The sequence below is a fragment of the Silene latifolia genome, chromosome Y, assembly GCF_048544455.1.
Source record: "Silene latifolia isolate original U9 population chromosome Y, ASM4854445v1, whole genome shotgun sequence".
In the NCBI taxonomy this organism is placed as follows: Eukaryota; Viridiplantae; Streptophyta; class Magnoliopsida; order Caryophyllales; family Caryophyllaceae; genus Silene; species Silene latifolia.
The window spans coordinates 79,505,595-79,577,683 of NC_133538.1; the positions used below are offsets into that span (position 1 = coordinate 79,505,595).

At 39.0% G+C, this 72,089-nt stretch overlaps 1 protein-coding gene, 1 long non-coding RNA gene and 1 other non-coding gene across 4 annotated transcripts; 1 reads left to right on the forward strand and 2 right to left on the reverse strand.

Annotated features, from left to right (window-relative positions):
* Positions 1–21,935: 21,935 nt before the first annotated feature.
* On the reverse strand, positions 21,936–22,041 carry LOC141635468 (small nucleolar RNA R71). Its single transcript, XR_012540157.1, has one exon. It is a non-coding gene; the product is annotated as a small nucleolar RNA R71 (small nucleolar RNA).
* A 16,264-nt stretch (positions 22,042–38,305) lies between these two features.
* Positions 38,306–41,707, reverse strand: LOC141627014 (uncharacterized). 2 transcript variants are annotated; one of them, XR_012536576.1, is made up of 6 exons: positions 41,487–41,707; positions 40,733–40,839; positions 39,747–39,824; positions 39,535–39,595; positions 39,134–39,200; positions 38,306–38,742 (listed from the first exon to the last, which is right to left on the reverse strand). XR_012536576.1 is itself a non-coding variant. In XM_074440535.1 (6 exons), the coding sequence occupies exons 1-4, from the start codon at positions 41,605–41,607 to the stop codon at positions 39,550–39,552; spliced, it is 357 nt and encodes a 118-aa protein (XP_074296636.1). In that variant the 5' UTR covers positions 41,608–41,694; the 3' UTR covers positions 38,324–38,742; positions 39,134–39,200; positions 39,535–39,549. The 2 variants fall into 2 exon arrangements, 1 of the variants encoding a protein (XP_074296636.1); XM_074440535.1 differs by having other exon boundaries at positions 38,324–38,742; positions 39,747–39,829; positions 41,487–41,694.
* An 835-nt stretch (positions 41,708–42,542) lies between these two features.
* On the forward strand, positions 42,543–50,201 carry LOC141627215 (uncharacterized). The gene is made up of 3 exons (XR_012536776.1): positions 42,543–42,705; positions 42,799–42,872; positions 45,546–50,201. It is a non-coding gene; the product is annotated as an uncharacterized LOC141627215 (long non-coding RNA).
* The last annotated feature ends 21,888 nt before the right edge of the window (positions 50,202–72,089 follow it).

Genomic DNA, 72,089 nt, shown 5'->3' on the forward strand with positions numbered 1-72,089 from the left:
GCCCATAAAACCAAAATCATATAGTAAGAACAATGATTTCTTCTCTTATCTTATTTATGTTTGTATGCATAAGATCTAAAATTTATTTTATGATAAATAAATTGTTTCATATATGAATATGTAAATTAATGAGATTAATAATTTCTAACAATTAATCCCTTGCATGTTTCAAGAGGATCCGCGCGAGATAGAGCAGTTCTGGGCATAAACTCGAGCAGGTTGAACCTGACTCGAGCGGGTTACAGGCCAACTCGAGCGGGTTGCTCTCAACTCGAGTGGGTTGCTCTCAACTAGAGCGGGTTGCTCTCAACTTGAGCGAGTTGAGCAGCAGACCTTCTTCCCTTGCTTCTATGCCTATGATGCTTCTATATACTCTGTATTCCTATCATCCTTGGTCATCATTCTTGCCTCCTTTTCATACTAGTCCATCCAAGATCATCAATAAGCTTCCGAATATGCGCGAGAGATGAGAATTCTGCCTCATAAATACTAGTTATACAAACTACTAAGTCTAAAAGGATTGAAGTAAATCACCTCCTAGTAGTGTTGGACTAGGTTACGTTCGTCCACAATTACTAGATGCTTTCATCAAGAGTAGGGTCCTTATGGCGTTAGAACACTGTAGGATCGTGGAATTCCCCTTCTTACCTAGACAAAAGAAAGGGTCGTCCCCTCTTCTCCATGCAAAAAATATAAGACCATTAACGAGTAAAGGGTTTTGAAGTATATGAGTTTCATGATAGTAGTCTGCATTTGGATTGCCCCCCCCACAATTTTTGTGGTATTTGACATTAAGAACATTTCTTTGCCATTTTTGATGATTTGGCATTTTTGACTTGGCAAGTTTCAACCTTTGATTTTGCATTTTTGAACATTTTTTAGAGTAACCCCATTTGTACCAAGGGTACTTCTATAAAAGCATAGCAGTCTATTTTTGCTCCTCATTTCATTGATGCAATTGCAAACATTTGGCTTTGATTTGAACATGAACTCAATTTGATGATTTTGTGCCCATTCCCTTTTGGTTAACAAAATGGTAGATGGTAAAAATGAAAGAACGGTTGCATGGCATTGAAGGTCACCTTGGAATAAACGGTAGCCAAGGAGTTATCAAACCACAAGGTACTTTTGACTAGGCTCTTGTGCATGGGTCGAACGATACTAGAATAACACTAAAAAGGGTGTTTTAAGACTATTCTAGTGAAAAAAGTGTTAAGTAGAAAGACTATCTACAATGGTCTATGCACACTTGTCAAATTTCTTAATTAGGCATTTTCAAAAACTTTTCTAAATGCAACTATATGCCATGATGCAACCTATATATATATATATATATATATATATATATATATATATAAGAGATCAACTAAGGCCAACATTTATATTGAGTCCCTAAGTTATATTATGAGCCATTGGATGGAGGGAAATGGAGGGATGAGATCAACCCCAAAAAGTGTGTTTATAAGCTAATCTCACCATCTCTCTCCTTCTTCACTAATCCACTCTAATTAATCACTAATTTACTATATATTTGTTTTCCACTCATCCATTTCTCTTTCATCTTACACATTTCACTTCTCTCTTCTCTCAAACTCTAAAAAAAACCCAAATAAATAAAAAAACCCCCAAAAATCCAAATAAATAAAAAACCCAAAAAATCCAAATAAATCAAATAAATCATTCATTCCTCTCTTCCTCATTCACCACCACCCCACCCGACACCAAAAAACCACCCACCACCCCCGCCGCCGCCACCCCACCGCCGCCGCCCCACCGCCGCTGACTTTTTTTTTTTTTCAACTCGTTTTTTTTTTTCGTTTTGTATTAATTTGTATGTTTTTAGTTTTTTTTTCCATTCATTATTTTTTTTGTCTTTTATTTTATTTTAGTTGTCTTTTATTTTGTTAGTTCTCATTTTTTATTCATTTTCTTAAATCTCTTCTTGTTATACGTTTTTTTTTAAGATTTCGTGTTTTAAATCTCTTTTTTTTTTTGTGAGATACTTTTTTTTCATCTAAGACAAAAATGGAGTAAAGTTATACAAAAATGAACCAAAGTTATACAAAAATAGACCAAAGTTATACAAAAAAGACTAAAGTTATACAAAAATTGGACTAAAGTTATACAAAAAATTGGACTAAAGTTATAAAAAATTGGACTAAAGTTATACAAAAATGAACCAAAGTTATACAAAAATGAACCAAAGTTATACAAAAATGGACCAAAGTTATACAAATATGGACTAAAGTTATACAAATATGGGCTAAAGTTATACAAATAAGGACTAAAGTTATACAAAAATGAACCAAAGTTATACAAAAATGAACCAAAGTTATACAGAAATGGACCAAAGTTATACAAAAATGAACCAAAGTTATACAAAAATGGACTAAAGTTATACAAACATGAACCAAAGTTATACAAAAATAGAACAAAGTTATACAAAAAAAGACTAAAGTTATACAAAAATTGGACTAAAGTTATACAAAAAATTGGACTAAAGTTATACAAAAATGAACCAAAGTTATACAAAAATGAACCAAAGTTATACAAATATAACTTTGGTTCATTTTTGTATAACTTTGGTTCATTTTTGTATAACTTTAGTCCAATTTTTGTATAACTTTAGTCCAATTTTTTGTATAACTTTAGTCCATTTTTTGTATAACTTTGGTGCATTTTTTGTATAACTCTGGTCTATTTTTGTATAACTTTGGTTCATTTTTGTATAACTTTGGTGCATTTTTTGTATAACTCTGGTTCATTTTTGTATAACTTTAGTCCAATTTTTTGTATAACTTTAGTCCATTTTTGTATAACTTTGGTTCATTTTTGTATAACTTTGGTTCATTTTTGTATAACTTTAGTCCATTGTTGTATGACTTTAGTCCAATCTTTGTATAACTTTAGTCTTTTTTTGTATAACTTTGGTCTATTTTTGTATAACTTCAGTTCATTTTTGTATAACTTTAGTCCATTTTTGTATAACTTTAGTCCTTATTTGAATAACTTTTGTCCTTATTTGTATAACTTCAATCATTTTTTGTATAATTGTAGTCCAAACTTGTATAACTTTAGTCCAAAATTGTATAACTTTAGTCCTTATTTGTATAACTTTAGTCCTTATTTGTATAACTTCAGTCCAAATTTGTCGTTTTTTGTATAACTTTAGTCCAAATTTGTACAACCCAACCAAACAAAAAACCAACAAAAAATTAATAACCAACAAAAATTTAAAAACCAAATAACAATAACAAAATAAAGTAAATATGACAAAAACACAAAAAAACCAATAGATCTAAAAAAAACAACACCACACAAAATTAATACCAAATCTCAAATAATAACAAAATAACAAAAACCAAAAAACAAAGAACAAAATAAAGTAAATCTGAAAAATTAAAAAAATGAACAATAACAAAACCAAATAACAATAACTTTAGTCATAAAATGTATAACTTTAATGTTTTAAGTGTATAACTTTAGTCGTAAATAGTATAACTTTAATGTTTGAAGTGTATAACTTTAGTCGTAAATAGTATAACTTTTATAAAAACCAAATAAATATGAAAAATCGTAATTATGACAAAACCAAATAACAATAACAAAAAAGTATAACTTTAATGTTTTAAGTGTATAACTTTAGTCATAAATAGTATAACTTTAATGTTTTAAGTGTATAACCAACAAAAAATTAATAATCAACAAAAATTAAAAACCAAATAACAATAACAAAATAAAGTAAATATGACAAAAACACAAAAAAACCAATAGATCTAAAAAAAACAACACCACACAAAATTAATACCAAATCTCAAATAATAACGAAATAACAAAATAACAAAAACCAAAAAACAAAGAACAAAATAAAGTAAATCTGAAAAATTAAAAAATTGAACAATGAAATTAAAACAAAACCCATACAAAAACGAGATTAGTGACAATAAATACTAAAAAACCAAACTTTTTTTTTATTAAAAAAAAAAACAAATCTGAAATTTGAAATTTGAATGAATCTGAGAAGGGGTTTGGTGACCCGGTTTAGGGCTTCGTTTTTGAAGGGGTTGCGGGTTGGTTTGGGTCTGGGTATGGACAGATCTAGGTCGAGGGTGGTGAGAGGAGTCGAGTGGTGGTTACGGTTGGCCGTGAGGGGTGGTCAGTAGGTGGCGGGAAATGGGAGAGAAAGAGGGATGTCGGGTTGGTTATGGTTGTTGATGTCGCGGCTGTTGTTGCGTTATTGCCTCTGTGGTGGGTGGTGGCTGCCGGCATGGTGGCCAACCTTGAAACCACCGTGTTCAGGCCGGCACAGTGGTAGTGGTGGCGGCCACGGTGGTGGTAGTTAGTGTAGGTGTGTGGTGTGTGTGTGGTTGTTGCGGGTGGGATTGTTGGTGTCGGGGGGTTGACGGTAGGGCCGTGGGCTGCTGCTGGCCGTGGCCATGATGGCTGTTGTCGTGGGGCGGTTTTGGTGTTAGAGAGGGAGAAGGAGGCTGCGGTGGTGGTGCGATGTTGGTGTTGTCAATGGTGGAAGGAGAAAGAGGAGAGGAAGGGATGCGGGTTTGTGGGCGTCGATGGTAGTGGTGGAGGCAGTGGCGGTGGGCGCGAGTGGAGGTGGCTGCGGTGAGTGGAGGGCGGAGGGCTGGTGGTTACCGAGAAGGAGAGGAGAGGATTTGTGTATATTTTTTGGTTTTTTGTTTGTGTTTTGGTTTTTTTTAGTTTGGGTTTTATTTGGGTTTTTTTTTTGTTTTGAGAGAATAAGAGGAAAATGAGAGAGAAAGAAGGATGAGAGAAGTGTGAGAGAGTGAATAATGAGTGAGTGAGTTGGGAGAATTAGAATGAGGATGGAGTTATACAAATTAGGATGGAGTTGTACAAGATTAGTGAGGGAGATTAGTAAGGGAGATTTGTGGCCCTCCATCAAGATGAAATCTCATCCCTCCATCCCTTCCATCCTAAGGTCCTTATAAGGACTTAGGGACTTATTAGATGTAGTGGCCTTAGAAGAACCCTTCTCTCTCTCTCTCTCTCTCTCTCTCTCTCTCTCTCTCTCTCTCTATATATATATATATATATATATATATATATATATATATATATATATATATATATATATATATATATATATATATATATATATATACATATATAAGTCTAAATGCAAATGCTTCTACCAACTAGTTTGCCATGTAATCTAAATGCGACTCCTAACAACACATAGGTACACAAACCGCATCAACAAAATACACCACATCCTCACTGACATGTAAGCCCATACTCTTCATATGAATAATGAAAAGAAATGGAAGGGAAATAGGGATTAGAGCGATCATACCAAGTGATCTTCACATTTCCTTGTTAATGCCTCAAATGTAGTGTCGTATCTATGTGAGAAGAGAACAAAAATACAAGTATATACAATTCTACACTACTAAATTAAAGAACATGTTTTTGGTTTCTGAAATTTTCAAATTTTTATGTATTTTGGAATATAAATTCCCATCCCTCGCTTTATTTTTGACATTGTCCTCAATGTTCATGTAGGAGTAGAAATAAAAAGGAAATACATGTTTTTGGATTTTTGGATTTATGGAAATTGAAGTACAAATGCAAATGCAATGATATGAGTGAATACATGCTCTAAGTAAATGCAATTCTATATGACATATATAACAAATGAATGCAATCTAAACTACACTAGATGATGCATGTTTTCTATTAAATTGGAAGCTAATTTAAATTAGATTAGGTCACCTATGATCAAACCTCCCCAAACCGATTTAAGCACTATTTCAAGTGTAGAAAGAAATAGGTGATAAGCGCATATTTTACCTATATTTTATATAGTTAATCCCCCTAAATTATATACCATTCCTGCAATTTTAGTTTGTTTTACATTATATTTGTCTCTTTTGCGGTTTAATACGAGTTTGTATAATTATTTGCAGGAAGATGATATTTATGCTAAAAGTTAGTCAATATCCTAAACGGGCCAAGAAACTCAAGGTTATCGTTTTCATACCTGCACAAATCCGATGAAAATGTTGAGCTACTGAATTAGCGAATTTCAAATTAGCCTATGCATAAATATTGGGCTTGTTACGAAGATCAAATTGAAGGCGCTATTATACTTAAGATCATGGGTCACATGTATTGTCCAATTATGGACATACGTTTTCCGTAGAATACCATGAATATGCCCTTACACATCGACCGTCTTTTGACAGCGCTCCCCTTTTCTCTCTAAAGAACCGACTTTCCCTTTTCCTTCTCTTTGAAGAAACCTTTCCTGCCTCCAACCCCCTCTGCCACCCTTGCTCTCCTCCGGCACCGCCAGAGATGCGGTTGTTCCTTGGCCGATCTCTAGCGGTCCTGATGGCTTAACCATGATAGTTTCCGATCTTCGTTTCGGCCACCGTTCTTCCGACGATTTGTGATTTGATTTGTTTCCATATATTTGCGATGCCTAATCGGCTTCAATTCTTATCCTTACGATCGCTTATGTCTGTATGCTCTAATCTTTTCTTATCTTTGTGTTCTTCAATTGTTTGTCGGGTTTGAGTTGGTTACTGGTTGTTTGAGGTTATCTGGTTTTGCTTCATATCCATTTTTATCATTTCAATATCAGTTTAATGATTCATATTTTCGACCTGCTGATGTGTGCCTTTTGGCACTGTTTTATTTCGGTTAAGTTGATGTTTCTCTGTCATCGGAGGTCGTAGGTTTCCTTTGCTTTTGGTGGTGGCCTAATTTCCATGGTTATGTAGTCTCGGAGTGGATGTTCGGGTTGGTTATGGAGTTTATCCAGTTGGTGGTGGTAGGTTTCTAATTGTCCAACTTCTTAGTCTTTTCCAATCATGTCTTCCGCTTCTGGTGTCGAATTTCTAGATTACTTTGCTTTTGTTTTTGGTAGTGACAAGTTGGTAGGTTTTGATGCTGATTTGCAGCGTATTCTTACACAGCTAGACGGTTCCCCTTTTTTAAAAATTCATGCTCTTAAGGAATTTGGGAATAGCCTCTATCGAGAAAAACAGTTTGCTTTGGCTGGTGATTGCTATGATCAGGCCTGCCGACAGTTGGATATGCCCTTAAGGATAATTTTGATCTTGATTTAAATTCAGTCATCTCCTTAGCTGTTTCTTTGTGTCTGAATTTAGCCGCTTGTTCCAACAAAATTCAAGCTTTTGACAGTTAACTAGTCTTTTGTACTGTGGTTTTAACCTTCTTTCCAAAAAATGCTAAGGCCCTTTTCCGTAAAGCTGTGGCTCTTAGACATTTGAATAGGCTTTCGGAGGCAAGGGTTACTTTACAGGAAGCACAAGTAGTAGAACCTCATAATAAAGACATTATTCGAGAACTTGAAGCAGTTGTGCAGGCTCTTGAAATTAATCAAAATGGCAAGCGAGTTATAGTGGATAATACGTTTGATAACACTGAGGTTCAAGTAGGGAAAAAGTGTGTTTCTTCTTTCCAAGCTCCTGATACCGGATTGGAGATGAATATGGATTCTGCTCCTGTTTGCTCCCCTGTTGTGCCTATGGATTTCATGGATTCTGAAAGTAGCAGTGTGCCCGGCAAGACCTTGAATGCCGAAGCTGAATGCCTTTCATCCTCCTCAACTACCTCAAAGTCTTCTCATTTTAATTTCGCCAATAAAAAACGACCCCATCCTACTCTAAAAATTTCATCTCAAGATTATGAGAATTTACTACATGGCAAAAATTTGGGTTTTTATCACCCAAGGTCCATGTCTTTCATGAGGGTTCGTACCCTCACCTCAAAAACTATCCAGACGGGAACTCCCCATGAAGAAAGTTCTAGGACAGCAAAAGTTCCCACTTCCTCTCCTACACCGGAGAGTTTTGTTCAGGAGGAGACTAAGTTGGTGCCAGAGGAGGTTGTTTTCCAGGTTGAAAAGAAGACTCATCTCACTACAGCTTCTTTCTGTGTTAGTAAGGTTTCTTTAGTCCAGTTTAACTTCACTGTAGTTAGGGAACATAAGGAGCATTTGCATAGTTCGAGAGGACATCGTCCTTCCCAGGGTAGAGCTAGAATGGGTCGACCTACTGCTTGTTCGAAGAAACGCTCATCCGTTACTGTTCGTGTTTCTATTTCTCGTTCCAGGTACACTCGTTCTATCGATACGATTACAGGGATAAAGAGAAAGGAAGTTCATTGTTTTGTGTTTGATGCGCATTATCACCGCCCTTTTAAGAAATATCGTATTGTATCATCAACATCGTTTATCGCTTCTTCGGTTTTTCAAGTATCTAGTAGTTTTGGGGGTTCTCGCCCCCCTTTATTTGTACCTTAATGTACTTTGTAGTTGTTTTTAATCTATGTCAGTTTACTATTGTCGAAAAAAAAAATGAATATGCCCTTTGATTGTTGAAATTGGAGCCCATTATTCTCCACGTGAGATGTAGAGCAGTGCATGGAAGATTAGTACTTAAACTATTGTCACGAGGATGATTTTAGATTAGCTTAGGTTTTATTCTTCAGTTTTTGGTTATTATTGGAGATTTACGGAGGTTGTGGCCTTCTTGTTCTCGATCCATGCTCTTTCGTTATAATTCAATTTAAGACTAAGTTTTCTCATCTCTTTCCCTTGTCTTTATTTTAGTTATACATTTAATTATTATTTGTATTCGTTTATTTCGGTTTATGAGTAACTAATTCTCCATCTAGGATTGAAGGGGACCGATGAATATTAATTGGGGTTAATGAATTTATTAGCTGCTTAGATCGACTATCGCCTATTATTGATTTATCAATCTGATTGATTAATTTCCGGCCGGGGTTAATTTAGTTAGTGTCACGAATTAGTAATATTGCCGACCGAATTAATGCTAAGAAAGGCTTACAATAATTAGGTAGAACAACTTAGTAATAGCGACCGTGTGCTAAGTGCAGATCTAAAGGATATATAGTACCGACAAGACATATAGCCTTATATAGTCAGTCCATGTTAGTTAATTGACCCTAAATACCCTAATTGATATTCATTGTGAACAGGAATCCCTAGACTTGTTTTATATTTGATATCGTCTTAATTTACAATCGTTTAGTTACTACAAACCAAATAAATCAACTTTGTGACCCAATAGTCTAGAATCTACTCATAAGTAACAAGCAGTTTGTCACGTTTCCTTGTGGTTCGACTGTAACACCCCCATACTCCAAGTGCCTTACCAGGACCACCCAGGTATAAGGATGCTACCATCTTGGTTACCCGAGGCAATGATAATCAAATAAACAATAATGAAACAACATTTAAATAAAAATACTTTAGCGAAAGGTTACAATCTCAAAACCAAAACCAAAAGTACGAATACATGTTTCAAACCAACTGTCTAATCAGCTAACTGAAATGTTTATTAAACTACTAGCTACAGCGGAAGACTTCTATCATCAGATCGTGGCACATCCCAGCTATCCCAAAGAACTCGACTCATACCGCTCAATAATCGCTCACCATCCCCCGAATGGATCACCACGATTTTAAAACATTAACCGGGTCGATTAATCACACAATTTATATAATCAACGATCATAAACAATACAGCTCTCAAGGGTCACACACAATCACCCACTCCAATCAATCTCCATCACCGATCGTCCACTGGACCAGGCCTCGATGGGGGACCGCAGCTGCACTACCCACCAAATCCCCGCTCATCATACCGAGCGATAACCCTGTCCCATTAATGTGCACATCCCCTTCCATGGCGGGTTCCACGAAGGGCGAAACTAGGGCGTGAAGCCACTCCCGCAAGTGACTCCACTCAGCCGAGAACGCATCTCGAGAAACAGAGACAAACAATCACAACCATCAACAGTAATCAATCAACAACCGTCATAAAACCAATACGATAATAATCAGCAATTACACAACACCAACAATGCATTATGGGACTAATACTGAGTAGGGAAACCCTACCTGGAAAGCACAACACAATCAGACGATCTCACAGCTGATATCAAAACGCTTCCTCTACGAATCCTCCTCCTAACATACAAACATATAATAACTACCAATCATACAAACAACAAAGCCCCCAAATTCCAATATTAGGGTTTAACCAACTTTAATGAAACATTATAAAAACGGTATATAGGTCTTACCCTCGACGCAAGGATCACAACGGTATAAAGAAAGGTAGAATCCGACCTTCCAAGCTCCGGGATTTGCCAACAATGCGATTAAAGCGAATGACGTAGTTTGATTTCTCTTCTCACAGTGATTAGGTTTTAAAAAGTGTTTAAAGAACAATGACGGAAGTAATATATACTATAATTGCATTATTAACAAAACCCGAGAAATCATCCTCCGTAAACCGGCTACTCGATCGAGTAGCTAAGGTACTCGATCGAGTGCCCCCTTACTCGATCGAGTACCCAACAGGTCAGAAACTATTTTAAACTGCAACTCACCCTTACTCGACAGAGTAAGGCCTACTCAATAGAGAACCCAGAGACTCATAAATACGTAGTATTACAGTCTTCCCTCCTTAAAAAGAACTTCGCCCCCGAAGTTCAAACCACAACAAAACAAAGACTCACACTACGACACTCCCGACTCAACAACCAAAGCAAACTCAACACAAAACATGTTACTAACCCAAACTCAACCCGACTCAACGACAACAACTATACCGACACAACATAAAAAGGGTATAAAAACTCTTAAAAACTCTTTGCGATCATCTCCTACCCCCCTAAAAGAAACAAGGTTACGTCCCCGTAACCATACATACCTGATCAAAAAGGAAAAGGTAACGATCTCTCATGGCATCCTCTGCCTCCCATGTAGCTTCCTCAGTCTCGTGGTTAGACCAAGGATCTTAAGCAAAACTGTCTCACCGCTCCTAGTCTTCCTAACCTTCTGGTCAAGAATCTGCTTAGGTACCTCAAGATATGAAAAAGACTCATCTAGCTCTAAGCTCTCTGCCTCTAACACATGTGATGGGTCACTCACATACTTCCGCAGCTGCGATACATGAAACACATTATGCACTCTCTCTAACGCAGCTGTTAAAGCCAGACGATATGCAACCTCCCCAACTCGCTCTAAGATCTCATAAGGCCCGATGAACTTCTGACTCAGCTTGCCTTTCTTCCCAAACCTCATAACCCCACGCATAGGAGACACTTTCAGAAGAACCTTGTCCCCAACCTGAAACTCTATATCCCGGCGATGTAGATCTGCATAAATCTTTTGCCTATCCTGAGCTGCTCTCATCCGTTCCCTGATCATCTTTATCTGTTCAACCATCTCATGTACCATCTCTGGTCCTAGAACCACTGCCTCAGCACTGTCGTCCCAACAAATCGGACTCCTACATCTCCTCCCATATAAAGCCTCAAACGGTGCCATGCCAATACTAGTGTGATAGCTGTTGTTGTAAGAAAACTCTATCAAATCCAACCTCTGATCCCAGCTACCACCAAAGTCCATCACACAAGCTCGTAACATATCCTCAAGAGTTTTGATTGTTCTCTCAGTCTGACCGTCTGTCGCAGGATGAAAAGTTGTACTCATCTTCAAGGTTGTTCCCAAAGATTCCTTTAACTCTTTCCAAAACCTTGAGATAAATCTCGCATCTCTGTCAGACACTATGTCCTTAGGGACTCCATGTAACTTTAGCACATTCTTTCGATAAGCCATAGCTAATTGTGCTTTAGTCCATGTATCTTTCATTGGTACAAAGTGAGCTGACTTGGTCAGTCGATCCACTATCACCCATATCATATTGTTACCTTGTTGACTCTTTGGCAAACCCACGATAAAATCCATAGAAATGGATTCCCACTTCCACTCAGGTACCTCTAGAGACTGAATCTTACCTTGTGGTCATCGTTGTTCCCCTTTGACTCTCGGGCATGTCAAACAACGGGCCACAAACTCAGCTGTTTCTTTCTTCATCCCAGGCCACCAAAACGTGTTCTTCAAATCCTTGTATAGCTTGTCACCACTTGGATGTACTGAATACGGTGTACAATGTGCCTCTGTCATGATTGTCTTTTTCAGCTCCTCATCATTAGGGACACACCACCTACCATCGAACCTCAAATTACCATCTGTATGAATAGAAAAACGAGACACTGTCCCTTTCTCTACTCCGGCTCTCCACTCAACCATCTTAGGATCTAAAGCCTGTTTACCTCGAATATCATCATAAAGATCAGGTTGTACTGTCAAATCTCCCACAACATCCCCTCTTTGCATCATATGTATCCAAAACTTCCCCACCTCATCTCTCAACCTCATCAAAGATAGAGTTGTACATAGGGAATGTACACTCTTCCTAATCAAAGCATCTGCAACAACATTGGCTTTCCCTTCATGGTAGATAATATCCATGTCATAATCTCCAATCAGCTCCATCCACCTCCTCTGTCTCATGTTCAACTCCTTTTGAGTGAAGATGTACTTGAGACTATTGTGATCCGAAAATACCTTAAAGGTCGCCCCATAAAGGTAATGTCTCCAAATCTTGAGAGCAAACATCACTGCACTCAACTTTAGATCATGAGTAGGGTAGTTCTCCTCATACGACTTCAATTGCCTAGAAGAATAGGCAATCACCTTACCGTTCTGCATCAACACACATCCCAACCCATTCTTTGAGGCATCTGTATAAACCTCAAAGTTCTCGATCCCTTCAGGCAATGCTAAGATAGGAGCTGTGTTCAAACGCTCCTTTAATGTTTGGAACGCCTTCTCACAACTCTCATCCCAACGAAACCTGTTCTCTTTCCTCATCAAAGCTGTCATAGGTCTAGCTATCTTGGAGAAATCTTTCACGAACCGTCTGTAGTATCCAGCTAAACCCAAGAAACTCCTTATCTCAGCAACATTCTTTGGTGCTTCCCACCTTGTCACTGCCTCAATCTTTGCCGGATCCATAGCTACTCCCTCCTTAGAGATCACATGCCCCAGAAAAGCAACTTTCTCTAACCAGAACTCACACTTGGACAGCTTAGCATATAACTCATGCTCCCTCAAAGTCTGCAACACAATCCTCAGATGCTCCTCGTGCTCCTCCTTAGTCTTAGAGTAGACTAAGATGTCATCGATAAACACCACCACAAACTTGTCCAAAAACTGTCTGAAGATTCTATTCATCAAGTCCATAAACACAGCCGGTGCATTAGATAACCCAAATAGCATCACCACGTACTCATAATGGCCATACCTCGACGTGAAAGCTGTCTTCGGTATGTCCACCTCTCTAATCTTCACCTGATGGTACCCTGACCTTAAATCAATCTTAGAAAAGACTGATGCACCACTCAACTGATCAAACAGGTCATCTATCCTTGGCAAAGGATACTTGTTCTTCACTGTCACTCGGTTCAGCTCTCTGTAATCTATGCACAACCTCAAACTCCCATCTTTCTTCTTCACAAAAAGAATCGGTGCTCCCCACGGCGATACACTAGGTCTAATGTATCCCTTCTCTATCGATCATCTAACTTTCGAGCTCCTCCATCTCTTTAGGACCCATCCGGTCGGTGCTTTAGAGATCGGCCCCGTCCCCCGGTTTCAACTCAACGGTGAAATCTATCTCCCTCTTCGGTGGCAACCCCGGAATCTCCTCTGGAAAACATCTCAAACTCTCCCACCACCGTATCTGATCAACTGTCGGACTCTCTATCCGGTCATCTCTCATATGGCACAAGATCAAAGGACATCCCTTCCTCAGATAAGACTTCAAGGTGACAGCTGCAATCAACCTAACTTTGGGTTTGACTAGAAACCCACGATAAGACACACTAACACCCTTAGGCCCTCTCAAAGACACTTTCTTTTGATAACAGTCTATCTTAGCTTTATACTTTCCCAACCAATCCATCCCGACTATCATCTCAAAACCGTCAAAAGGAAACTCTAGCAAGTCTACAGATAGATCAACTTGTCCAACTATCACAGACACATCTCTAAACAACCTCCCACATAATACAGACTCACCCGAAGGTATAAAAACTTTCTCACTTACAGACTCATATACCCTCAAACCCAACCGTTTAACATGACTCGAAGATACAAACGACTGAGACGCCCCCGAATCAAACAAAACGAAGCCATGAATACCGTTAACAAGAAAAGTACCAGTGATAACATGTGCATCCTCCTCAGCTGCTTTCTTGTCCATCATGAACATCTTTCCACTGGTCTTCTGTCCACCTCCCTGGACAGTACTGGCTGATGTGGTCGGCTTAGCACCCGACCCTTGATTGTTGTTGTTGTTCGTAGCTGGTTTCTGATAAGAATTACCGCCATTACGGTTACCTCCACCCTGATAGCTCTGACTTCCCCGGTTAGACCATGACCCAAACGGTCTATTGCTCACATAACTCTGTGCAGGTCCCTGAGAATAGCTCCCCCCCGAGCCGATCCCTGAAAAGCTCCAGGCATACTCGTGCACTCATGTCTCTTGTGGCCTACACCGCCACAGCCATAGCAGGTCATCCCCCAACTACCACTACCACTCACACGGCCACGCCCAAAGGAAGCCCCAACACTAAACCATGACCCAGAAGAAAACCCTTTAGCTTGATTGTGGTTGCCTTTCTTGTGACTAGATTGGCCACCACCCTCACTCTCAGCCTTTCTTTTCTCAACACCCACTCTCTCCTGAGCCATCTCCACTAACCTCTCAGCTCTCCCAGCCCTCTCATAAGCTTCCTTAACATCCGTAAGGACTCCTACAGGTAGCTTATCCATGATCTTAGGGGTCAACCCCCTCTCAAACCTCAGCGCCAGGTTCTCCTCACTCAAACCCATATCCTCAGCATACCTAGACTTCTCATTGAAATGCTTATAGTACTCAGCAATTGACATATCAGATGTCATCTTAAACCCATCAAACTCCTCCCTCAGCTTACTCCTCACATGTTCCGGTACAAACTCCTTCCTCATAGCCCTCTGAAACTCTTCCCAAGGTATAGCAGGTAAGCCCTGGTTCGCATACATCTCCCTAGCACTCACCTTCACTTTATCCCACCACTCGCCAGCTGCTTCCCTCAGGTAGAACGCAGCTTGCTCTACTCTCATCTCATCAGGACAATGAACCAGGTCTAGTATATTCTCCATCTCACGATGCCAGTTGTCAAGAAGGTTTGGTTCCCCGGTCCCCTTGTACTCTTTTTGGTTAAACCTCGCTATATAGAGACTGATCTTAGAGTGATCAACCTCCTTGTCCTTTCCCACTTTCTTTAAAGCCTCAGTAAGAGCATCTTGATGCTCCAACATCTTAACGACATCATCTATGTTCATGGTCTCAGCTCTCGCATAATAAGCGTTTCTCTTGGGCGGCATCTTGAAACTATATAAGAAAGGGTAGACATAAACATACGCACTAAAACCTCAAAACACGAAAGCGGACTGCCCAGAATACACTCGATCGAGTGCCTAAACCTACTCGATCGAGTAAGAGGCTACTCGATCGAGTGCCCACCATACTCGATCGAGTGCCTCGATATCAGATCCCAAACAGACCTTCTGATCTCTAACATACTCGACCGAGTAGCCAGGCTACTCGATCGAGTGACCCCCTACTCGATCGAGTGCCCAAAAACATGATTCTGGTTGCAAAAACGTCAAATACCCACTCGATCGAGTCAAACCCACTCGATCGAGTCATGCTAACTTGAATATGCTACCCACATGTTATATCATATCCCAACATACTACACAACTTTATAAACTCAACATTATGCTATAGTTAAGCATGCGATTCTACCAAGCTTTTTATACGATCAACAAAACGATTATATCATGTTATCAAACGCCACATAGTAAACATCCAACATGCTTCATGTTCAAACAACAGTTCTATATACTGCATCAACCTTTCATTCACAAACTCAACCTCATACTCCAAACATCCAACAATTACAACGTACTTCATCACATCCACACACAAGCTAACAAACAACACATACGACCTCGACATATACCCTCCCATGTGACCGGTTCAAAATTGTAGGGTGATTTCGCGACTTTAGGACGTCTCCCAAGCCTTTGCATTAGCTCCTACAACCTTTACCCCGGGTTCATTTTAATTGACTCCCTATATTCATTGGATTCATTGGTTACAGGTTTCAGGATCGTCGCTCTGATACCATTTTGTAACACCCCCATACTCCAAGTGCCTTGCCAGGACCACCCAGGTATAAGGATTCTACCATCTCGGTTACCCGAGGCAATGATAATCAAATAAACAATAATCAAACAACATTTAAATACAAATACTTTAGCGAAAGGTTACAATCTCAAAACCAAAACCAAAAGTACGAATACATGTTTCAAACCAACTGTCTAATCAGCTAACTGAAATGTTTATTAAATTACTAGCTACAGCGGAAGACTTCTATCATCAGATCGTGGCACATCCCAGCTATCCCAGTAACTCGACTCATACCTGCTCAATAACTGCTAACCATCCCCGAATGGATCACCACAGTTTTTAAAACATTAACCGGGGTCAGTACTAATCACACAATTTATATAATCAATAGTACAGTAAACAATACAGCTCAAGAGTCACACACAATCACCCACTCCAATCAATCTCCGTCACCGACTGTCCACTGGACCAGGCCTGCCACTGGGGGACCGCAGCCGTACCCACCAAATCCCCGCTCATCATACCGAGCGATAACCCTGTCCCACTAATGTGCACATTCCCTTCCGTGGCGGGTTCCACGAAGGGCGAAACTAGGGCGTGAAGCCACTCCCGCAAGTGACTCCACTCAGCCGAGAACGCATCTCGAGAACCAGAGACAAACAATCACAACCATCAACAGTAATCAATCAACAACCGTCATAAAACCAATACGATAATAATCAGCAATTACACAACACCAACAATGCATTATGGGACTAATACTGAGTAGGGAAACCCTACCTGGAAAGCACAACACAATCAGACGATCTCACAGCTGATATCAAAACGCTTCCTCTACGAATCCTCCTCCTAACATACAAACATATAATCACTACCAATCATACAAACAACAAAACCCCCAAATTCCAATATTAAGGTTTAACCAACTTTAATGAAACATTATAAAAACGGTATATAGGTCTTACCCTCGACGCAAGGATCACAACGGTATAAAGAAAGGTAGAATCCGACCTTCCAAGCTCCGAGATTTGCCAACAATGCGATTAAAGCGAATAACGTAGTTTGATTTCTCTTCTCACAGTGATTAGGTTTTAAAAAGTGTATAAAGAACAATGACGGAAGTAATATATACTCTAATCTCATTATTAACAAAACCCGAGAAATCATCCCCCGTAAACCGGCTACTCGATCGAGTAGCTAAGGTACTCGATCGAGTGCCCCCTTACTCGATCGAGTATCCAGTTACTCGATCGAGTACCCAACAGGTCAGAAACTATTTTAAACTGCAACTCACCCTTACTCGACAGAGTAAGGCCTACTCGATAGAGTACCCAGATACTCATAAATACGTAGTATTACATCGACCCCTGACTTCACTATCTGCATTTTTAGTGTCCGATTGGGATTCTTTTGATTGAGGTGATACGAATTTACCCTTATCAAATTTGGCGCCGTTGCCGGGGAAACTGTGTATTTTACTGCTTGTTATTCGATTTTACATTATTTCCTTCTGTCTCAAGGAACTTTTAGTTTCTTGAGGCAATTCTCACTGTTTTCTTGGAGTATTTCTTCTCGCAGGCGTAGAAAACTTTTCAAGGAAATAGCTCACCAATATGACCATCTTTTATTTCCCACAATTTTAACATGAATTATTGCATATTTATTGGGATAGGTTAACATCTTTCATTACTCAATCTGGCTATTATGTTGATATATGGGATATGTGTCATATCATATATGATGGTGTTGATGGCGTAACACTGGGTAGAATTGAGCAAAATTGTGGATGGCAGTTTAATGAGTTGCCTTATGAGGAGCAATGGGAGCTTCTTAAATACTTATCCCAAGATAGTGCGGAGTCGGTGAAGCGTATGAGAGCTGACATTAATGACCCCACTCGATCGAGTCATGCTGACTCGTATACTACCCGCATGCTCAACTCAACTACTTTACAACCAACTGTATATATATAAATCGATAAACATACGAGTATGTATAACAAACAACATCCTATTTCACATGTTTCTAATAAGTCACATTAGAAATCATCCATCATGCAATTCCGTTATTCAATCAACACATATACTCATGTTACTCATCACCTTTCACCACAACATTCCCCCATCCTCCACATGCATTCATCCACCAATTCACACAACACATGTCTATATAGATATGCAACATACTTAGATAAACACATAACGATCCCAAGAAACACCCCATAGTGACCGGTTCAAAGCTGTAGGGTGAGATCGCGACTTTAGGACGTCTCCCAAGTCTTTGCATTAGCTCCTAACAACTCCTACCTGGGTTCATTTTATTTTGACTCCCTAAGTTCATTGGGTTCATTAGTTGCAGGTTCCAAAATTGTCGCTCTGATACCACTTTGTAACACCCCCCATACTCCAAGTGCCTTACCAGGACCAGTTAAGGTATGGGAATGCTACCATCTCGGTTACTAGAGGCAATGTATATCAAATAGACAATAAAGAAACATACTTTAGTAAATAAATTTAAAGTGATACATGTCCAAAACCAAAACTGTTAAAGAAAATACAACTGTTCCTCAAAACTGTCAAACCAACTAAATAAAAGAATGTTTATGACACAGCGGAAGACTTCTAGACATCTCGTGCCAACTCAACCCAGCTATCCCATGCGTATCATCTCATACCTGCTCAATAACTGCTCACCATCCCCGAATGGATCAACACAATTTTCAAAACATTTAAACCGGGGTCAGTTACTATTTACATAAAACATTGCAACAAAAGCAATACAACAATCCAATCCAATCAACCAATCTCCATCATAACTCCACACACCTGACTACACACTAAAGTGTGTAGTCCAGCCAGAATACCCATCGCAACAAGTATTCCACACCGCCAGTGGGGGACCGCAGCCGTTCCCACCTAAGCCCCGCTTATCTCATCCGAGCGATAACCCAAGTTCCTAAATGTGCACATCCTCTCTATGGCGGGTTCCACGGAGGGTGAATCAAGGGCGTGAAGCTACTCCCGCAAGTGACTCCACTCAGCCAAGGACGCACCTCGCAAACCACAAACAGTTATACAACCAACCACATTATACCACAACAATTACCAAATACCAAATCCGATATGATATAAATCAACAACAATGATCAACTATCAACAATACAATGTAAACAATAACCGAGTAGGGAAACCCTACCTGGAATAGCAACCACAAGACCGTCACAGCAGCTAATCAGTAATGTTCCTCTACGGATCCTCCTCCTATAACACATATTCATATAATTATCACCTAATCAACATAACACACCCCAAACCCCCAAATCTACCCAATTAGGGTTTTAAACAAACTCAATGAAACATTATAAAAATTATACAAACATCTTACCCTTGACGCGACGAACTCAACGGTGTAAAGAACAAGACAATCCGACGATCCTAGCCCTTGGGATTTGCTAATAACGCGACAAAAGAGAACTACGTAACTTTTTTTTCTTTTGAAAGGTTTTAGAAAGCAAAAGTGATTAAAAAGAATGACGGAATCCTTTTATACAAATCACGCGTTATTAACAAAACCCGGCTAAAATAACCCGTAAGTCTCACTTACTCGATGGAGCTGATACGTGCATTTTGTATAGTCTTTTTAGCCTATTTTAGCACGTATTTCTATGTATTTTCGTACTGTTTATATTGCATTTTGCCCTCGAATTGGCTACTTTGGTTCGTTTTGTAGGAATGAACGTAAAAGTAGTGGAATCGTACCATTTTCGTCCTTTTTGCATGCATTTTGAGGAGACGGGATTTTTCAGAGTGAGATCTTGCATTGGGATGCGTGAAGGAATGGTCTACGAGGCAGTCGGTCACGAGTTTGAGTTGTTTTGGAAGAAGAATACTCGATCGAGCTGTTTTATCACTCGATCGAGCTGTTTTATCACTCGATCGAGTGGTTTCTATGGCCGAGGTTGGTCGATCGAGTAGCATTGTACTCGAACAAGAGGTGCTGGAATTAGGAGTTACTCGATCGAGTAACAATTTTGGTCGATCGAGTAGATTACTTGGAGAGTTGCTCGATCGAGTTGTTTCAGACTACTCGATCGAGTGGTTTTGGCTTTCATGGGCTTTAATTAGTCTGTGAACATGTTTTAGCTTATGGACTTAGTAGTTTTTATATATAAACGCATAATAACTAGGTCATTGGCATCGATTCTATTTAGTTTTATCACTTTTCATCTTTCACAGAAAAGACTGCGCTTCTCTTTTCCTTTCACTGTAACTTTGTTTTCGGGGTTATTTAGCTCGGATTTGTTTGTTCTTTACGCCGGATTCTTGCGATTGTAATCTCTTTCTCCCTTTATAATATTAATCTTTCATTTATTCATCTTAATTACTTGTTTTGCTCTTCCTTAATTTCTGCCCTAATCTTTGTTTATGCATTTTAATTACTATTTCATCATGCTTTACATTAGTTATCTTAATATTGTTATTATTGACAACATTAGCGATATGAGTAGCTAAATCATTTCATGTCGGGATTAGGGGATCTACGGTAGAAATGTGACGATGTAGTAAATGGGTTAGATGAATTAATTGTGAGACTTTGTCCCCATAGCAATATAATTGTATCTACCGACTTAGTTGAGTGCACGCTTCTGAGTCACCCTTTTAATCTGGTTAAATTTAATCCTCGATCGGAAGATTTGACTAAATAGACCTGCTATGAACAGTAGACTACCCTGACGAGGACGGAAGTTAAGTTAGTGGTAATTTAGGATAGAAAGTGGACCGGAAGGACCTTTCCATATCTGTCTCGCAGTAATTTATCTAAGTTGTTTACAGTTGAGTCACTGGACTACCGTAGTGAACCGAAATCCTGACATGTCCCCTCTCTATTGATAGTTTAATCTCATTTTCTGTCTTTATTGCTCTTTCCTTGCTTCTCTTCCTTTTACACCTTTAGTTTAGGGAACCAATTACAACCCCCCCCCCCCCCCCATTTGTGACAAAATAGATGGACCTTTACAGATATCTTGCCTCCCTGAGGAGATCGACCTGACTTCCCTAGCTATACTGTTAGTTTAGTTAGTTATTTTTGATAGGTATACGACAGCCCTGTCAAATTTTGGCGTCGTTGCCGGGGAGGCAATTGCCCTATCTGTCTTTGTTTCGTTTATTTTATCCGTCTCAGGGAATTTTTATTCCTTGAGGCAGTTCTTATTCATTTTCTTTCGGTGTTGTGTATGCCCGGTCACACAGGTTGGAGTTAGTTTCAATGATTCCGAACCCGAGAGGTCATTCGAGCATAGACTCCGTCTGCAAAGAGAATCACGAAAGGAAGCCTTGACTACTTTCGAACCCGAACTTCGGCATTTCCTTTTTATAGAAAATCCATCTTTTGAAGAAGACACTTTCAGTTTTGTAAACTAACCAGTAAAGATGCCGAACATTATCAGTCATTCGGAGCCTAAAGCATCATCAATTCCAAAGGGTTTCAATCTCCAGACTGAGGATGGGAATACATTTGACATCCGTCCTTCCTATATCAATATGGTGGAGAGAAATCTCTTTAGAGGTGTGGGAGGTGAAGACCCGAGGAAGCATATGGAGGTCTTTACGGGCTACTGTTCTACTATCCCCGCCACAAAGGGGGTAACTTAAGACAAGATTAAGGAGGTTATGTTTCCTTTTTCTTTGACTGACTCAGCCAGGGAGTGGCTGACTGATTTGGACCGCACAGCCACGGGGGTCACAGACTGGGAGACCCTTGCTCTTGCGTTTTTTAAGAGATATTTCCCTCCGCAGCGCATTAATCAGCTGAGGGTAAAAATCACTAGTTTCAAGCAGGTACCTGATGAAACTTTCTATGAAGCGTGGTGCCGTTTCAAGAGGTTAGTGAGGTCTATTCCTCACCATGGTTTTGATCCGTGGTTCCTGTCTAATCAGTTCTACAATGGGTTATACGATGATCACAGAGCCATAATTGATGCATCATCTAACGGAAGATTCCAAAAGAACACTGACGATGATAAGGGATGGGCTCTTATTGAAGAGATGGAGACCCACTATGCTGAGTATGGAAACCCGAGGGATGGTATTAGAATAGTTCATGCAGTCGATAAGAAAGTTGTGGCTCAGCTGGAAGCCATGAATGCTAGGTTTGATAAGCTGGAGCTGCATTCTGCTGGGGAGCCTCAGACGGTTCATTTGCTTACTAGATGGGAGACTGTCACATGTGAGAGGTGTGAGAGCAATGACGGTCACACTACTGTTGGCTGTCTTACGGAGAATGAACATGTCCTTGCTTTTCAATAATACAGGCAAGGAGGGGGTTCATATTATAACAACCAAGGGGCAGTCCATCCCAATTTGAGGTGGACAAGTCAAAATGTGCTCAATCCTACCCCTCCTCCGCAGCAGCAGCAGCAGCCATATGTCCCTCCCCATAAGGCTCAACAAGGCTTTCAGAAGCCTCCTTCCTTTCCTACACCTAATCAAGGTGCATCATCTTCTGGTGGGGTAAGTGAGCTAGGTGAGTTGAAGATGATGTTGCAGTCTTTGACAAAGCAGTGGCAGCTGACTGATCAACAAAAAGATGCATCTATAAAGGCACTCGAAACTCAAGTTGCCCAGTTAGCCACGAACCAGTCCATAAGGAAACCGGGACATTTACCGTCACAAACCGATAAGAATCCACATGAGACGGTGAATTTAATTAATTTGAGGAGCGGTTATTCATATGAAGGACCGAAATCAGACCCGGGGAAGGAAATTGCTGTTGATGAACATTGCACAGTCGAAGAAAAAGAGCTCACGACAAATAAATTACTCGATCGACTAATTTCTGGGGGTAGATCGAGTAAAAATGCTGAAGAAAGGACTCGATCACTCGATCGAGTGAACAGGAAAAAGAAGTGCTCGATCGAGTAAATAAAACTACTCGATCGAGTGAATTTGCTGAAGAATCTTCTCGATCGAATGATATTTCTGGTCGATCGAGTAGTGTTGATAAAGAACAACTCGATTGAGAGCCTGCTAGTGCTCGATCGAGTGAAACATCACCTGAAAGACCTCGTTCGAGAGGAAAGAAGTCCCGTTCGAAGGATTTAGAGCTTGATTCGGCTGATACATTGGAAGAGAGGAACAAAGGGCTCGAGATACCCATCACGGCGCCCTTCCCGAGGCGTTTGCAGAGTACTAAGGCTAATCAAGAATTCGGCAAATTTGCCGAACTCCTAAAAGGCTTGCAGGTCACTGTGCCATTCGCCGATTTGCTGATACAGGTACCCTCTTACCTTAAATTTATGAAAGAAATTTTGTCACGTAAGAGGAACATTAATGACCATGAGACGGTAGCTTTAACCGAGGTAGGGAGAACCTTAGTAAAGAATAAGTTACCTCCCAAACAGTCAGACCCGGGTAGTTTTTCGATTCCGTGTCATATTGGTACCCATTTGATTGATAACGCGTTATGAGATCTTGGCGCTAGCGTGAGTGTCTAACCGCTGTCTCTGGCTAAGAGACTTGGTTTGACCAAGTTTAATTGCACAAATATGACTGTTCAGATGGCCGGCCGTAGTATATCACGGCCACTAGGTGTCATAGAAGACATACCTGTTAAGATCGGAAGGTTCTTTATTCCCGTTGACTTCGTTGTACTTGACTTCCCCGAAGATACCCATACCCCTATCATCTTAGGGAGACCGTTTTTATTTACTGCCCGTGCATTGATAGACGTCGGGGGCAAGACATTGACTTTTCAGGTTGGGGACGAGGAATTGATATTCCATCAGTCTAAGTTCTGAAGGGCTCCCATGAAAGCTCAACCTTGCAATGCCCTCTCTTCTACCGACCCTCCTACTGACACTCCAAACGAAAATTTGGAATATTGTGCTGCTATCGTGACCCCTCCGCCTCAGGTTGAGAGCAAAAAGGAAGAAAGTTCGTTTGTTTTCCTTGCTGCTGGTACGGATGAAAATAATGAAGGAGCTGTCAATGGTTTTTGTGTAATTAATGTCAGTCAAGGTGGGAGCGATGATGTTAAAGCTGGTGAGAATAAGGACGAGAAAAGTTCGCGCGTATGTGGATGTCAAATATTCTCCTCCCAACGATTCAAGTTCAAGCTCGTGGAAATTGAAGAGGACGATTAATGTTGCTGAGGTGACGTCCTCCAGTCAGAAGCCCTCCGAAGGGCTACTGAATTGCTTCGAGAAGTGAGCGGGGAAATGCCCCGTGTACCAATTTGTAGAAACAGTTTTTAATTTCCGTCGGACTTGTTTATTGCTTTTAATTAGGAAAATTAGAATTTAGACATTTTTAGCATAGATTAGAAGACTATAGACTGTCACTACTCGTATTTGGTATTTTGGGATATTTTTGCGAGTGTTTTTGGCAGGTTTGAGGAATTATATGCAAATTCAAGAGCTTACACGAGGAAAAGAGCTCGATCGAGTACTTTTTGTACTCGATCGAGTGAATTCTATTCTATCGAATGATCCCAAGTTACTCGATCGACAAAAGATGAAAAGGGGAGTTCTCGATCGAGTAACGTTTTACTCGATCGAGTAGATGAATACAAGAAGTCCTCGATCGACTAGTTTTAAACCACTCGATCGAGTAATTTTGGAAATTACGCGCAGGGAGTCTCTTTAACTCCCTTATTTTTCTTATTACTTCATTATCTTCCTCATTTTTTCTCGACTATCCTCCTTATTTGCGACCAAAGAAACCCCAAATCCTGCATTTTTCTTGCCCATTTACCAAATCCACCACCTACATCTTGTTTATTGCAAATTAATCGTCATTTGCCCTCTATTTTCCCCTTGATTATTGTTGCTTTACACGGTCAATTGAGGATTTTAGGGTTTTGCGGTTTTTCGGTCAAAAAAATCGTCATTGTTGCTTGTTGATTGTCGATTAATTGCTATTTGTAGGTTCTTTATCATCAAGTAAGTAATTCCTACACTTCTTTGCATTTTAATTTCATTAATTTTGCTTTTTATGAAGTGAATTAGGAATTAGGGTTTCGATGTTCATATTAGGTCGAATTTTTCGACTATAATTTTGATTCAATGGCTAATTTGTCTTACTTAATGCTTAATTCCCTCGCCACATTAATTTTTACATGATTAATTCGAATTTTATGGGAAAATTTGCGATTAGGGCTCATTACAGTCGAAATTTTCGACTGTATATTGGTTTTTTTGCTACTGCCATTTGCTTAATTGGTTTCCATTGTTGCTTAATCTGCTACCCTTCCCCTATCGCTGTTTACCTGCTATCATTCGTGCTTTTGAGGAAAATTATGGGAATTAGGGCTGTTAGTCGAATTTTTTCGACTATTTGGGGAAATTGTCATGCTGTTTTCATGCTGTTTAACTGCTGTTTTCTTATCAAATTCCCTGCCCTATTTGTATATGATGGATTCTAGCTCTGTGCCCTCCACTAGCTCGACTTCTAGTCCGTCCTTGTCTGAGACGGTGGTCCCTGCTGTCACCACCGCCTCCACTTCGTCAAGTAGTCTGCCGACTCCGTGTTCTTAGTCTCTGCTGGTGGTACTGTTTTTACGCCTGCTAGCACTGTTTCAGCTACCACCTCAGTCACAGCCACTACTACTGCTAGCACTGCTGCTAGCCTTTCTTCCTCAGTGGCGGTCACAGCTGCAGCCACAGCCTCTACTTCAGCGACGGTGAGCACACCTGTGGCGGACTCACCCGCAGTCGCAGCTGCTTTACGGGCGGCTCTAGTTCCTCGTACCGTCAGTGGACGGTCTTCTACTTCAGGTTCTAGAGGACGGGGTCGCGGTCGTGGTCGTGTTACACCTGTTGCTGGCTGTGTTACGATCCGAGTGGATGACACTCTTGACTCCCACCCTGCGTTCCCCCAGGTAATTTTTATTAATGGTGTTCATCGTAAGAGGTTTTATGACTTAGTTGACTGTGACTTTCTCCCTACGCGCTTTCTTTGTCGTACGTCAGTTCAGAGGCTCGGCTTCTACGAGCCAGTTTGTGAGGTTTTACGGGGCACGGGGATGGCCGGACTCATCACTATGAGTGGCCACACTTTCAGGGAGCTGAGCCTTGAGTTCTTCAGCTGCTTTACCTTCTCCTCAGGGGCACACGACGCTGTCCCTACTAGTCTTTTTGTGTCCTTCCGGTTGTATAACCGGATGTTCTCCATGACACTTGAGGAGTTTGGTACCCGACTCGGCCTTTCCTTTACGGGCACCACTGTTGCCCCTAGGAAGGTCATTAGTCTTCTTTGGCGGGCTTTGGCACAGACCCCTTTTCACGAGCGAAAGCTCGCTCAAGTCCACCTACCCCCCACCCGTTACTTTCTTAGACTGATGGGGAGCACTATTTTTGGCCGAAAGGAGCAAAACAACATCAACAACAACGGGATCTCCATCTTAGGCGGTTACCTGAACATCGACGGCGAGGGTCCCTTTACCCTCAACATCGCTTATTTGACCGCCAGGTACTTCCAGGCTCAGGGAGAGAAACTCATGGGCACTATCGTCTGCGGTGGCATAGCCACATTTCTTGCCCGTTCTCTCCTCACCGTCTTGCCTCGTGACTTACCTTACATAGACGGTGATAGGTATCTGAGCCTAGCTGCCATGCACTATCAGACTTGGCTGACCACAGACTACCGGACATGGAAGATAGACGGTTCCCTATCCGTCGACCTTCCTTGTGACACCTTGCCTCGTCTAGCCCCTTTGCCCACTGTTGCACGGGACGCCCGACCACCACCTCTACCTGAGTACCACCTCCAGGTCCGCCCACCTACTACCTTACCCGCCGCTAAGAAGCGGCGTAGACTTGAGACCGGAGAGGGATCCGCACCTTCCATGGGTGGTCAGACTTCCACGGCCACACCTACTCCGATCCCTACTCCTACTCCTACTCCCGCGCCTGCTGACCAGACACAGCCGGTCCTACCGGCTAATTTTGTACCTCCACCACCCTTTGAGGCGTCCTCGGTCATAGACCAAGGGCGCCGTGACGGTTTGTTAGTTGAGATCGCAGAGAGACAGGCTCGTATGGAGCGGGACATAGCTTTAACTTTGTTCCCTCTATACGAGTATCACATGAGGCGACACCGTCCGATCCCAGAAGGTTGGCCACACCCTTCCTTTTACCGGAACCCAGCTGAGGGGTACCCGGAGTCTGCTAGTGAGGAGGAGGAGGACGACGAGGACCCGGCGGCGGCGGCGGAGAGAGCTCGAGCTGAGTAGAGGAGGAGGAGAGAGCAGGAGGTAGATCCGGACTTCACGGTGACGGTGGAGGACGTGCGTGACAGTGACGAGGAGGCTGACGAGTAGCTGCTGGTCTACTCACTTCCCCAAATTTCTGGCTGGTTTGGGGAAGTTCGTGTTTTGTATGTTTATTCTCGCTCTTTTATTTATTTTGTCTCCTTTTTTTTTATTGTTTTTCATTCTTTATTGGTTGTATATTCCCGTGCCCCCGTATATATCTGTTGGTGTATGCTGGAGGACAACGAGGGCATTGTCCGTTTTGGTTTGGGGAGGGTATTGCATCCTTTTGAGTCTGCATTTGCATTTGTTTTGCATTCACGTTTATTTATTTCAGCTTGCATTGTTTATTTATTTCATTAAAAATAAAAAAAAATTAGAAAATTTTCAAAAATTCAAAAAATATTCACGTTTATTTTTGCATATAGGTTGAGTCGGAACGGTTGATTTTCGTGATCAAACTGCACTATAACTTTTCATTTTACTTAAGCCTTGAACTTTTGTTGATGGTTATTAGCTTTGTCATACGCATAATCTACGAGTTTTTGTTCAAATATAGCTGACTGTTTAGACTTGACCTGATAAATTGACAACCTACTTTACAATTTCTGAGTTTTAGAGCCCATAACTGGTGACATTCATGACCAGTTCATTAGGAATTGAGAGTAGTACTCCTTGCATAGCATGTTCATCATTTTTGCACATTTATGACATTCGGTTTCTCGTCAAATGCACACATTCGGGTTTGTGGTCGGTGTCACATGCAGGGAGGTGCTTGCAAATTTTCCCCTTTTCTTATATTCTTCACCCATTTAGCTCCACTTAAGCCAAAACTTGCCTTTTTGACCCATTAGCTACATCCCAAACTGAGCCTGCCTAGTCAAGCTAGTTTAGCATGTCTTTTGTGGTATGATTTTCCGTCTGCAGTTCGGCCCGTATCATTTTGATTGGAGTTGGTGTAAATAAAGGAAGGGAGAATGAGAATGAAAAAAATTGAAAAAAAATTGAAATTGAAAAGAAAAAAAACGTGAAAAGAAAGAAAAAAAAGGAAAAAAAAAAAGAAAAAAAAAAAGAAGAAGAAATCACGTTTTTTAGTGAAAACCAGGAAGTATGAAAGTTGGAAATTTTGAGCTGGTTTGATTTTGAGTCCGTCTGTGTTCACTTTTATATTGTGACGGTCTCACTCCTCCGTTTTATTCCATATTTTTGAGGATATAGTGTATATGATTAGTGAGTTGTGTGCCAAATGAAGGGCACTTGTACTTTATTTTTCAGTCAGTTGAGATTCGGACGGTCTTATATGGTCCTGTTTAGGAGCTAACTTGGCGCTTTTACCTCCACATTACCATAACTTGTTTTGCCTTCTCTCACCTGAGTCTCACTATTCCCATATCATTTGTAAGCCCTCGGCTGCGACGGACATTATTGGTTGGAGTGTGTGCATTAGTACTTGAATCGTCTTTCATTTTTGTTGCATGCATGCTATGTAGGTCGCAGTTAGGTGAGTGACTGTTTCTCTTTCTCTCTTTCACATATATTATTCACCCTTTGCTTCATGAGAGAAGAGTGACCACGAGAGAGTCCGATTTTGTTGGTCTTGCAAGGTCGATAGGTCGGTTATGTTTCTAAACAACTTATAACTCGTTTGCGTATTGACTGCATATCTATAACTGTTAATTTTTGTTGCATTAAATTGGTTCAAGTAAACAAGTTAAGTTAGCTCTGAGTTTTCATTTCCGTTCCATTAGTTGTATTTTTGTTTACTCGAGGACGAGTAAAGGTTCGGTTTGGGAAGATTTGATACGTGCATTGTGTATAGTCTTTTTAACCTATTTTAGCACGTATTTCTATGTATTTTCGTACTCTTTATATTGCATTTTGACCCCAAATTGGCTACTTTGGTTCGTTTTGTCCGTTTTGTAGGAATGAACGTAAAAGTAGTGGAATCGTACCATTTTCGTCCTTTTTGCATGCATTTTGAGGAGACGGGATTTTTCAGAGTGAGATCTTGCATTGGGATGCGTGAAGGAATGGTCTACGAGGCAGTCGGTCACGAGTTTGAGTTGTTTTGGAAGAAGAATACTCGATCGAGCTGTTTTATCACTCGATCGAGTGGTTTCTATGGCCGAGGTTGGTCGATCGAGTAGCATTGTACTCGATCAAGAGGTGCTGGAATTAGGAGTTACTTGATCGAGTAACAATTTCGGTCGATCGAGTAGATTACTTGGAGAGTTGCTCGATCGAGTTGTTTCAGACTACTCGATCGAGTGGTTTTGGCTTTCATGGGCTTTAATTAGTCTGTGAACGTGTTTTAGCTTATGGACTTAGTAGTTTTTCTATATAAACGCATAATAACTAGGTCATTGGCATCGATTCTATTAAGTTTTATCACTTTTCATCTTTCACAAAAAAGACTGCGCTTCTCTTTTCCTTTCACTGTAACTTTGTTTTCGGGGTTATTTAGCTCGGATTTGTTTGTTCTTTACGCCGGATTCTTGCGATTGTAATCTCTTTCTCCCTTTTTAATATTAATCTTTCATTTATTCATCTTAATTACTTGTTTTGCTCTTCCTTAATTTCTGCCATAATCTTTGTTTATGCATTTTAATTACTATTTCATCATGCTTTACATTAGTTATCTTAATATTGTTATTATTGACAACATTAGCGATATGAGTAGCTAAATCATTTCATGTCGGGATTTGGGGATCTACGGTAGAAATGTGACGATGTAGTAAATGGGTTAGATGAATTAATTGTGAGACTCTGTCCCCATAGCAATATAACTGCATCTACCGACTTAGTTGAGGGCACGCTTCTGAGTCACCCTTTTAATCTGGTTAAATATAATCCTGGATCGGAAGATTGGACTAAATAGACCTGCTATGAACACTAGACTACCCTGACGAGGACGAAAGTTAAGTTAGTGGTAATTTAGGATAAAAAGTGGACCGGAAGGACCTTTCCATATCCGTCTCGCAGTAATTTATCTAAGTTGTTTACAGTTGAGTCACTGGACTACCGTAGTGAACCGAAATCCTGACATGTCCCCTCTCTATTGATAGTTTAATCTCATTTTCTGCCTTTATTGCTCTTTCCTTGTTTCTCTTCCTTTTACACCTTTAGTTTAGGGAACCAATTACACCCCCCCCCCCCCCATTTGTGACCAAATAGACGGACCTTTACAGATATCTTGCCTCCCTAAGGAGATCGATCTGACTTCCCTAGCTATACAGTTAGTTTAGTTAGTTATTTTTGATAGGTATACGACAGCCTTGTCAGGAGCAAGTCACTTACTCGATCGAGTGCCCAACATACTCGATCGAGTACCCATCAGGTAGCCTACTGTTTCATATAAAAACATACTTGCTCGATAGAGTAAGCCCTACTTGATAGAGTATCCATAGACATAGAAAACCGTAGTATTACAATCAAACCTCCCCAAACCAAACCAAACACTATTAATGTAATACTCCGTATTTATGAGTCTTGGGGTACTCTATCGAGTAGGCCTTACTCTGTCGAGTAAGGGAGTTTTGCGAAATAAAATAGTTTCTCGACACCTTCGTGGGGTACTCGATCGAGTAACTAGGGTACTCGATCGAGTAAGGGGGCACTCGATCGAGTACCTTAGCTACTCGATCGAGTAGCCTGATTCTGGGGCTGTTTTGTCGGGTTTTGTTAATAAAGCGATTAAAGTATAAAACACTTCCGTCATTGTTTCCAAATCACTTTTACAAAACCTAAAACCCCGTTTAAGAGAGAAAGCAACAAGTTCATCTTCCTAATCGCATTCTTAGCAATTCCGAGTTCGAGACGGTCGTTCTTGTCGTTGTTTATACCGTTGAGTTCCTTGCGTCAAGGGTAAGATCTATGTACCCTTTTTATTGTCTTTCCTTTGATTTGGTTAAACCCTAATTTTGGGATTGGGGGTTTTTATGATTTGTTAAGGTTAGATTGTGATTATGTGATTATGTGATTATGTGATAGGAGAAGGATTTGTAAAGGAGAGGTTTTGAGACAGCTGCTAGATCGTCTGATGATTGTGTTGCTTTCCGGGGATTTCCTACTCAGTATTAGTCCCATAATGGGATATTGGTGATGTGCTGTAGTTAGTTGTTTGATATGATGATTGTGATTGTGATTGTGATTGTGGTTGTGTTTGTTGATGGTTCTCGAGATGCGTTCTCGGCTGAGTGGGGTCACTTGCGGGAGTGATCTCACGCCCTAGTTTCGCCCTCCGTGGAACCCGCCACGGAGGGGATGTGCACATTAATGGGACGGGGTTATCGCTCGGTATGATGAGCGGGGCTTAGGTGGGAACGGGTGCGGTCCCCAGCGGCGGTGGTCAGGTCCAAAGGACGATCGATGATTGAGATGATTGGAGTTGGGTTGGTTGTGTATGTGTGACGCTTAAGCATGCCTTATCTTATTGTGACATGTATGTTAATTGTGTGATTAGTACTTGACGACCGTTTAAATGTTTTAAAATGTGGTGATCCATTCGGGGTGGTGAGCGATTGCTTGCAGCGGTATATCTTGGATACGCGTGGGATCTAGCTGGGGGATGGAGTCATCACATATCAGAGTCTTTAGTCTTCCGCTGTGTTTGTTAGGACAGTTCCTTTCAGTTGGTTTATAGTTTGAGAACAGTTGTATTTTGCTTACAGTTGGTTTTGTAATGTAATCACTTAAACTTATTCAATAAAGTGTGTTTCTTCATTGTCTTATGATTATCATGCCTCGGGTAACCGAGATGGTGGCATCCTTATACCTGAGTGGTCCTGGTAAGGCACTTGGAGTATGGGGGTGTTACAAATGGTATCGAGCGACGATCCCGAAACCTCGTAACCAATGAATCTAATAAACCTAGGGAGTCTAATTAAAATGGACCCGGGGTAGAAGTTGTAGGAGCTAATGCAAAGACTTGGGAGACGTCCTAAAGTCGCGAACTCGCCCTACAATTTTGAACCGGTCACATGGGATATGAGTCGGGATCGCTATGTGCATACTTTGTGTGTTGTGTATCTATGTAGTAAGGTGTTGTATGAATCAATGGATGTATACATGTGGAGGATGTGAGATGTGTAGTGAAGGATAATGATGATATGATTATAATTGTCATTGATTGAATACATGAATTGCAAGACGGTTGGTTTGTAATGTTGTTTTGAATTGGTTGAAAAGATGAGTTAAGGAATTGCATGAGAATATGAAATTCATGTGGAGGACATGTTTATGTGATGGAAGTGGATTTTCTACTTTTGCTATGTTAGTAACATGTGAATAGGGGATTCCATGTCGTACATTATGTTATTGTGTACGTGAGGTTATAAAATAAGAGCATGTGGGTAAATCGTGATTGACAAGTTCAATAATCTATGTGCATGATGAATGTTGTTGCTTGGCTTTTGAACATAGTAACATATGATTAGCAATACTGGTTTTATGAGTACTGAGTCGTTTTGTCTACCTTGTGGTTGTTTAAGTCGTTTGGGAAGTAAAAATCAATAGTTGTGTTTTTCGATTATAAAGAGGTTGTCTTTAAACTGTTATAACTTGAGATGCATAAATGATTTTGATGTGATTCCAATTGGAGGTGATAGCTTGTCCTTTTACGATTCTAACGATAGGTCACACGCCCAAAACGACCAAGTAATGAGTGAGTTATGACTGTTTTACTGAAACCTGGACAGTCTTGAGAATTGGGGTACTCGATCGAGTAACTAGGATACTCGATCGAGTAAGGGGCACTCGATCGAGTACCTTAGCTACTCGATCGAGTAGCCCTGGTGATTTGTTTTACGTGCTTCTGATCTTCACCTACTCGATCGAGTAAGACTTACTCGATCGAGTGGCCTGTACTCGATCTAGTGACCCCTGTTTTGGGTCATATGCTTATCTTTTGACATTCGTGCATATTATGTTTAATTCAAAGTTGCTATTCTACTTCTTATTGTATTGTTTTACACGTGAGTTGGTCTTGATACGTAAGTTACCCAATCTATGGGGTGGTGAGAGGCACCTTATGGCGAGTATGAGTTTGGTGGGAGGAGATGAGCTATATGTGGCTGTGCTGAGTAGTGGAAAAATACAAGAAAGATCATTATGGCTTAATTGAGACATAGAGCATGTTTTCTGAGATGAGATGAGTGATATGAGTGTGTGTTAAATAATGCAAGAGTAAGTGAATGTGGGCAAGGGATGATGTGAGTCTAAGGAACGTGAGAATAAAAAGATTGAAAGTAAGGAGGTGGATAGTGGCAGCTTGAGATGTGTAAAGAATTATGGAGGGAGATAGTTAGGAGTCGTGTGGGTTAAGGATATATGTAGTGAAAGTTCGTTTAAAGGGGTTGAGAAGAGTGGTATACAGTGAATTTTATGGAGACATGTCGCGAGGTAGATTTGTACACAGTGAGTAAGTTTGGGAGATTTGGTTTATCAAGAGATGAAACTACATGTGATTTCTTTGGGCATTTAACAAAGATGAAAGGAATTTTGATTTCTAGAGAGGTACAAAGGAGATGCAATTGTTTGAACAAAGAAAGTTGATTTTATGGATAGATTAGTGGCAAGTGTGAGGGATACCATAATAAGAGAAAATCCATGGTAAGAAAGAGTGAGAAGATATCGATATAAAATAATGAGATGTGAGTCTTGGAGCAATGAGAAAGTAACCGGAACACTAAAGAGTTAGGAAGAAGTAATAAGGAGTTTTATGGTTAATTGAATTGCCGAGAGTAAAAGAAAAGAATGAGGGGAGTAAAACTAGGAAGATGTTGACCGAAGTTATGTGACATAAAATTGAGGAATTGTCGAGATGTATGATACTATCAAGAGTAAGTAAGTTAATGGTTATACAGAAGTTTCAGGACAACATGATTAATCATGAGTTTCGAGGAATTAAAGGAGTATGAAGTTGGTGGAGTATTTGCACGATACGAGATTTTTGGTGGAGAGTTAGATGATGATACAATTAAGGATAGTATTGGGAAGAATGTTGAGGTAATTTTGTTAATGGATTGGATGTTCGTTATTTGGGATGTCAACCAAAGATAGGAAACAAATCGTGATGTTTAGAGATGAGTGTGAGAGGTTTGATGCCCGGACGGCGGTAGTGTTATGGTTTGTGACTAGTGGTTATGGGTAATGGTATATTAGAAAGGTAACAATTCTAAAGAGGTTGATTTTGCGGAGACCAGTTGATAAGTACGATTATGAAAGAGTATAAGATGTGGTTATATGAGGCGGTTGTTAGTAGTTGAGCATTAATGGTGTGGCTACATTTGGCGGAGGGTGATGGATATGCGAAAGGGAGAATATGTTATGAGGTGTATACGAGTTAAGCTCGGGCGACAGGTAACCTATGTTGAGTGGTAACTTACGTGATCAGGATTGACTAGTTGGTTGTGATTACGGGTCTATGATATGTGTAAATGTTTGTGTGAGGTTCTGACCTCACAAGAAGTGGTATGATGTGATAATTATAAAGTTGTTTTATGAATGTTCTGTAATATATAGGTTGGACACGGTAATTTAATTGAATAATATCCAAAAAGGTAATAACTTGATTAATTTGACATGGCTAGTTATAATTTTATGTGTATTAATAACACATGTGTATTCCGTGAAATGGTAGAGATGATGTTCATGAGATGCTTATCTGTTTATCCATATAATATGTTGCGTGGTGATTTAATAAAGTGGATTTGAGTAAGTTTTCTTGTCCGAGAAGTTATGCTTAGTCGGTGTTTATGGGAATCGTATGCGGTTGTGATGTCTATCGGTGTGGTTGTGGTGCCTCGGGTGGTGATCCGGGCAGGGTACATAATGTTGTGATGCGGGTATTTTCGCACTACGGTGTGGTGTTGGTGGCGGTGTTGTGATGCCGTCACCGGTTGTGGTGGAGTAGGCGGGATGATTATGATTCGAGTTTCTAAAGTGCATACCAGTTATTCATAGTTTGTTGTTTTGTTTGATGTTGCTCCTGCGAGTTTCGGTTTACTATGAGATAGACAGTTGTCTTGTTTATTGATGTTTTCTTTACCAAGTTAAGTTGGGAATGAGGGTATAGTATGACATGAAATAGAGTCGTATATGTTTCCGTTGTTGTCAGGGTATAGTGATGTTCTATTGATGGGACACGGTTGTGAGAGGTTGTTGATAAATTTTGATCTTGTTCTAGAGAAGACTTTAGTAGACATGGTAATGACAAGTGGTCCGTAGGACATGTGTGTAATGATCTGAAAGCTGCAGGTGGTTCATAATCTTTTGTTGGGACAGTGAGTGTAGGGTGTTGGGGGAATTAGTGTCATATTAGGTTATGTATGAGTCTTGCGGTAATGAAGGAAAGAACTGGAGGGTCTAGTGTGAGTGTACGTAACAAGTGTGGATCGTGAGTTATGCGTTTGGGAGATAGGTGCTTTATATAGAGAGGTATGTCATGTTGCGGTAATGTGGAAAAGTTGAAGTTTTGGGTTAAGATAAAGATTTTGAGGTATAGGTTAGGTGGTGTGGCGAATTAGTTGAGGTATGAGGAATGTTTAAGTAAGAGAACCTTGGATATGTGCATGGCGAGTGTTTAGATTATAAGTGGTTATCTTTGACATGCGATGGTGATGAGGATAATGACACGATATAGCTAGGATTTAGTATTAGTGAGTTACGAGGACGTAACATTTGTCTTAAGAGGAGTAGGATGCGATAAAAGAGAGTTTCATGGTGGTGCATGTTGTAATATAATTGGAAGTAGAGTGTTAGCGTAGCGTAAAGGAGGGATTTGTTTTGTGGATGATACTTATAAAAGGCCATGGCCGTGCTTGTAGTAGTGTGATGCTTGAAGTGTGAGAATATTTTATATAGTGTTGACATTGGAGGATGGTGTTATGAGTCCGAGTAAACTTCGAGGACGAAGTTCCTTTTAAGGGTGGTAGAATGTAACATTCCGTTTGATGTTATGAGTATTTTGGTAGTGTATGGAGTTAGTGTTGAGAGAGATATAATGGAGTGGATACGATATCGTGAGCCATGTTGTGGAGGTAGGAATAGTTAGTGGAGTTGGTGTTACGAGTTCATGTTTGGGTTGGAGTTTTGTTTTGAGTTCTTAGTCACGTTGTTGTGTCTTGATCGAGTTAGTATGTTTGTTTTCATGTATGGGTTGAACTTCGGGGACGAAGTTCTTTTTAAGGAGGGAAGACGTAATACTCCGTATTTATGAGTCTTGGGGTACTCTATCGAGTAGGCCTTACTCTGTCGAGTAAGGGAGTTTTGCGAAATAAAATAGTTTCGACTGTGGGTACTCGATCGAGTAACTAGGGTACTCGATCGAGTAAGGGGGCACTCGATCGAGTACCTTAGCTACTCGATCGAGTAGCCATTTTTCTGGGGCTGTTTTGTCGGGTTTTGTTAATAAAGCGATTAAAGTATAAAACACTTCCGTCATTGTTTCCAAATCACTTTTACAAAACCTAAAACCCCGTTTTAGAGAGAAAGCAACAAGTTCATCTTCCTAATCGCATTCTTAGCAATTCCGAGTTCGACGGTCGATTCTTGTCGTTGTTTATACCGTTGAGTTCCTTGCGTCAAGGGTAAGATCTATGTACCCTTTTTATTGTCTTTCCTTTGATTTGGTTAAACCCTAATTTTGGGATTGGGGGTTTTTATGATTTGTTAAGGTTAGATTGTGATTATGTGATTATGTGATTATGTGATAGGAGAAGGATTTGTAAAGGAGAGGTTTTGAGGCAATTTTTTAGATCGTCGATGATTGTGTTGCTTTCCAGGTAGGATTTCCTACTCAGTATTAGTCCCATAATGGGATATTGGTGATGTGCTATAGTTAGTTGTTTGATATGATGATTGTGATTGTGATTGTGATTGTGGTTGTGTTTGTTGATGGTTCTCGAGATGCGTTCTCGGCGGAGTGGGGTCACTTGCGGGAGTGATCTCACGCCCTAGTTTCGCCCTCCGTGGAACCCGCCACGGAGGGGATGTGCACATTAATGGGACGGGGTTATCGCTCGGTATGATGAGCGGGGCTTAGGTGGGAACAGTGCGGTCCCCCAGCATCGCGTGGTGGTCCAGGTGGACGATCGATGATTGAGATGATTGGAGTTGGGTTGGTTGTGTATGTGTGACCAGTTAAGGCCTGCTTATCTTATTGTGACATGTATGTTAATTGTGTGATTAATCTTGACCCCGTTTAAATGTTTTAAAAACGTGGTGATCCATTCGGGGTGGTGAGCGATTGCTTGCGGTATATCTTGGATACGCGTGGGATCTAGCCGGGGATGGAGTCATCACATATCAGAGTCTTTAGTCTTCCGCTGTGTTTGTTAGGACAGTTCCTTTCAGTTGGTTTATAGTTTGAGAACAGTTGTATTTTGCTTACAGTTGGTTTTGTAATGTAATCACTTAAACTTATTCAATAAAGTGTGTTTCTTCATTGTCTTATGATTATCATGCCTCGGGTAACCGAGATGGTGGCATCCTTATACCTGAGTGGTCCTGGTAAGGCACTTGGAGTATGGGGTGTTACAATTAAATTACCACTACTACAAGAAATGTTAAAGAAACCATTTGAAAATAGCCAAAGAGACCATTATAGAGATGGTCTCTACCTCAAAGGTCTCTTAGGGTAAGAGACCCTGCAAACAAAAATGGTTTCTTTTGAAAAAATTAAAAACCATCTTTTCTAGATAAATGGTTTCTTTGCCTACTAAAAAACAGACCATTAAAGTAAGAAAAATGGTTTCTTACCTCACTATTACAAACCGAGCAACATAGATAGATGGTTTCTTTACTGAAACCAAGGATTAGAGAAGTATGGTTTCTTTGACTTTTTTTTTTTTTGTTTGCTTGACCTGTTTCATATGCATTATCAGTTTCACTAACGGCGCCAGAAGGAGTCCATTTTGCGTACACACATGTTTCAAGGAACATAACTATTTAAAAAATCATCATATATATAATGAAAAGTGTATTTGTTTTTACAATCACTTGAAGCAAGTAATATCTTGTGCCATTAAAAAAAAGATGACTATTTTTTTCTTAAAAAAATTACAATAATAAATAAAATCTAACTCTCAACATTTCCCTAACCTAGTCAAGCATTTCTTGACAGCTCCATATCTGCTCGTCGATTAGCGAATAAGCAACACAGGTTCCCTGGTACAAGGCTGTTTGGAATGGGTGGAGTGTGCCAAAGCACACATTTGTTAGCTGGTTAATATCTAGAGAAGCCTTGCATTTAAAGGCTAGATTTTTTCAGCTGGGCATAAGTCAAGATGAATTGTGCCTGTTATGTGGTACTGCACCTGAAACTCATGCACACCTTTTTCAGCATTGCCAGTACACCAAATTGATCCTGCAGAAAATCAGTGCATTACTCCATATTTATCTGCCTGATGTAAAGTTGTTGAGTTGGGTCCAAACAAAACCTTGGGCCAAAGTCAAGAAGAAGGTTACTATTGCATGGATACAAGCTCTACATTATAATATTTGGATGCAGAGGAATCAAGTTAGGGTAGATGGCTTCCTTTGTCTCCCTAACAGAGTAGTTTATGAAATTAGATGTGTAATGAAATCTCGTGCTTTGTATTGGTTAAACTCAGTGAAAACGAGTAGGGATAAATTGTGCATTTCATATCTTCAAATTGTACCATGAGTGGGTAGTTTGTAATAGTTTGTTCATTGGTTTTAATGATAAGCTAACCTTTTACCAAAAAAAAAAAGAAAAAAACACAGTTGAGATGTACCTGCATAAATAATCAAATTGTCAATATAGAACCTTCAGAACATATGCCATGATGAAGGCCTGTGGACCTGCATAAATTCAAGTTGTCAATACGGAACATACATCCTATATAAGTCATCAATGATATGGCATAATTAAGATTCATATGTAGTACTTCACAATTGTATGATAAACCGTATTTCTAAGCAAGAGTCTATAACTAAATGATCCAGTGACTAAACAATAGAGGGTACTTGACAAATAGCTAGCATATTCTCACACGGAAAAAGCTTCAATTAGTAAACCAGGAGTGACAACTGAAAAATGATAACCACGATGCAATTCCGCAATTCCAAGCAGTAGTGATTAAAACATCTCTTCGACATAAAAAAAAAGCAAATTATAAAAAGATGGTTATCGTACCATGGTCCTTACTTCTCACTCAAACTGGGGAATAGCTGCATCACAAACTCCATGCCTCGTCCTTCAAAAATTGATATTTAGGACTATATGTCATGAAAGGTAACAAACTGCCCAGGCCTTGGAACAAGATGTAAGATGCAAGATTTCGCATGGCTTGTTTTGTAGTACTCCATAATAGTTAGTTAGTTACTACTAAAATTAAACAGGCTTACCTGACAAAAAATCCAAAATCCAGAAGAAACAAAGATGCCAATCCATAAACCAAATCCGAAATCTCCACTTCACCATCCCTAATCTTGCAATACAAGGATGTCAGGACCAAAATTAGTGCAAATATGACCAACCAACTTAACTAGTACGAAGTATAATGCACGAAATAGCCCTACCCCAAGTGGTCTGTATATCACTCGAAATAAATCTGAAGCTAAAATATAATTACATGTACCATGGTCTGTTTTTCAAAATATAATTACATGTACCAAACCATGGTGTTATGTTCGAGTTTCACATACGGAAGTCTTGTGACCTCTAGGCTTTAGCCATATATCTTAAGTGTTTATCACAGCATGAAGGAAAGAAACAAAAGGGCATCATCTAAAATAAGAGGCTGAACAAATTGCCTCATAATCAAGATTTACCAAAATACCAAATCTCTGAAACAAAACAGAAAATATCAAACGTGGTAGCTAAATATTCCATAGTCAGATTTCTTTTGGCCGACTCATCAACTTGCCTCAACCACATAAAAGGTGAGCAACAAATTCCAATTATCACTAAACTAACAACCGTTGTAAGAAGGTTCGCATGAGCCAGCACCTCAGCACCTTTGCCGCCCTAAGGCAACTCAAAAACAGAGAGCCCATAGACACCCGATACCAAAGAAAATATGCATGACTTAAAGAATATGTAACATCAAATTTAACAATCACGAAATTTAAGTTTTATATATTGTCATCCCGCACAAATATTTTCCCGAATCTTAAAGAATATCTAGCCAATAAATTAAACATAAAGTTTGTTATTAATAATTCTAAGTTTCCTTGCTAAGCAAACAAACAATTCAAACACCTAAATTCGTATTTAAACTATAAAACATTAGAAAGACAAGGTTATATCTAGTTTATTGGTAAAGCCGAGTTACGAAATTTGTTATTGCTATTACTGAGCTATCACATTAAAGATTATAAGTGTTATCAACCTGAGTTGTAGCAAGAACATCTTCAATCATCAGCTTGGAACTTTGGTAACTTATGCTAACACCAACAGGCTTCATGCTCAAACATCTACCCTCATGGGTTGACTTATCTTCATCAAAAGAAAAAATATCATTAGAATTACTAAAGTTGAAGAGCAAATTAAACTACAATATCATCTATTCTTAATGCTTAGTGTACCAAACTAAAAGAACACAAAGATAGCTTGGACAGTTAAACACTCAATGAGCCAAAGCAAGCCTTAGCGCATTACTGAGCACAAGGAGTGAACAATTAAACACTCAATGAGCTAAAGCAAACCTTAGCGCATAAAATTGTTCCCAAATTGAAAGACTCACAAACCTAATTTTCTCCTCCAATATTATTGAGGGCTTAAGGTAGATTTGCCAGGTATTGATATGTCGTATGACATCCCTTGTGATAGATAAAGGATATGCAACTCTAACCTTTATTAGTTCATCAAATTAGTAAAAAATCCATTAAAAAAACTATCCTAAACAACTAAGTAGCCATATAATTGATGAACAAAACCCAGAAAACCTGTTAAAAAAATATGAAAACAGAATTAGGGTTTGCCTAATTTGCAAATTAAGTTTAGCAAACAAAACAACAATCCAGTAAAGCATACAATTAGGCATACACACCAATAATGAAATACTCCAAAATAATTACTCCAATATATTAATCGGACTTTACTCATTAAAAATTAAGCTTTGAGATTCGGGGAAAAACCCTTACAATGGACAAGTCTGAGGTTAGATGCTTGACGACTGAGCAGGAGTGGAGTAATAGTGCGTTGGTTCACTAGTGAGGATGACGAAGGATGGTGCGTGCGGTGGAGGCGGCGTGCTATCGACATGCCGTCGGCAATGTCGCGTGGTGGATCGAAGAAAAGTAGTTGTACAGGGTGAGAGGAAAGAGAGGAGATGGGAGATTGTGCTAAAGAAGTTATAGTGAGTACTTAATATAGGAACCATGATACGTGCAATTTATAGCCTTTTATTGCATATATTTCTATGCCTTTTATATCGTTTTGTATTACAAAATTCCGAATTGGCTACTTTGGTTTGTTCTGTCTTAAGGGCATAAATGGACCTTAAAGTAGTGGAATCGTCCCTTATTCATCCCACTTAGCATGCATTGTAAGGAGACGGAGATATTAGAGCGAGATTCGTACCTCGAGATGCGTGAAGGAAGGTCAATAGAAGCTGACATGACGAGTTCAAGGCTGATCTCAGTGGAAAGTGTTCGATCGAGAGGTTCTGGAACACGATCGAGTGCTTTGGCAGATATTAGAGGTCGATCGAGTAGTTCTCTATACTCGATCGAAATGTGCTTTTATGGGAATACTCGATCGAGAGCCTAAAGTGTTCGATCGAGAAGTTTGGCTGAAGATATCCTCGATCGAGTGGTCTGAAATGACTCGATCTGTAACACCTGCGAATTTCCCATTTTAACATTTAAACTTTAGTAAACCGTCTGATTACTTTATTTTATATTTTTGAATTATTTAATTTAATTTAATTTATTTTTAAACAAGATTCCTATAAAAATATGTTAAAGCTTAATTTGTATGAAAGTACGTATTTTAGTCGGATAACTTTAATAACGACAAATAATAATAATTTAAAATCTTAATTTCCGCCGTAACATGTAATCGTCACTTTTCGTTTGAGAATCTTATCTAAACATGGACCAACCTTATGTCAACAACACATACCACCTAATTTAAATAACCCTTATATTATTATTATTATTATTATTATTATTATTATTATTATTATAACACTCCACCCGTCCTCACTCTTCTTTCCTCCTTTTGAAAACACCTGCAAACATACAAACCACAACTCCATTAAAACTTGTCACCTTCAACGCAGATCCCGCCTCCAATTCTCCACCTTTTCCTCTAATTCTTCCACCATTCTCCTCCTTACTTCCTCCTTCATCTTTCTAGGTAAGAAAGCTATGATTTTGTGGTGATTTCAGTTTGACCCGCCTCATAAAAGTTCCGATTTTTAGCTCCTTTATTTTGTTTTCCTCCTTCTAGTTGAATAAACCGAAGACCCACAGGGAGGCTCGTACTCTTTTGACGTTTTCCACGGAGATTTGAAGGGCAAAAAGGTAACGGTGATAGGTTACTCGACAAATGTCGAATTTTCCGTCTTACATGTCATTTTCATGTCCCTGTTTGATAAATTTCGGTTCTTTATACGTTTCCTCTTTTGTATGCTCAATTTATCGCGTCAATTCTGTCTCTATGCTAGGATTCGCTCGCTGTATTCACGATATAAATGTGTTAAAATTTCCGTCTCAGATTGGCGTTTAAACGGACTTGGGTTCTTTTCGAACATGGTTAAGATGAGCTTAGTGAGTGTCTTGTTTAAAAATCCCGTCATTGGTTGAATTTATTCTGCTTTCTATATCCTCTATGTAATTTTAATACTGAGTCGTTTACACTTTAAATGTTTCGTTCTGGCCTCTAATCTGGTTTTGAATGGTACCACAGTGCGACATAATCCGAAGCCTTTATAGTGGGCTGCTCGATGGCGTTCTTTTATAACCTTAAACTTTCATATATGTTTTTAGGCTCTTCATTGGATGACTCCACTTTCATGCAGTGACACTATATTCCCAAGTGTACTGAACCATTTATCACCTCATGAGAATATTGGTTCAAGTTTAAGAAGTATGGAATTATATGCTTATAAACTCGTCTTAAGATGGGTTCAAACTGTAGTTTTGGGTCGAGTAAGGAGGTTGTGTCGAGTCATGTTTGGGGCTGTTTTTAGACGGGTTTCTAGCTTAGGTTTGAGCCAATTTGTTTGCGTCCGTCTCAAGTGTATATACAAGTATGATATGGGACTTTTGTATGGTTAATTTCCGTCTTATTGCATGCTTAAGAATCCGTCTTAAGACGGTCTCACTTGGGTTGCTATGTTGCATTTTGAATGCTCAATTCCATGCCCTCGCTTTTCTTGTTTGATTGTCTTAGAAATTTTTATGAATTATATTTGTGGGGCTCTTTACTACTTAGTTATTGGACTCAATATAAGTTGCATGATGGACTCACTATATTTTAATGATTGGGCTAAATACATTACATGAATTGGGCTTGTTCTGCTGAATTTGTTGGATTTGACATGAATAACTTGTTGGTCTTCACATGACCAATTCTTCGGGCCTCACATAGATAGGTTGCTTGTTGGGCTCATATATGACCCACTTGTGTTGGTTCCATTTTTATTCCGTAATTTTCATATAACGTAAATTAATCATTATCATTCATTATATCTTATTTAATCGGCATGTTAAATTATAAAATGGAATGTTTAGTAATATAATACAAGTATGAGATATTCATTATAAATAGTTACTTGTAGTGGGTCATATTATAGATAATGTCTAGAATAGTTTGGTTGTGAGAGTCTTGGTTCTAACGGAATACTAGGGGTGAGCCTGAGGCCCTCTAGTTGCGGTATGAACGTCGAGAGTGATGTTGCCATCTGTACTCAAGGTGATGCAGACCATAAGTATGAATGTGACATTAATCATCTCGACCCTGAGTCTTGGTCCTATCGGATACTAGGGGTGAGTCAGAGGCCCTCTAGTTGCGATATGATTCGTCGGGAGTGATGTTCTCATCCGTACTCATGGTGATGCAGACCATAAGTATGAATGTGACATTAATCATCCCGTCCCTGAGTCACGGTCCTATCGGATTCTAGGGGCGAGCCATAGGCCCTCTAGTTGCGATAAGGTCGTTGGGATTGATGTTCCCACCCGTACTTATGGTGAGATGCAAGCCATAAGTATGAATGTGACATTAATAATCCCGTTCTATGTGCTTGTTTGTTATGCTTGGTTGTTGTACTTGTTTGTTGTATTTGGCCATGTTTTAAAGGTAACCGCTGAGCCAGATACTTGTTTGTTGTGCCTCGGACATGTTTTAAAGGTAACCTCTGAGTCGGGCACTTGTTTGCTGTATTTGGCCATGTTTTAAAGGTAACCGCTGAGCCAGATACTTGTTTGTTGTGTCTCGGACATGTTTTAAAGGTAACCTCTGAGTCGGACACTTGTTTGTTGTATTTGGCCATGTTTTAAAGGTAACCGCTGAGCCAGATATTTGTTTGTTGTGTCTCGGACATGTTTTAAAGGTAACCTTTGAGTCGGACACTTGTTTGTTGTATTTGGCCATGTTTTAAAGGTAACCGCTGAGCCAGATACTTGTTTGTTGTACCTCGGACATGTTTTAAAGGTAACCTCTGAGTTGGGTACTTGTTTGTAGTATTTGGACATGTTTTAAAGGTAACCGCTGAGCCAGATACTTTATGTGTTGTGCCTCGGACATGTTTTAAAGGTAACCTCTGAGTCGGGCACTTGTTTGTAGTATTTGGACATGTTTTAAAGGTAACCGCTGAGCGAAATACTTTAGAGGTCGTGCCTTGGACATGTTTTAAAGGTAACCGCTGAGCCAAGGTACTTAAGGACTTGTGTCTCGGACATGCTTTAAAGGTAGCCTCTGAGCCGGATGCTTTGTTTATTACGTGATGTTAGTAGTCCCTTTTTATGTATTGTATGTTGTTTGGTTTTCAAAGTTGGATGTATCATATGCCTTATCTATGATTGACTACGCATGTTTTGAATGTTAGTTTCATGTCTGAGTGCTTGCATCAAATAGTTATATTCATGATGTTCTAATATGTTCTTGTTTATCTGTGGTTCGACATATTGTGGCTGGGAGAACCTTGAGTTACTCCCCACTGACTGTGGCGTTCATGTTTACATGAATGACAGGTTGTGAAGATGCTTACGTGGGGAAGACGTGTGAGCTAGCGAGAACTAAACCCTTGGACCTTAGTTGCTAGTTTAGAAACCCCTTACATGTTTATTCGTGGGATATCTTTTCCCCGTTTTCTAGACTTGGGTTGTAATAACCTAAATTTGTCTATTGTTGTATTTGTTTCATTTCTTTTGGCACCCGCGTGTTAATCTTTAGCTAGTAATTTAAAAGTTTTTAAAATCTCATAAATTTCCGCTTTAATTTATTAGTTATATTTTCCGCTTTATCGCGGGGTGTCACAGTTGGTATCAGAGCCTATGTTGCTCCCGACGCACACACGTGTACCCCAAATTTAATTTGAACTTGACCTTGAATAATGAATGAGAGATGGGTAGACTTAAGGACCTAAGGTGGTAGTCTGTAGTGTGTTTGCTCTTTGTTAGGTTCTAACATGTTTGTTGATTGCCATTTTATAATTGTTGTGCCCTTGGATCAATGACTGTAAACTTACCAATGTGGTGATCAAGATTTGGTGCCTATTGCTGAGGATTGAAGATTTCTTCAACCTTTGAGGAATGCTTCTACTTCCTTGAAGATGTTTCTCATTCTTTGTGTATCTGGGCTTATTCTTTACCTCTTGGTGCTTATCCTTTATCTAAACTCTCCTCTGTTCTACTTTGAAAGTTACTATTGTATTTCCTAACTTGTCATTTGTTCCTTGCTTATCTTCCCTTAACGCATTTTGATAGTACTCTTTCTTTTGAGAAATGTTGACCTTGGTTGAAAATTTTGACCTTTGAGGAGATTGTTGTGTTTGACCCTTAATCCTGGTTTTGAGAGGATTTGATGTTGGAAAGACTTGGGTAGTGTGATGAGACATACTTGATGGTTCTTATACCTAGATCCTTGATAGAGTGAGTATATTTGATTGGTGGATTTTCTATGTAAAGTGTGAGTTGCATTGGTTACTAAGGTTATAGAACTTGGCTTTGTTGTTTATGTTTGGGATACTAGTGCTTAGTACTTGACCTAAGGTGGATGAAATTGGATGGTGGATTTGAGGATATAGAATTGACTAAGTAAGTCGAGTTTTTGTTTGGTTTCCATAATCACTTTGGATATGAGTATAACCTTGTTAGTAGCTCAGACATTGTTTTGTGAAGGTCGTTGTGGACATTTAATAATTGGGAACTGTCGAATCACAAGTGTAGTGAAGTACTTTGTTTCATGGAACGACTTAGGATGAAATAATAAAAGTGTTTTGAGGAAATCATTGGGAGTGATGTGGTTATAGGTTTTGTTGTTAGGAAGTTTTTAGAACCGTATAGGATGAGGTAGTGGTTGAGATTTGAGTACCTGGCATTTCCTTGCTGTCTAATTTTCGTTCTTCTTTGACCATAAGCTTTACCGTTCATACCTCTCTTCCTCACTTCATCTTGCTCCTCCTTTAAGTTTGATGTTGGTAACTTATAAAAAAAAAAAAAAAAAAAAACCTCTATTTTTGACATCCTTGTTGACCTCACCTCAACTCTTACCCTTAGGAAGTTCATCATAGCTCTTTTGTTGGTTAGGTTTGGATCCTCTTAACATACTTTGTAATTATGATGTCTAAGTTGCTTCCTTTTCGTATAATTTCTAAATATTTGAAACTACAAGTTTTGGTTCATTATTAAAAATTTATATTGCTTTTACAACACTTTACCTAATTTAGAGGTTCGAAAACGGAGATATGATGTAGTCCCCCATTTGTTCTTTGAGTATAAACATCTTTATCGTGATTTTTGATGGCTAAACCAGAGCTTTCTTTTAATTTTGCTCAATTTCTAACTAACCTTGATCTATTTACGATTTCTTTGTCAAAGTTTAATGTTATATTTGCAAGAATTTGACTCCTTTTTGAGTTCAACCTTGAATCTTTTAATTTCCATTTGGCCTTTGCAAAAGAAAATTTGAGTGGATTACCTTTTTCATTTGATTTTAACGTTGATGGGATGTTAGGACTCGTTATTAAAGGCGTTAATAACCTGTCCTATGCTTGTCAGCGAATGATTTTTGTTTTTAATTTGTCTTTGACTTGGAAAGTTAGCGTTCTTGTGTGCACAACAAGAGCAATTTCGTTCCATGAATGAGACTTATACTTTTGAAAACTCTTCATTAATGTCTTTGAAAGTATTTGATTTTCGGTTTATACAAATGATTTGCTTTTTGACCTTATCTTTGATTTGGAATGTGATGTTCTTGAATGCGCAACGAGAGCACTTCCGTTCCTTTGATGAGAATCTGGTTCTGTCAGAAAATTTTAGTTGAAACATTTGAAAGAATTTTTAATTCTTACTATTTGTTGCCTTTTAATGTTTGGAGTTACCAATTTCAAAAGTCCAGTTTTACCTTTATAACCTTTCGTTTTATACTTTCAAGTTTCGAGGACGAAACTTTTTAAAAGATGGAGTGATTGTAACACCCGCGAATTTCCCATTTTGACATTTAAATTTTAGTAAACCTTTCAAGTCCAGTTTTACCTTTATAACCTTTCATTTAGTAAACCTCTCTAAATCATTCATCTCTTGGCCGAAATATACAAGAGAGAACAAAATTTATTTTGTGTCAAATTTTAAGTAACACTTGTATTATTTCTAGTACAAAATAATATTAGTTATTAAGAGGTTTCCTTGGGTATATACATTTGGGAGAAGTTCTATTTTGGACCTTTTGTTAATCCATTATTAGGAAAGCTCAAAAACTAACAAGAAGGTGATCTTGTTGGTGCCCTAATATCCGAAACCTCAATGTAAGATTGACGATTTCTTCTTTTATCTTGCTTTAGTTTGCATGCATAAGATCTAGGATTTATTTTATGACTAAATAAATAAATTCATATATGAATATGTAAATTAATGAGATTAATGTATCATAACAAGCGGTATCCAGAGCCTTAGGTTGTTTGCATGCAAATCGGTTTATAGTTTTTCCGAGTTATATGATTAACATACAAAACTAATTAATTTGGATTTATGAAGATAAACCTAAAAATATCTTTGCATGTTAAAAGTTTCTGGTCCTAAGTGATTTTTAAGACATTTTGGTTTATTTATGGATTTTATTGTTCATTTTATATAATATTGGCATTAAAATGTGATTTTTATTATAAAAATGTCATTTTTGGACGAAAAATAGCTAAACTTCAAATTTTTCAGTTGTTTTTGGATATGTTTTCACATATATTATCTATTGATGGCCTGTAAATTTTCATGATAAAATGAGTTGTTTTGCTCAAAATATGGATTTTTCAAATTAAAATCGTATTTAAATGGGTAAATAGGTTAATATGAGTTATATTTCGAATATAGTCATGGAAATTTAGTATGTTGTCACATGCAATTTTATAAGATGTGTGTAAAATATTTGGCTATAATGAAGTTTTTATGCATGATTTATGATTTTTTGATGAAAAATCACATAAATAGTGACTATAATTAGTAATAATGCTAAAACATACTTCATGACTAAAGGAAAAACGTCACATGTTGCATTTTATCATATATTTCAGATCTAAAAGTGAAAATTTGATAAAAATAATTTTTCTCATATTTTTATGGTCATAATTGTTAAAACCGATAAACCGCAACATTATTTTTCTCGATAAATTTTCAAAATTTTTAACCTAAATTTTGAATATTATGAGTGTCATGGTATTTTTCCAGAATGTTCATGAGTTTAAATTTCAAATTTCGAAATTATTTGAAATTTTTATAATTTAATTTGAAGTTTATAGCATAATTTTGTATTTTTAGGTCCATTTATGAACAATATAAGAAATCAAGTTTAATTATTGTCAAAAGTGTTAGTGGAGACTAATTTTGAGTCCTAAGATGGTTAGGGTAATTAACTTGTACATAAATATGAATTTATGTAATTATTGTGATTTTAATAAGTTAAATCACGCAAATCCGTAAAAACCGATTAATATACGATATTGGCTCTTAAAAGGCGATTTAGCATAAAATCGAGCATGTTCATACATATTATAATTCTGCATTTTATATATGATTGTCATATTTCAATTTTATGTAATTTTTGAATTATGTAATTTTACTTAGTATGGCCTTAGTTTTAATTGGTATTACCCGAAATGTATGGGAATATCGATTCGGTTGTAATTATTGTGATCTCGTATCACCGTTTTGTAATTTAATAGATTTATTTTTATTTTTATTACAAATGTATAATAGAAAATTTTGTAATTCATTTTGTAATTTAATTATTCCGGAGTTCCTTGAAGACGGTGCCATTCGAGAAGGCGGTTCATCATAGAAAGTGTTGCCTTGAAATGCGTGCCAAGACCGAAGTTCAAGGGACCAAAGGAGTTGGTTTCCGAATTTGTAATAGTTTATTAGATTTACTATTTTTTTTTGAGGAAAAAGCCAAAGGCTCATTTCATTAACGATAAATCAAAAAGAACAGTTGAGTTCGCAGTTGGCGGTAAGGGATCTGACCACTCCACGCGACCTGACTCACTAGCCAAAACATGAGCTAATGCGTGAGCAACCGTATTGTTCACTCGACTAGTATACGACCAAACAATTGAAGAGAACGAAGAACATAAATGCAAAATATCCTCTAAGACTAAATGAAATAAACTCCTGCCAAGCTTGTTGTTCCGAAGTGCATCGATGACTCGTAAGCAATCACTTTCGATCACAATCTTGTCATGTCCCTTTCGAATAGCCTCCTTCACACCTTCAAGGACTGCCACCGCTTCCGCCATATGAGGTTCCAACATCTGTGCCTGCAAAATAGAGAGCCCCCACTAAACTCGACCCCCACTACTACGACAGACCACCTCAATACCTACACCAGTACCCTCCTTGACTCCCGCATCAACATTGAGTTTCACAAAACCCTCAGCTATGTCTTGCCACCCTTGCCCATTACCCGTCTGCTCCTCTTGTCTACTCGTGGTCCTCGGCCTCCCCTTTGACCCCGCATACCCGGCACTTGCAATCTCCTCCCAGACGTCACTACTCCGCTGTAAAACACTCCTCGGGTCCACCTCTCTCCCTTCGAACAAAGCTTTGTTTCTGCATTCCCAGAGAGCCCAACACCTGACCATGAATTTCCCATGTTCCACAGCTCCCAATTCACGCCATCTCGCCTTAACCCAGTCACGTAACCGCCCTCCCTCCTCCTCCTCCTCTCTCGCCAAACCTAGACCCCCCCAGACCCAATTAGCAACCCAAAATTCTCGAAATAAATGAAGACTCGATTCAAAACAAGAATTACATAAAGGACACAAGAAGTTCTCACCTCAGACTCGATTCAAAACAAGAATTACATAAAGGACACAAGAAGTTCTCATCTCGTTCGGGTTCCCAGTACCACAAGTCACGAGTCCTATTCTCACCAAGTCGAATATTTGCAATTCGTTCTCCCTCAAAGGGAAGAAAAGTCCCTTACAGTAACCCGACATTCCAGCTCCTGTCATCGCTATTCAACAAGTCCGGCACTCGCATCTCCTCCTGACCCTGCTGGCAAGGAGATAGAACCCGCCCCGATTGTGTCCCCGGGATCCAGGCGTCCCTCCAAACACTCGTGTCCAGCCCGTCCCCAATGCGTCTCCTCAACCCGCAATCCATCACCTTCCTCGCCTCAACTATGTCTCGCCATGCATAACTGGGGTTATGTCCCAAGCTTGCCGTGAGGATTGTACCATTAGGGTAATACTTTGCTCGTATCATTCTCGCCCATAAGCACTCTGGATCCGTCACTAACCTCCAAACTTGTTTCCCTAGTAGTGCAAGATTGAAAGCCATAAAGTCCCGAAACCCCGTACCTCCTATACACTTCGGTTGACACTATTTCCTCCAGGCCACCGACGAAATACCCTTCTTTCCCTCTTCATGATTTCACCAGAACCGCGACACAATTGATCTAAGCTCGTCACTAAAGTTAGCTGGGAGTTTAAACACACTCATCACATAGGTAGGGAGTGAATTGGCTACCGCCTTTATGAGAACCTCCTTACCCGCTCTAGACAACAGTTTTCCACGCCAACCATTTAGACGTTTGCTAAGCTTATCCCTAATTATGTCCGTCAGACCCTTTTTTGATCTTCCCACCACCGTAGGTTGCCCAAGATATCTCGATTGCTCTTCCACCTCGACAATGCCCAACCTAGTCGCCAAATTACTCCTCTTAGTACGTGGTACCACCTTACTAAAAGAAATAGTAGTCTTATCAAGGTTGACCAGCTGACCTGATGCACATTCATACCGTCGCAACACCTCTTGAATTACATCAGCCTCAGCCTCCGTAGCTCTGGTAAAAAAGATACTGTCATCTGCAAAAAGGAGATGTGAAACCGCGGGTGCCCCATTCGAAATTTTGACTCCATGCAACGTTCTCTCTTCCACCGCCCTCCTCATAAGATTAGATAAAGCTTCCGCACAAAGAATAAATAAATAAGGCGATAAAGGGTCACCTTATCTTAAGCCTCGTGACGGTCTAAATTGCCGTGAAGGTGTCCCATTGATTAGAACAGCGAAGGAAACCGTCCTGACGCACGCCATCACCCTATCAATCCACGCACAATCAAATCCCATCGTGATCAGAACCTGCTCCAGGAAGGACCACTCGACTCTATCATAGGCCTTAGCCATGTCTAGCTTTATGGCCATATGTCCCTCAGTGGATTTCGAATGCTTCATATAATGGAAAATCTCGAAGGCAATCAACACATTATCAGATATAATCCACCCCGGAGTAAACGCACTTTGATTCACAGAAACTATCTCCCCCAGGAACGGTTTTAACCTGTTTGCGAGCACTTTGGACACAAGCTTGTAGGCCACGTTGCAGAGGCTAATTGGTCGGAAGTCACGAATTTTGTCTGGAGCTTTCTTTTTTGGAATTAAACAATATTAGTCTTATTTATGTCGCGTGGCGATATTTCTCCTCTCAAGATAGCAAGAACAGTAGCTACCACTTCCGACCTGATGATGTCCCAATAAGTTTGATAGAATAGCCCATTCATCCCGTCCGGCCCCGGAGCTTTCAGCGGGTGCATTTGATGTAGAGCCTCACTAATCTCCTCCTCCCCGTACTCTCGCCTCAAAGTCATGTTCATAGGGGCTGTAACACGGTTTTCAAGATCGTGCAAAACTTCGCTGAAGTCTACTGGGTTCGACGACGTAAAAAGAGCTTCAAAGTAATTATTAGCCACCCTCGAAACTGCTTCATCCCCCGCATGAACCGTGCCATCATCACCCACAAGATTTGCAATATAATTCTTTCGTCTTCTATCACCCGCCCTCGAATGAAAAAACGAGGTATTTCTATCTCCATCTTTGAGCCATAAAGCCCTAGATCGTTGACGCCAATATTGCTCTTCCTTTTTTCGCAATCCAGCAAGTTTCGCTACCAATTTCTTCCGTGCCTGTACGTTTTCCACATTTCGGTCTCCTTCGTTTAGCTGTGCAAGATGCCTCATCTTTCTCTCCATATCTTTGCCAATTCTATTAATATTAGTTTTCTTCCAAGCCCTTAACTCGGTTGCACAAGCCTGTAGCATAGTCACCAAATCGCCCTTCCCTCATGTAAAAGCCTCTCTCAACAGCTTCCCCGCAGCCTTCCTCCTCGGTCCAGAATTGCTCAAAATGGAATTGAAGTCGCCTCACTCCCTCCATCTCCCTTCTATTTAAAACCAATTTGATCGATGAATGATCAGACCACTCACGTTCAAGGTAGAAAAGCCGAGCAAACGGAAACAAATCGAGCCATGAAACCACACACATTGCCCTGTCAATCATACTCTGCCGATTAGCGTCCCCTGCCTGTCCATTATCAAAGGAAAAATTGTACCCCTCCCACGCCACATCCCGAAGCCCACAATCATCCACCGCCGCTTGAAAATTGTTCATTTGCCATTGAGGTCGGCTTCCCCCTTTCGTCTCCGTTGAAAATAAAATCTCATTGAAGTCACCGATGCAAACCCACGGCAAAGAGGAATGTCTACTAAGGACCCGTAATAATTCCCAGGACAGATGTCGATCAGAAACATTAGGCCAACCATAGAATCCCGTTAGTCTTCATTCACCTTGCTCACCTTTGATAGTGAAGTCCATATAGTGAACCGATGCAGACATAAAGACACAATCAATTTCCTTCTTCCATAAAAGAGCTAAACCTCCTGACCTCCCCATACTATCCACCTTCATTCCATAGTACCCATCAAGCTTCTCTCTCACCCTCCTCATTTCACGACCACTAAGTTTCGTTTCACATAAAAACGTAATGGCTGGGGCCTCCCTCCGCACTAAATCATGGAGGGCAGTGATCGTATCGGGGTTCCCAAGCCCCGACAGTTAAGACTTAAGATATTCATTGGGCCCGGCGGGGTTGATCACCATCAATGTCCGCCTCGGGTATTAAGACGCCCCCATCTGAATTTGTCTTCATTCTCTTCGAACCATCTTTAGTCGTGTCAGCTTCCCTACCTCCCTTATTATGGCTCCCCTCCAGACAGCCCGAGCCTTGCTCCAGACCCTCCCTCCCTTCCAGACCCTCCCTCGGCAGCCTAACCCACTTCCTGCAACTGTAAACAGTCCCCTCCCTCATACCACCCTTCTTATTCCTCCGTGCCTCACCAGCAAGCCTCTCCTCCTCCTCCTCCCCCATAACCAGATCACGCATCTCCTCCTCCCTCCTACCATCACCCATAGTGTGACCTTCAGTCTCCCCCACTGCATCCCTTCTCTCCCCATGACCCTCCCTTCCCCGAACAGAACCCCTCTTCTGCCCAGCCACCCATTCTTGCTCCAAGCATCCCTCCCCTGCATCCCTTCCTTCACTAATATCAACGCTGCTCACAGACCGTACACTGCCGTTTTTGGAAACATCTTTCGAACCATCAACCCCAGACTTCTTGTTGCGAAAATTCAGGGCAATAGCTTGAAGTTTCTCTATCATGAGCGCGATATCCACCTCATTGTCTTCTTTTTCAGCCGCATCGAAGCTTGCTCTAAGATCTCGAGCTGCTTTACCCGAGCTTTCCTTAACAGTTTTGAAAACTTTCCACGGAGAAGCGCGCAACCAATCCCCAAATTTTAACTCCTCTTCCTCAAACGGTCCTTCTTCACAATCTTTTTCACTATGGCCAATAAGCCCACACCCGTAACAGTAGATTGGTAGCCTTTCATATTTAACATTAAACTCAGTGACCAACCCCTCTCTCATACGAATAGGCACCACGGCTTTAAGAGGAACTCTAACATCATGAAAATATCGAATTCGAATTGCTCTATCTATTTCGACATTGGGGCCTGTTTCCACATTAATAAATTTCCCTAAACAATTCCCAATCCTCTGCGCATTCGATATACTTCGACGTCCCGATATAGGAAGATTGTAAACCCTAGCCCAAATCGGAACATGAAATAGTGGAACATCTGTAATCTTACCTGACTGGTTTGGTTCGTTGAAGCACCACACAAACTTGTCGAAGTGCCAAGGTTGCCCTTCCAGAACCCTAGCTTTGTCCCGCTCCGACCCAAAGCGAAAGATGAAGGTCTTTTCACGCGCATTAACTACGTTTCCTAGCAAGGGTGTCAAGAGATTCCACAATTTAGTCATCGAGTCGATAGCCGCTTTAACGTTGATTGCCCTAGATGCTCAGATCTTTCCAACGAGCATCGTTTCATTCTTCTTCATCCCTTCCCCTCCTTCATCGTCCCATTCAAGCGCTTGCCCCTCAAAATCTTCATCCAAACCCATAATTTCATTCTTCTTCATCCCTTCCCCTCTCTGTTTTGGCCCCGTGATGAACTACCCATTGACACCTGCAAAGAAAGACAACAGCAAACAAGAAACGAAACAAAACAAGCCCCTACTCACGACCTAGATCGTGAGAAGAGCCCCGAATTAGAGGATGAACTAAGATAAATGGACAGAGAAACCCTAGGAGACTCTAGACTTTTTATCCTTTATCTCTTTAAAAATATTGTTTATTAGATTTACTATTTTAGGAAGACCATACTAGGATTTTATTTTTATGCTTTGCATTTTATTTATGTGTTGCATGCATCGCTAAATCGCCATAACTAAACATGCATTTTAAATCGAGTTTATCGACCGTGTCAATTACAATTATCGTAGTTCACCGCTTTAGTTCACTTAAAACGTGATAGATAATTTGCTAAAATAAACAATTGAGACTTAGCCTTACCAAAAGGTAGAAACCATGATAACCTATTTCGTGAGGGAGTGCGCTCGGCCTCACCGGGGTACAAACCTTGTTACGTAGGGGAAGTGGGTGATAAATGTCTATCTTCCGAATTCATGTTGATAAGGGATGAATCGGCTACACTGTGCCCAAGTTAATATGGATTTGGATCATGGACACATTTATTCGAAATTTGGGTTGAACTCAACAAAAGTATTCTCGACCATTGTCGGATGTGTTTTGGGCTAAAGATAAATATTAATGTAATTTTATCGACCAAGAGTTCTTAAAGTAGAATCGATTAAAGAGTTAATCCACCGAGTTATATTGATAAGGGATGAATCGGCCACACCGTGCCCAAGTTAATATGAATTTGGGTCATGGAATCATTTATCAAGTTGGGTAGAGGTCAATAGATAAATGCAATAAAACTTGTTTAAATTAAAAATTTACGAGTGTTATTATTATTTTAAAACGACAAGTGTTTTATTCCTTCTATTTTTGTTTTGTAGACCACTTTTATTTCTCATAACAAATGGCCGCACCAAACACCAACGCCACACCTCTCACTAATGTTTCATGGCTCCGATCCTTCCTGGATCATTGTAAACTTGAAAAGAATGGTCGAATTTCTCTGATTGGGATGCCCAACTCAAATTAGCCGCCCAAGGTGACGACAAGCTTCGTTACCTCACCGAGGCCTCTCCACCCGAACCTAATGCTAGGTCAAGTGCCGCCACTAGGGAAGCATATGAGGCTTACCACAAAGAGTCCGCCGCTATGAAAAATGTGTTGATTTTTGCTATGGAGGCGGATCTCCAAAGGAGAGCCTTTAAAATAGGCACCGCTAATGAAATCTATTCCAAACTTGTGACAATGTTCTCACAAACACCGAGGATCATCCAATATGAGGCCGCCTCGGCATTCTTTGATCTCGATTTTAAAGAGGGCCAAAAGGTTAGCCCTCACATGCTCAAATTGTTGGAGCTAGTCGAGACATTGAAACTTCAAAAGGTTGAAATCCCCAAGGAACTCATTGTTGATAGGATTCTTCACTCCTTATCCAAAGTTAAGGCATATGTACAATTCCAGGTGAATTTCAATATGCAAGACAAGGACGTGTCTCTTGAAGAGTTGCACAAGTTACTTGTGCAAGCCGAAAGAGACATGGGGCTAAATGTTAATGTAACACCCCGATTTATGAAGGAGCCTTTAGCAAGACATTCCCTAATAAACCGGACTGTTACCATCTCGGTTTCCCGAGGTAGTGAATAACAAATTAAACTCCAAGGCAAAATATATAATTACTTTAACTTAATTATTACAAAACCTCTTTTACATCAAATTACAAGGAACTAACATAAATGAAAGTGAAAGTCTTCTAAATGATGATCTAGCTACTAAGTCTTCTGATCCAGTGTCTCACGCCCATCAAGCTCCCAGCCTATCTCATAAACCTGTCAAGCCTGCTCCCCAATATTTGGATCGTCACAGGTGTTCACGAATACACAGGGTCAACCACGAGGTTAAGTAGGGAATACAATGAAACAACAAAATATGATATGCATGCTCCTCCGTCACCTCCATCTCCATCTAAACTCATATCTCATAACCCGGAACATCCAGCCATACCGATCCCCTTAGACTATATATCGACCGTAGCCGATCTGCGCATTTCCTTGTTGAGGACACCAGGGCAAGTCTGCAGAACCCGCCCCGGGCCTTATCACAACATCATCTTCACCACACCACATCACCACAACATCCTCCATCTCCAATGCATATGAATGCTCAAAAGAAATTAATGCAACACAATATATATATCTTTGAACTGTTCAATCATAAAATCATGCCGGTTACCAAATGTTGTGATAACATACTCAATACGATCAATTCAGTCAATCACTTTCCAGTATATGAATCATAACGTAAATCAACAGCCACGAAGCAAGTCAACGTTCACATTTTGGTCATACAAAACACAAACAAGTCAACACAATTCAACATCAACGATAATAAGTCAAGTGTATTTCCCTACCTTTTCGCAATCCAAGCACACACAAGCAATCACTTATGATCCTTCACTTATCCATCACCTACATAACATAATTATGTATAATTACCATCTACTCAGTCAATTAATCATGCACATAACCTAGACTCATCATAACTTAATAGGAATATCAATTTAAAGAACAAACACGACTTTTCCTGATTTTCCTGCTCATGGCAGACTCGGTATAAAATGAATAACTAATTCCAGAAAATTCGAATTGATGCAAGGCCAATTGAATTGGAACCCCAAGAGTCTTAGATACAATTTATATCTAACGTGTTTTTCTCAAATTCCAAACTTATCAAGGGTTTTCAGACTGATTTCCAAAAACTGACAGAAACCATCGCATAAAAAGTATTGATTCATAAAACGAGTTTGACAAATGATTATTAAGTAAAACCAACGCCTAACTCATCTAAACTCTTTAAATTAAATATATGAAAAAGACCCAGCACCAATTCAATATCTAAATTATGTTTTAGAAGTAATCTTTCAGCCTCTACTGATTTGCGGACGTTTTAGATAGACGTTCACAAATAATTTCTTTAGGAAAAACTACACGGTGAAATGCTACCAATTTTCACAGACATAAACTAGGCTTGGAATAAACATGAGTCTCTTCTTTAACTTTTTGCATCCCACGGGTTTAGGATAGGTAAAACACTCAAATAACACAGACCAACGAATCTGTAAATTGCTGTTACTATTCCATTCATTTATCTCATACAATTTATAATCAAAAACCCCCAAACCAATTCTAGGGTTACGAAAATTATCCCAATACTACTATAATTATGCTAATAATTGAATAAAGAGGTAATAGGATAGTCTACTTACGAAATAGGATGAGAATAGGCTGAGAAATCGCCTCGCAATTCCTCACGCGGCTCCCTTCACACACGGCTCCCTCTTCTCTCTTTTCTCTCTTTTCTCATGGTTAAAATGAATATGGTGATAGGGAGATTAGGGTTTGGTTAGATGGGTTATACATATAGGATAGGTGCTATTAAGACGATACGGGCCTAGCCTAGTTAGATTAATTAAAACCCGAGTCCCATAATTACCCGAGTCACAAATACACTACACGACCCAGCTGGTAACTCGGCCTAATATAATATCATATTAAAATACCGGGTATTACAGTCTACCCTCCTTAAAAGAAACTTCGTCCCGAAGTTTACCCTCTCTACCAACCAACGCAAACGAATTATGAAACGCATATACAAAAGTATGTAAGGCACCCACCAAATTGAATATTAAACGCAGTATTACATTCCACCCTCCTTAAAATAAACTTCGTCCCCAAAGTTTAACCATAACAGAAACACATCATGTAACACTCCAACATAACCCACACAACGCATAACCAATATAGCCAAACTGAGAAATCACACATGAAAGTATAAAGATTTTACAATCCTACCCTCCTTAAACATGGTTACGTCCCCGTAACCTTCATTATTATAACAAAAGTTCTCAAACTACTGCTAACAACTGAAAGAGGATAAAAGATTCACAACTCACGTTCAAGTTAACTAATCCCTACTAAAGACAATTAATATACAAGCTCTCTCAAGGAAGCTACGATTCTTCTTTAACTACTGAAGACATCGCCACGGATCGGAGCAAAAGCCACGTTGAATAACTTAAGACATTTCAGTATTAATCTAAACACTCTTCATATCAATCAATACATGCAATAACATTCACAGGATCTGCTTGTCAATCTAATTTATACATTACTACTCAAGTTACAAAGATGAAGATGCTTAGGTGCTCACATATGGTTCATGTCAAATAGCATATTTTCCAAGAAATATTGGTCGAATGACGAATGACGAATGCACATTGATTGGCAAATTTTACAAGCTTATTGGTCGAGTCAGTCAAGCGAGTAAACAGCGATATTGGAAAGTTAACATACAATACTATCATACATAAAATTTCATTCTTGGTGTTAAATATATTTAAACTGCACCCAACACCATGACATAATAGATTAAATGTATTTAACTACACCAATTTTACAAATATTCATTACATATCATGCTAATATCAACATACCATGTTAACACATAACTCACTTAAATCACCACATTACATTTCCCGTTTTGACATTCGTAACTAACCACAACCCACTAATTCACTACATGAACGATCAACATGACTAAATTAACCCACTATTTGTGACTCCGTTCTAGCTTCATTCCCCCAGACTAGCAAATATCATGAAACCATACAACAAGACACTGGCTGGAAATCTCATTCCGAATTTATACTCACACGACAAAATTTAACTTCATTTTCAAAACTTTTACTTTCACACTGGACGGTGAATAACTTTCTTAACATAAATCTTATAACAAAGCCGTCCATAGAATCCATTTGACTCAAAATCAGATAAACTTAACTCAATTCCTTCAAACAATACAAGCTTAGGTGTCGACTCATATTTCGTAATTTACAGGTTCATCTTATTCATTTCAGTCCTATCTTTACTAATGAACGACTATTACCTCAACATCAGGATTTTAGTTGCACTTCTTTACTCAGTTATATTCACGGCTAACACGACTACAGCATTTAATCGGAGACCTTTTAGATAGTACACATTCTCTGGTGACGTCTCAGCAAAGCATACGATTCGTACCATGATGTAAAGCAAGTAACTACAAATTAACTGTGTTCAATCAAAATTTTACCTCTTTATTACAGATCTATTTATCACGGGTTGCATGGTCACACAAAAGTATAAGTACCAACTCAATCACATGTTAAATTTTAAAACGATTTATCACGTCATAAGAACTAGACAAGAGTCTAACCATATAGTCAATATAAGAAGATTATTAGTTTAGATCGGAGGCACATTATAAAATTCCCTGTTAAACTCCTTACGGAACCATCGACTGTGCGTCATGAGTAATTAACTTAATAATGTAGAAGTCAAACAACTGAAATTACAATTGAGTATTAATGGTTATATGATTCACAATAACAACAAAATTACTTCCATATCACACATATGTTTAACATTTTAGCAACCATACCATTCAATTGTATCCATCAACTCAGTATAATTCATTTTCAGCAATAAAAGATATCGCATAAACAACTTAAACATGTACATATACCATCATATAACTTGTAAAACATTATCTATGACAAAAGATTAGCAAGGTGAACAAGCTCTCTGGTTTGCACGGTTTGAACAAATAGGCAACTCGCGGCTCAATTAAACATAACTATAACGACTATCATTTAAACATACGCATAACATGTGAATCATCAAAGGGTTATCTCATTATAATTCATAGCGACGGTTCGAGAATATATTTCAAATATCGTAACTATATCGTAACTATATCAAACTATATTTCAAATATCGTGACAATCGCAACAATCACCTTAGCATTTCATGACAATACAACTATGAACATATCCAATAAGGAGCAACAACACTATTTTATTATCATATCATAAGTTTAGGTTCAACTGAAATAAATTAATGCAATGAAAGTAATAAGTATAACTATAAGCACACAGACTCACATAAAAGACATTAGAACTCAGATGACATCCTACATGTGTGAACATTTAGACATACTCATTACTACCATCCATGTGTAAACATTTGAACATAATTATTATAAATATTCATGCGAGTATATTAGAACAATCAAGTTAACATTTAACGCCACCAACTTTACCAAGATATGACAATATAATTTTATATTTATATATATCCGACCACTATACAAATATGATGAACACACCAGAGATATTATAACATGCCAAGCATAAAATATGCAAACAACTGGACTCGTATAAAATATTTCACCCTCGATTAAGAATCAAATTAAGCTATTCAATTTCACTCATACTATCATGCCAACAATGTTATAAACTAAACTTTAATTTTTTTTTGTCACTAGTTAAGATACATAACCAATGAATATGTGTGCTACTATCATCATATAAGGATACTATAATTTCACATTAATAAGGCTCATGAAATAATCGAACAACTGCATGAAAACTCAACATAGCATTCACATTTTAAAAGTTATGATTCACGTTGTAACTTCCAAAAAAATCACGAATAAATAACCATTCAACGAAAACTTGAGCTATATTACTTTTTATAACATACAGAGAGTTAATAATTCGTGAGAAAAAAAATGAGATCCAAAGCTCAAGAATTCAATTTTTAAAGGATTTTACAACTCAGTTGGTCCAAACATGTATGTGACAGCAATTGGTCCGAAACTTGGGTCAGTTTGCAAAACTTACCATTTAATATAGAGACATCAAGAATTTTCTTGTCTTATCAATTTGAAAACATATGCGAATCTTCTGATCGATGGAGTTGGAATTATGCAAAAATTATTAATACAATTTAAATGAGGATTTTTACAAAATCGTTGGTCGAAACATCACTGCACAGGAACTTCCTGACCACAGCCCACTAAAATATTTATTACTCCTAATCCATATATCCTATAAGCATGAAACCAACGCCAAATGAACATAACGCACGAGGCTATCTCTCATAAAATTTTCATCCATAGGCAATAAACAGAAAAGAAATGGCAGTAAGGTCAATTAAAGAGTAAAATCAAACAAAACGAGTTTCAGCACTAGGTCATTCTTTACTATGTTACAAGCTCTTATGAACATACTATGTATACTAACCCATCCCAACTTAAATCTCACACTTTGTACTTACGTAAAAATCTATCCCATAGAATCCCTTCGCATCTCGATCTACTCCTTACATCTAAATCACGATTGCTATGACTAGAAACAAGCAATTCAATAGTGTTTCTGACAATACTATACTAGCATGGCTTCGGGATCACATAACCGCATATCACTAGACATAATAGCACTATCAACACGTCATTCACATCCATCCAGATAAATATCATCAATTCGCAATTATTTTCACGCTCACGATTACCACAATCCAAAACTTCATTGATTATCAATCTGAACACGAAAAATTATTTCTCATCTCCACAACATCATATGATCACGTCATCATTCATACAAAATACTTACCGTGACGTTGTCCTGCAGAATGGTTAGAATATATGGGTCTCAAGGTATACATCAACTCGATTATATCCAAGGTTTTCCTTCTAACTACCCCATTCACTCAATTTTCTCTCGGGTTACCTGGTTCAAAACTGAGAGGGCAAAAGAGCACGTATTAAGGGCGCCTTCTTAACCGCACTGTGAGCTCCTAACAGTTTATTCCCAAGGGTTCATTTTATTTAGACACATCCTACGTTCATTGGGTTCATTGGTTTAGGCCTGAGGATCGTTTGCTTTGATACCACTTTGTAACACCCCGATTTATGAAGGAGCCTTTAGCAAGACATTCCCTAATAAACCGGACTGTTACCATCTCGGTTTTCCGAGGTAGTGAATAACAAATTAAACTCCAAGGCAAAATATATAATTACTTTAACTTAATTATTACAAAACCTCTTTTACATCAAATTACAAGGAACTAACATAAATGAAAGTGAAAGTCTTCTAAATGATGATCTAGCTACTAAGTCTTCGATCCAGGTGTCTCACGCCCATCAAGCTCCCACCTATCTCATAAACCCGTCAAGCCCGCTCCCCCCAATATTTGGATCGTCACAGGTGTTCACGAATACACGGGGTCAACCACGAGGTTGAGTAGGGAATACAATGAAACAACAAAATATGATATGCATGCTCCTCCGTCACCTCCATCTCCATCTAAACTCATATCTCATAACCCGGAACACCCACCATACCGATCCCCTTAGACTATATATCGACCGTAGCCGATCTGCCCCATTTCCTGTGAGGACACCAGGGCAAGTCCTGCAGAACCCGCCCGGGCCTTATCACAACATCATCTTCACCACACCACATCACCACAACATCCTCCATCTCCAATGCATATGAATGCTCAAAAGAAATTAATGCAACACAATATATATATCTTTGAACTGATCAATCATAAAATCATGCCGGTTACCAAATGTTGTGATAACATACTCAATATGATCAATTCAGTCAATCACTTTCCAGTATATGAATCATAACGTAAATCAACAGCCACGAAGCAAGTCAACGTTCACAGTTTGGTCATACGAAACACAAACAAGTCAACACAATTCAACATCAACGATAATAAGTCAAGTGTATTTCCCTACTTTTTCGCAATCCAAGCACACACAAGCAATCACTTATGATCCTTCACTTATCCATCACCTACATAACATAATTATGTATAATTACCATCTACTCAGTCAATTAATCATGCACATAACCTAGACTCATTATAACTTAATAGGAATATCAATTTAAAGAACAAACACGACTTTTCCTGATTTTCCTGCTCATGGCAGACTCGGTATAAAATGAATAACTAATTCCAGAAAATTCGAATTGATGCAAGGCCAATTTAATTGGAACCCCATGAGTCTTAGCTACAATTTATATCTAACGTGTTTTTCTCAAATTCCAAACTTATCAAGGGTTTTCAGACTGATTTCCAAACACTGACAGAAATCGTCGCATAAAAAGTATTGATTCATAAAACGAGTTTGACAAATGATTCTTAAGTAAAACCAACGCCTACCTCATCTAAACTCTTTAAATTAAATATATGAAAAAGACCCAGCACCAATTCAATATCTAAATTATGTTTTAGAAGTAATCTTTCAGCCTCTACTGATTTGCGGACTTTTTAGATAGACGTTCACAAATAATTTCTTTAGGAAAAACTACATGGTGAAATGCTACCAATTTTCACAGGCATAAACTAGGCTTGGAATAAACATGAGTCTCTCCTTTAACTTTTTGCATCCCACGGCTTTAGGACAGGTAAAACACTCAAATAACACAGACCAACGAATCTGTAAATTGCTGTAACTATTCCATTCATTTATCTCATACAATTTATAATCAAAAACCCCCAAACCAATTCTAGGGTTACGAAAATTATCCCAATACTACTATAATTATGCTAATAATTGAATAAAGAGGTAATAGGATAGTCTACTTACGAAATAGGATGAGAATAGGCTGAGAAATCGCCTCGCAATTCCTCACGCGGCTCCCTTCACACACGGCTCCCTCTTCTCTCTTTTCTCTCTTTTCTCATGGTTAAAATGAATATGGTGATAGGGAGATTAGGGTTTGGTTAGATGGGTTATACATATAGGATAGGTGCTATTAAGACGATACGGGCCTAGCCTAGTTAGATTAATTAAAACCCGAGTCCCATAATTACCCGAGTCACAAATACACTACACGACCCAGCTGGTAACTCGGCCTAATATAATATCATATTAAAATACCGGGTATTACAGTTAACCCACCTAAGGATGTGCTTATTATAAGCACTAAGAGCAAGGGGAAGTTCAAGAAGAATGGGAAAAAGGGTAAGAGGCAAGCTCCCATGTCCACCAAGGCTAAGACTTTTGAAGCTAGCACTTCCAAAACCAAGAAGGGTCCTCTTGATAAATGCCATTATTGTAATTGTGTTGGACATTGGAAGAGGAATTGTTCCAAGTATCTTGGTGACATCAAAGCTGGAAAGATCACTCCAGTAGGTAAATGACTATCCTTTCTTTTATGTTTCTAATTCAACTATGGTATTTTGATACAAAGTTGTGATATTGTATCCCCTTTTTATTGTAAATAGGGCCTCCTCCAAGCAAAGACAAGGGAAAAGAGAAGTAAGCTTAAGAAATCATGAAGGAGCTAGGAGTAGCTACCGATGAAGCTTGACTTTTATTATTGTCTTTATTTTAATGTTATGAATTTTAGAACTATTTTGATTTCCGTGTTCGACATGGAAATGGTTAATCCTTTCTAAACAATGGTTGTATTTTGGATTATGGTAGCTTGGCTTGCAACCCAAGTCACCCCTTTTATCGTATTTGTTTGTTCTAAATATTCGTCTTTACATGCTTGCACATAGAAACATATGATCATCTACTTAAGATGATCCCATAGACAATATAATGATAGGATTCATTATATATCCACAAGCTTAAGGCTTGTGTATGATCAATTATAAAGCGATGTTGAGTTGATGAACTCTTCTAAAGGAATGTCAATTACCAAGTACACTCATCAAATCTAAAATCTATTAGTCAATCTATGAGATAGTCCTCCTTCTACTTCAAAATCATTATTTGTGTCTCATAAGCTATCTTTAAATATCTAGTGTATTTATTCTAAAGATAGAGTGGGAGAAAAATGAAGACACAAAGAATACAAAGAATAATTTGTATGCTTGAGTAAATGTGATCTACAAAAGGAAGAATGATTTGTATACCAATATAGATAGTATACTTGAATATATGAGATCTATGGTCTTGAGTAGATGATATCTACATGACAAAAGAGACCAAGTGAAGTAATCAAAAGAATATGTTCTTAAGATAACTACACGAGGAGACCAAAAGAAAGTTTTGAAAGAAAAAGACTAAAGAAAAGTCTCAACAAGAGATTTTGCTAGTTTTTGACCTAGATATAAATAGAGTTTCAATATTGATATTTACTTAAGAGCCTAAATGAAACAAAGTTGCATCCTTGAATATAAATGAAACCTAACTTATTTTTCGCGTCAAGCCCATTTTTCACCGCGTCAACCCAGAGATCGTAGTTATCACCATTAAAAATTGTCTGAGTCAATTTGAGACTCGGACTATCTGATGGATAGAGGAATAGAGGGGATGACAGAGGAATGACCATGGTTTCGGATCCACTGCCTTTGCCCTTTCCATCAGCAAAACCAGATTCTCCTCCGACTTTGGTCAATATAACGATTTGAAGTTGTGTAAAAAGAAAAAATTATAAGACGGATTCAAGGATCACACCTGCTCCGATGATACCATGATAAAATGAGAAAATAGAATTGGGAAAGATTGGCTGTGTGCCTAATTGAATTGATAATCAAACGTTGTACAGGGTTAGGATTATATACAACTCCTCTAGCCGAAATAGTTAAAACTGCTCTAATCCTCCTACAAATAAGATAACAAATAAGAGAAAATATAGAGAATAATATCTTAACAATACAAACAAATATACCCCATATATTATGTGAATATGGTTGATATATTTCCACAAATGCTTTACATGAATCTAAGTATACTTTTTAACTGTGACTAAACACAAAACGATACATAAGAAGAAGATTGATGGTGACAGAGGGAGAGAAGGTGGCTAGAGTTGGCATAATTTAGTTAAACGGAACGACGAAGATATCAGTGTGACAAAGCGTAATTTTAGCACTAATGACTTGGCAAACCTTAATAACAACATATGAACATTACATAAGTTCAATTCAGACTGGAGTACGGTTTCACTTAGAGTCCAAGTATCTTAAAATACTTATATTACTTTTACAAATTATATTTATAAATACTTCCTATGTTAGACTAAATAATAACTAAATATGTATATAAAAGATGAAATAATTTGAATTTAATTAGTTACTTAATTATATCCTACTAAAGTAAATTAAACCACCAATATTACAAATATACTGTGAGGACTAGAACAATTTATATAATTTGTATTGATAGTTTGATAGATTACATGATGTGCATATATATATACTAGAGCAAGACTAAACTAATTCCTAGAAATATGTTAACAGTATCCTATACACAAGGAGCATAAAAGACTAAACAAATTACATATTGACTAAAACTAATACCATAAGAATAGGAGGAAGAATAGGATAAGAATAGGAGGAAGAATAGGTCACGTATGACTTTGTTGTTGCACATTTGACCTTGCAGTATCATTGACTTGTGTATCCTTAACATGTTTCCGCAAGATGGACGGTCGAAGAGTAAGACCAATCTTGGAAGCAAACAACATAAAACGCGGCTTAGATAACGGCTTTGTGAGTGTATCCGCAATTTTATCATCACCATTAATATGTTGAATTCGAATGGTGCCAGATTGAACTTGTTCCCGGACAAAATGAAAGGCAAGAGCGAGGTGCTTCATCCTTGAGTGAAAAATTGGATTAGCTGAATAGTTCGTCGCACCTAAATTGTCACAAAAAATGACAAAAGACCGTGGAACAGAGATACTTAGTTCAGATAAAAGCGATTTTAACCAGAGCACCTCAGATGTGGTATTGGCAATGCCTCTAAACTCAGCTTCAGTAGAGGACAATGAGATAGCCCGTTGCTTTTTCGATAACCATGAGACTGGATGTTGGCCAATGAATATAACATAGCCTGTAGTCGATAAATAGTCATCGCGATCCCCACCCCAATCTGCATCATAGTAGGCGTGCAAACTGAGTGGGTTATCTTTGTGGAAATGAATACCGTGATTGAGAGTACCTTTAAGGAAATAGAGCAACCGTTTGAGAGCACACCAGTGCGTTGTGGTTGGGTGGGTGAGAAATTGAGCGAGTTTGTTGACAGGAAATGCAATGTCAGGCCGAGTGAGAGACAAATACTGAAGGCTTCCAACTATAGCATGATAATTGGTAGCATCTTCAATAGGTTGATCATCAGCTCTAATAAGTGGTGGGTGAGATAACATTGGGGAGGTAGCAGGACTGCATTCAAGCATGTTATGACGGGCAAGAAGATCGGAGACATACTTAGACTGATTCAGATGCAACCCGGATGCGGTAGGAGTAACCTCCATCCCGAGAAAATACGACAATGGGCCCAAATCCTTAAGAGAGAACCTGTTTGATGTAGCAGTAATAAATTTGGATATGTTGGATGGATTAGGACCTGTAATAATAATGTCGTCAACATAGACAAGAGCAAACAGATGAACGTTAGAGCGATTATAGATAAATAAAGATGAGTCGGAAATCGAATTCTGGAAACCATATGATAAGAAGTAATTTTTTAATTTTGTATACCAAGCACGAGGTGCTTGTTTTAAGCCATAAATTGCTTTGCTCAATTTACAAATATAATTAGGATTATCGGAATTAGCAAAACCTGGCGGCTGAATCATATACACGGAGTCGGTTAACGTTCCTTGGAGGAAGGCATTATTAATGTCGATTTGTCGCCGTGACCAGCCATTAGTGACGACAAGGGAAAGAATGAGTCGGATTGTGGTTGGTTTAACTACGGAGCTGAAAGTTTCAGAATAATCGAGTCCGGGTCGCTGATGAAACCCTTTAGCAACAAGACGAGCTTTATATTGTTTAAGGGTACCATCGGGATTGTATTTGATCCGAAATACCCACTTACAACCTGATGCGTGCAATTTACATACGATATTTCCCTTCATTTAGCACGCGTTTTCAGGGTTTATTACGACCATACACTATTATTTCCTCCCATTTCTCGCTACTGGGTGAGTTGTGTGATTTGTGCAGGTTTTAGGTCCGAATGTGCGATTATGAGCCACAACCCATTAATTAAGGAAGGAGATGAGTCCGTGTTCGACTTTGTGTTGAAAGCTGTAGACGGACAACCGCTGAAGAGTTGCTGTGTCGATCGACAGAACAAATGTGTCGATCGACAGAGGAAGGTGTGTCGATCGACAGAACAAGTGTGTCGATCGACAGAGGAAGATGGTCCATCGACATACATGTCATCGTCACAGGAAGATTTGTTTTTGGAGCTATTGATGGATGTCGATCGACTTAGTGTTTGTGTCGATCGACAGGGTCCAAGTGTGTCGATCGACGAAGACTTAGTGTCGATCGACAGATGCTTCGTTGGTCGCATTTAGCTCGTGCTTGGGCTTTTAGTTATTTATTTGTTTTATCTTTTGGGACTTGGTAGAAAAACAGTAGAAAAACAATTCATTAAGTTATCTTTTATTCTACCTTTGGCTTCTAAAAATGGAACTACGTAATAATTCTCTACAACTTTTAGATCTAGAATTTATCCCTTTTTCTCTATTGCTCAGACTCGAATTCATTTGGTAATTTTAATTCCTCTTTCCCTTTGTTCTTCTTTATTAATTATTTATACTTTTCATACTAGTCTTATTAGTTTAATTTATGCTTATTAGTCTTTCAATTAATTTCATCATGAATTCTTCCCCTTTATCGTCTTATTCAATTGTTATTGCAAATTCCATTATGAGTAGCTAAACCCCCTTTTGATAGGATTTAGGGGATCCATGGATTTAGACGGTTTTAGTTAGGTGATTAGATTAGTCGATATAATTGGTGTATGTTGTTAATTGTGACATTTAATTGTGATTAATTGGTTAAGTCGACGTAATTGATTAATTAAGTTGGTAAACCCCGACCTAAGATCGAAAGCCTGGTAAGGGTTAGACCTGTCACACACATTAGAGTGCCTTAGTAAGTTGCGAGTGCCCGCTAGAAGCATTCTAGGGCGAATAGCGGACCGAGAGGACCTTTTCACTGCCTTATAGACCGGTAATTGAGACTGAGCTTTGACCCTACCTATGACCTGTAATAATCCATGGTGAACCGATGTCCTAGCTCCTTTCTCTTATATTTTTCTCGACTTAATTTCTCTCTTTAAACCTTTTATTTTATTGCTTTAGTTTAGAACACAAATCAAACAAACCCCTTTTGGTTACTTAGACAAACATAATTCGACAATTAGAACGCTAAAAGCCTCCCTGTGGATACGATCCCGACTTCCCTAGCTATATTAGTTAGAGACCAGTTGGTTTATTTTTGATAGGTTACGACAGCCTCATCAAATTTTTGCACCGTTGCCGGGGAGGCGGCGTATTTCTATTTGTATAATTTTATTTTGTCTTTTGTCTCAGGGAACTTTAGTTCCTTGAGACCATTCTCATGCTACTTACCACCAGGTTCCCGCAGGATGAGAATAAGTCTTTTGGTGCATATATAGACAGGTTCAAGGAATGGCTCAGTACAATACATCGTGGAAATTTGTCTGCTCTCCAGATTTGTTTGTCTATTATCCAGGGTATAAATGGCCCTACACGAGCATACCTCAACTCAATAGGTAGGGGAGACTTTCGTGGGAAACCTGTCAACGAGGTTTTGGAATTCTTTGACTGGTTTGCCATTGAGAGCATTAAACCCACTTTCTCACTTCCGCCAGACATGGATGAGGGAGTGGGTGAGACCATAGAACCCGTTTTAAAGAATGGAAAAGATATTGACGGGAACATAGAGGAGGAGACCATATGCTCAGTTGATAATCCCTTCTTTGGGGGTAATCTAGAACCCCTTTATGATAATTTTATAGATAGTCAGCCACAAGAGGAAGACTTGACGGACTCCTTAGAGAACCCCTTTTGTGACGAGTCTTGCGATAAGGAGAGTGAGGTTGTGCAATTAGAAGCTCTTGAGGTCAAATGGGATACATATGATGATATAATAGATGAGTTTATAATGGGAGATCCCGTTGACACATTTGACTTTACCACCCCTTGTATTTGGGATGACTACCCACCTTCTCCTATTACACACTTGACTCCTCCACCTTACATAGAATACCTGTCTTAGCATGTTGTCGATGTGGGAGTCGGTTGTTTGTCTTTCGTGCCTTATGGTTTGAGCTTTGATGGTCCATGCTTAGCTGATGGGTGGTATAAATTGGTGGATTTCTATGAGAGCTGTCAAAGAAATTCCAGTAAGCTAAGACGGTCTCTATCTTTGATATTATATGCTCAGATTTTATTTTGGTGCTACTTATGATTTTGTGTAGCACACGCGCAGATTTATGATAAGCTTTTAAGGGCCTTGAGTGCCTACTTTCACCCACACTTAGTTGAAGATTGCTAATTAGTGGCACACTGGCCACATCCTCCCCTTAGTTTTTACTGGTTTGGGGAGGTCATTCTTGTATACATTGTAAGTTTCCTTTCTTATTCTTTACTTTATTTGTATTCATCTCATTCTTATATCCCTTTCCTTTATATTTTACACTGCTGATGGTTGTTTGCTGAACACAATGAGGGGCATTGTGTGATTTGGTTTGGGGAGGGTATGCATCTGTCTGTTTGCATCCATCTGCATTTTTACTGTATTTCTGTTTGCATTTCCGTATGCATTGTTTTTCCTTTTCCGCTATAAAAAATCAAAAAATTTGAAAAATTTTAAAAATTACAAAAACATGTTCTTCTTTTGCATATTAGGCCGAGTCGGAACGGTTAGATAACAATGATGAAATTGCGTTTGTGCTTTATTTTTCGCCTGAGCCTTGCTTTTTCAATCTTGTACGGTCGTTGCATAATTTACGAGTTTGTGATCAACTTTTCTGCACAAATAGACTTGACTTAATATCGGCAACCTACTCAAAATTTCTAAGGAATTAGAGCCTTATA

What these genes read in the sequence shown, in the direction of transcription:
- LOC141627014 (XM_074440535.1), bottom strand. Translation starts at nt 41,607, where the DNA reads ATGTCGATAGCACGCCGCCTCCACCGCACGCACCATCCTTCGTCATCC. An exon ending in TAACCTCAGACTTGTCCATT is followed by an intron (nt 40,840 to 41,486) that starts GTAAGGGTTTTT and finishes CTTTTGATGAAG; the next exon opens with ATAAGTCAACCCATGAGGGT. An exon ending in GATTTTGGATTTTTTGTCAG is followed by an intron (nt 39,596 to 39,746) that starts GTAAGCCTGTTT and finishes CAATTTTTGAAG; the next exon opens with GACGAGGCATGGAGTTTGTG.